Below are 60,425 nucleotides of genomic sequence, written 5' to 3'. Positions count from 1 at the left end.
TACATGGATGTATCAGTGTTTATTCAATCAGTTCTACACTGATAGATGCTTTCAGTGTTTGAATTCTTTTGATATTACAAATAATACTGCAATTAATAACCTTGTGAATATGTTGTTTTGTAATGAATTAGAATGAAGTGAACACTTCCACAATCGCCATGCAGGCTAGAAACAGACTATCAATGTCTGTTCGACATTGATACCCCTTCCGAAATGCAGCCCCCTTTACTTACTGCCCTGGTTAACCTCTATTCTGTCTTTTACAGTGATCATTTTCTTGTTTTTCTTGATAGTTTTACAGCAAAAGCATGCATTGTAAAACACTGTTGTTTAATTTTATCTATTTTGAACTTTATATAAATGTAATCATAAACCTTATACTCTTTTATGTCTTACTTCTTTACTCAAAATTGTATTTTTGAGAATTATCCCTGATGTTGGATAAAGCTATTGTTCATTGATTTACACTGGTGTGTAATATGCCGTTGCATGTACGCACTACAATTTATTCATCCATTCTACTGAGTGACATTTAGATCATTCCTAGTTTGGAGCTGTTATAAATAACGGTGCTACGAATAGTCCTGTTCATGTCTCTCAGTGTGCTCTTGCATATATTTTGGTTGGGTTTCGTTCTTTTTGGGAGGAGAGGCCCCACGACCACCCTCAACGTCAGTGACATTCCAGAAGTACTCATAAGACTTAATGACCACTAATATTTGTAGATAAGGTTTCTTACAGCAGAAGATACAGAACAAAAACTTTTGTAAGGCCTCTTCTGATGTTGCATTTCTCAGTTTACGTTTCTCTGAAATATTTTTATTTCCTCTTTATTGATGAAAGATACTTATTATTTTCTTACAACCCATTCCAGGTACAATTCATTGTGTCCTGGCTTCCATTGTTTCGCTTAAGCAGTCAGCTAACAGTTGAATTGTTGATGTTGTGAAATTGACCGACTTTTTCTCCCTCTCCGGTTGCCTTTAAGAATTTTTGTTTATCTTTGGTCTTCACCACTTGTACCAGGCTGTGTCTGTTGTTGTTGCTTTATCTTATTTTGGAGTTTACTGAGCTTCTTTAGAAGAAGAAACAAACAAAAAAAACTCTTAATATTTTTTTTTTATGAATTTTTATTTATTTTTTTGTTACAGATATTTTACCTTTTTACCCCATTGGCACCCCCCACCCCACCCCCCCTCCACCCTGTCCCCGGCTTAGTTGTCCATGTCCATTGGTCATGCGTACATGCCTATAAGTTCTGTGGTTTATCTCTTCCCACCCCCCCACCCCCCATCCCCTCTTCTGAGGGATGTCAGTCTGTGCCCTACTTCCATGTTTCTGGGTCTACTGTATTCCTCAGACTGTTATGTTCATTATATTCCGTATATAAGTGAGATCATGTGGGATTTGTCTTTTTCTGCTTGGCTTCTTTCACTTAGGATAATACTTTCCAGGTCCCTCCATGTTGTCTCAAAGGATAAGAGATCTTTCTTTCTTACCACTGCATAGTACTCCATTGTGTATATGTACCACAGTTTTTTTATCCATTCGTCTACTGGTGGACACTTGGGCTGTTTCCAGATCTTAGCTATTGTAAATAGTGCTGCTATGAACATGGGGGTACATATATTCTTCCTGATTGGTGTTTCAGGCTTCTTAGGGTATATTCCCAGCAGTGGGATCACTGGGTCAAATGGAAGTTCAATTTTTAATTTTTTGAGGTAGCACCATATTGTTTTCCATAGCGGCTGCACCAGTCTGCATTCCCACCAGCAGTGTATTAGAGTCCCCTCATCTCCACACCCTCGCCAACACTTGTTGTTTGATGATTTGTTGATGGCGGCCATTCTGACAGGTGTGAGGTGATACCTCATTGTTGTTTTAATTTGCATGTCTCTGATGATTAGTGATGTTGAGCATTTCTTCATATGTCTCTTGGCCATTTGTATGTCCTGTTTGGAGAGGTGTCTATTCAGCTCCTCTGCCCATTTTTTAATTGGGTTCTTTGTCTTCCTTTTGTGGAGTTGTATGAGCACTCTATATATATTGGAAATTAACCCCTTATCTGATATATCATTGGCAATGATGTCAACCTCTTAATATTTTTTAAATTAATTTTTAGAGAGGGGAGAGAGAGAGAGAGAAATATCTATCGATTGCCTCCCACATGATCCCAACCAAGGATCAAACCAGCCACCCTCTGGTGTATGGGACGATGCTCCAACCAACTGAGCCATCCAGTCAGGGCTGAGCTTCTTAAATAGATATGTATTGAAGTCTTTCATCACATTTAATAAATTCTCTGTCATTGCATTTTCTGCCGCATTTATTTTTTTCCTCTTCTTCTAAGATTCTTAATGAAACGTGTTGCACTTTATTATTATAATCTCTATAGCTACAGTCTATTTTGTATTTTCCATTTTGTATCTCTCTGTTCTTCTTGTGAACAGACCTGATTTCTTCTGAACTGCTGTCCAGTTTACTAATTCTTTCTTCTACTGTGCCTAATCTGTTAAACCTTCCATTAGCTACAGATTTTAGTTATTATATTATTTTAGTTTTAAAATCTCATTTGGTTCTTTTATAATCTTTATATCTTTTTTGTAGTTTCTAGGTCTGAAATTTTTTATTTTATTCATCGTCTTCTTAACCATATTAAAAGTAGTTACTTGAAAGTCTGTTGGCTAATCCTACTATTTGGAGCCTGTGAGTCTATTACTATTATCTATGTGTTCTGCTGGTTCCATTGGCTCTTGCTTATGTTCTAATGCATTTTTAAAATGATATATTTAATTATTTTTACAATGCCTCACTTTACAGATTATTTGTGGTCCCTAAAAAAAAAACCAAATATAGATTATTTTTCCAAATACAGATTTAAAAAATTAAACAAAACACAGAGAAGGACTGGCAGAAGCGGGGTGAAACCATACGGGCAGACCTGGGGCCACAGGCTGTCCTGGGCTGAGCCTCCCTTTGCCCTCAGATTCCTGGTGACAGTGGGCGGGGCAGTGGCCCCCGGGGGAGGCCTCACGGAGCAGGGAGGGCTGCCCTCAGCTGGGTAAGAAAGTTCCTTTGACTGACATTTATTTGCATTTCAGGCTCATAGAAGAAATGACTGGAAATGTTGGGAAAGGAATAAATATTGCCCTTGTCAATTGTAAGTTATTAAACATTTTCTTTAAAACTTCTCTACAAACACTGTGACAGGCTTTTCCAAGATACCTTGGGTTTTCCATGGTTTTTGCATCGATCCAGTTTAGGTTTATTTGTTTATTTTATCTATTTATTTTTGTCAATCCTCATCTGAGGATATTTTTCCACTTCTTTTTAGATAGAGTGGAAGGAAGGGGGAGAGAGAAACATTGATGTGAGAGACACATTGATTGGTTGCCTCCCACCTAACCCCAGCAGGGGCCAGCTGGGGAGCAAACCTGCAACCCAGGTACGTGCCCTTGACCAGGAACCAAACCTGCGACCCTTCTGTCCATGAGCCGATGCTCCAACCGATAAGCCAAACTGGCCAAGGCTAGGTTTATATTGTAATGCATCTTTTAAATAATATATTTAATTATTTTTACAATGCCTCACTTTACAGATTAGTTGTGGTCCCTAAAAAAAGAAAACCGAAATCAAATATAGATTTTAAAAATAAAACAAAACACAAAGAAGGGCTGGCAGACGCAGGGTGAAACCCTACGAGCAGACCTGAGGCCACAGGCTGTCCTGGGGCTGAGCGTCGCTTTGCTGTCAGATTCCTGGTGACCCACTAGAGGGCGACTCCACCGCTAGCTCCTGCCTCTGTGTAACAGAGGGGACGAGGGTCTCAGGGGAAGCAATGCTGGGCCTCCTCTGAGGCCTGGGAAAGACGTTCTGCAAGGATCGCCCCTGGGGACCCCGACGATGACAACCGCAGCAGGTTTGGAGAAGGGGTTTTACATGGTGTCCCTGCAGCACGCTGAGCACGTTGTCCAGTGACAGCAGGGCTGCAGGTACCCGAGACAGACTGTGCCCTGCATGATAATCCGGAGGGGGACCCAAAGTAAGAAGCAAAAAAGGCCGAGGTGGGAACTCGGGGGACTCTGTGAGAAGAGGCAGGTGTGACAGGAAAGTGTCGGATCAAAGCTCACGGGGAGCCGCGGGAAGGAAGTCCTGGAGCAGCTGAGGGGCCCCTGTGGTCTCTCTGCCCTGCATCGCTTGGGGCACCCGCCCCCCCAGGGCTGCGGCCATCTCCAGGCTGGGTCACTGCTGCAGCCAAGGTTCCTGGAAAGAACCCGGAGGAAACGGACCATGCAGGGAACGCCCACGCCATGAGTGCACCCTGAGTCCCCGTGAACGTGCTTCTAAATACGGTTTTTTCCTTTATTGATTTTAGAGAGAGGAAGGGAGAGATAGAAACATCGATGAGAGAGAACATCGATCGACTGCCTCCTGCCTGCCCCCCACCGGGGATCGGACCCACAACCTGGGCCTGTGCCCCAACTGAACGTTCTTTTAAAACTGTTCCTTTTCTTTTCAGATACGACTGGGAAAGTGATAGCAACACAATATTTTGATATGTTTCAAGATGGTAAGATAACCCTTTTCTGTTAGAATGGAAATGAATTAGAAACATAAGTCAGGATTTAAAAAACACAAACAAAATGCCAAACATTCTTATTTTGTCCACTGAGAGAGTTGCCAGAAGCTCCTGCTGAGTATCCCAGGGGGGTCGTCCACGCGTCCTGGGGGGGGGGTCGTCCACGCGTCCTGGGGGGGGGGTCGTCCACGCGTCCTGGGGGGGGGTCGTCCACGCGTCCTGGGGGGAGGGTGTTCACGCGTCCTGGGGGGGGGGCGTTCACGCGTCCTGGGGGGGGGGCGTTCACGCGTCCTCCCAGGGTGGGGGCGTCCACGCGTCCTCTCAGTCTTTGAGTCCACATAACACAGTCTGGAGGCATTATCTAGAAAATTCCTTTTCTCTGGTCACACGTGCCCTGAATCTTTTCCTTCTGTTCCCTTATTAGATAATGAGAAGAGACTTTTTTTAAAAAAAAATTTTCTTTATTAATTTTTTAGAGAGAGAGGAAAGGAGAGGGAGAGATAGAAACATCAATGCGAGAGAACATCGACTGGCCGCCTCCTGCACGCCCCCCACTAGGGACTTGGCCCACAACCTGGGCATGTGCCCTGACCGGGAATCCAACTGGCAACCTCTTGGTGCAGGGGTGGACGCTCAACCACTGAGCCACACCGGCCGGGAAGAAGAGACATTTTTAAATTAAATACATGTAAAATAATGCAATCAGCATTCAGTCCTGAATATCATCATAATTCCCGTCCTGTACCTGGTGCTCACTGGGCTCCACGCACACAGTCCTGGGCCCACGACCCCCTCTCTCCTTCAGTAGTCTGTCTGTTCTGGGCACTGGGTCTTGACTACAATTGTCATCAGGATAGGCCAATCCCTTTTGTTTTTATAATACTGAGAGTCATTAACAATAAAAGTCTCTATAAAGATAATGGAGACGAGCAATGAGAAATGCTGGGGTCCCACTTTGCGGGAATTAAGTATTTTTCCTCTGTGGCCGACTCAACCCTAACTATACATATCTAGCCCCAGGGCTGAGTGATGGGGTTTGGGATGGCTCTCTGTTCCTGTAGGGCATAGACAGGCCTCTTGGCAAAGACTTCCCAGCAGGGTGTGTCCGCACTCGCCTCCACTCCGCACACCGGTGCCTGGGGCTCCTCCCCACGGGGTGCTCACGCGTGGGCGGGCTTCCTTAGTCATGGCAGAGAACTCCACCGGTGCCACCAAGTCGCTGCTGGTTTGGAGTCTGAGTTGAATCCTTTGATCGGACCGCGCTCGGACCGCAGCCGGCCCCACGAGAAGCCCAGCAGCTGTCCACCAGAGAGCTGGAGTGCCGCGGGCACGGTGGCAGAGGGGCTCTGGGACCCGAGACCGCGCAGAGGATACTGATGCGGAGGGCCGGGGAAGCCCTCAGTGTCTCCCCGAACAGTGCTCCTAAAGCTGGTTTGCACTGACCCCACAGATAACTCCGAACCGATGACCGAGTTCATTCAGGGCGCTCCTGCGAAGTCCCTGCTCCTCATGATGACCCACGACGATGGCAGCAGTCGGTGAGTGTGTGTGGCTTTGCCACTGCAGTGGGGGAGGGAAGAGAAGCCGGCAGGACGGAGAGTGCCCGGGGCCCCTCCGCACCCTCCAGGGAACAGTGAGCCGCCAGGAAGCAGGATGCTTCGCTGAGGGAAAGTAGGGGAGCATGACAAAGCAGACGGCGTTTCAGTGACCAGCACTCAAGCGCTAGACGCCAAGATTATGTCCAGGTCGCAAGACAGCTACCGCTGACCAGAATGAGAAGAGCAAGCCAGGAAGGCCACGCCCACGGTGGGACGTACAGAACCATGAGATTGAGAACATTTCTCTGCCTGAGGAGCCAAGGAAGGACGCACACACACGCACACAAACACTCATGCACACAAACACACGCACACACAGACACACACACGCACACACAGACACACACGCACACACATGCACACACAGACACACACGCACATGCACACAAACACGCACATGCACACAAACACACATGCACACACAGACAAACACGCACATAAACACACGCGCACACAAACACACATGCACATAAACACACACGCACACAAACACACACGCACACAAACACACATGCACACAAACACACGCGCACACAAACACACATGCACACAAACACACGCACACACAAACACACACGCACATAAACACACGCGCACACAAACACACACGCACACAAACACACACGCACACAAACACACATGCACATAAACACACGCGCACACAAACACACATGCACACAAACACACGCACACACAAACACACACGCACATAAACACACGCGCACACAAACACACACGCACACAAACACACACGCACACAAACACACATGCACATAAACACACGCGCACACAAACACACATGCACATAAACACACGCGCACACAAACACACATGCACACAAACACACGCGCACACAAACACACATGCACATAAACACACGCGCACACAAACACACGCGCACACAAACACACACGCACACAAACACACACGCACATAAACACACGCGCACACAAACACACACGCACACAAACACACACGCACACAAACACACATGCACATAAACACACGCGCACACAAACACACATGCACATAAACACACGCACACACAAACACACATGCACATAAACACACGCGCACACAAACACACATGCACATAAACACACGCACACACAAACACACATGCACATAAACACACGCACACACAAACACACATGCACATAAACACACGCACACACAAACACACATGCACATAAACACACGCGCACACAAACACACATGCACACAAACACACGCGCACACAAACACACATGCACATAAACACACGCGCACACAAACACACATGCACACAAACACACGCACACACACACGCGCGCACACAGGCGCACGCGCGCGCACACGCACTGCTTTCCTGGGGAGAAGCCGACCTAGCCCCGGCTTTCCCCTCCTGCTCTTCTGACGAAGGTGTGTCTTCACTGCCCAGCGTCTCAGAACCTCAAAGCGCTTATTTGCACGACTGTGAGTTTCAAAAACGGGTCTCCTGAGCACAGGACTTCCCAGATTACTTAAACCTCAGATTTTGTTTTTAATAGAACTTCTTACCAGACTGAAGTTTTTTGATGCACACTTGGAAAAACTCAGATTTAACTCATTTTCGAATATCTAAACTTGTTACTTTTTTCTTTTTCTTTCTACCCTCCTTCCTTAGCTTATTCTTTTTTTTTTTTTAATTCTTACCCAAGGATATGTTTTTATTAATTTTAGAGAGAGAGGAAGGGAGAGGGTAAGAAAGAGAGAAAAAACACTTGTGTGAGACAGAAACTTTGATTGGTTGCCTCCCATACTCACCCCGACCAGGGATCGAACCCACAACCTGGGTATGTGCCCTGGCCAGGAATCAAACCGGTGACCTTTCTGTGTACAGGACGATGCTCCAGCCAACTGAGCCACCCAGCGGGGCCTTAGCTTACACTGAAGTTGCAGCCTTTTACAATGGCAGTAATACTGGCATTTCTGAATATGAAAGGGACACTTTCGACCTTGGCTTTCACCTTTCCGTAACTTCTGCCACCTTAGTTTGTGGTCAGTGAACAGGGGGGTGAGCAAGGACCGGAAATTGTGGTGTCTGAGGGTGGCGGTGTGCTTGAACACACAAAGGCTTTTCGGAGTTGAGAGTTAAAAGTCGGTGCCCACAATTGAGTTGAAAGAGCCCAGGATGTTGTCACGTGTTTAACTGGAACTCTGACTGACTCAGCCAGCGAGGTGCCCCTTTTCCTGTTTACGCCCCAGGAGATGAGTGGCTTTAGAAAGCTCTGTCCTGGGACAGGCAGTGTGCCCCACAGGGTCCCCACGCGAGACCTCCAAACGCTCTCCCCTTCATCCCCAGGCTGAAGGAGGACGCCAAGAAAGCCATCGAAGCACTTGGAAGCAAAGAAATCAGGAACATACGGTTCAGGTCAAGCTGGGTGTTTCTCACGGCAAAAGGGTTTGACCTCCCTGCGGGAATTGAGAGAGAGAAGGTGAGTGGTGGTTATTGTTTTTTCTTCTAGTCGACACGCGATAACGATATTAGCTTCAGGCGTACAGACAGTGATTCAACAGGTGCATACCTCACAACCTGCTCACCCAGTCTGGTAACCATCTGTCACCCCAGTCGTGGTTAGGAGATGTCCCTTCCCGCAAGTGGTTAGTACAGTACGGGCTGTGATTTGAAAAGTCGCCAGTCAGTTGCAGTTCCCGATGTCTGGATCCGACCCTGTGAAGAGTCCATGCACCGGGCGATGCGGGGGTGGTCGCCTGGTCACTTCTCCACCCAGGGGTCCTCACTCCTAAATCTGGGGTGGGGTGTGGAGTCACACCTTCCACTCAGCAGGTGCCTGATGCGTCATTACGGGTCAAGCTGTCCATGCTGAGAATGGAGGTGGTTCTCATTAGAGCAGCATTAGAAAGTTTCCATTCTCAAGCCTCCTTAAAAGTGGAAAACTCGGAGTGGACTGCGGGTGCTGATCTCCCACCACGCTGCAGTCAGCACAGCGCCTCCCCTTTGCCTCCGTGGGGCACAGTCACAGTTCCTGGGGCGGGGGCTCAGACCCCGCCCGCCCGCGCCCCCAGCGCGCCGAGAACCAGCGGCCGCGGAACCTTGGGCAAGTGGAGCTTTCGTTGCTGTTACTGCAACGTGTTCAGGGCCGATCTGAACACGTTATTTCGCAAAGAAAAGTAAACAGCAAAAGGATGAAGTTCTACCGTGGTCGCCTGTGAAAACTGCAGCTGGGGGTCGGGGACATGTCGTAGGATTTGCAAGCTGACGCCTGCAGGGACGATGGCGGTCTCTTTCGGACTGTGCGGCTCTCCAGAAACAGTGCCGAGACTCGAGACTCGGGCTTCGGACGGAGCTGGCCGCCTGCCAGGCAGCGAGACCGCCCCTCCCCCTGGGCAAAGGGCCTCCTTTCCACGAGAGAGAAATCCAAAGGAGGCAGAGATTTCAGTGTCTGCGGGGCGTGCCACAGGTTGCTTCTGACGTCAGGTGAGGACACCGGGTTCAGGTCCCCTGCTCACACTGTCGGACATGGTGATGGGTCTGGGAAGGAAGACAAACAGAAGCAGGCGGGTGGCTGGGTCCCTCCCTAGTCGGCAGGACCACCCAGGTGGAGGAGAAGGGGTTGGATGAGGGTGAGTTCAGTGCAGCCACACAGGTAACTGATGACAGATGCCCAGGGAAAGCCCTGGGCCCTCCGACGCCCTCTGCTGTAGCCCTCCAGAGCCCGGGAGCCCAGTCATTTTAGCACGCGTGCGCAACAGCGTGTTTTCTCCTTGTACCCTGTGCCCTTCCACGGCCGAGGAGCGTTTCCCCAGGCCCCGCCTAGACCACTCTTTACTAATGATCGGGTTTGGACACCAAGTGTGCTTGTGACCTCAGGGCTGGTCCTGAGTGAGGCATGCCCTGGGCTCCGTGTGGCGGCTCTCCCCGGGCCACCCTGCCGGGACCTGCAGTGGGGAGGTGAGCCAGGTGCGGCTGGGAGGGCGGCTTGGCGCCCAGGGTCAGATTTGCCAGGGGCCACGTGTGACCCTGAAAAAGCCACGTTGCCTCTCTGGGCTTGAGTTTTTGGGTCTGTGTGATGAAATGAACGCTAGATAATTCTTCTGCAGCTGTGGGGTGGGTATGTGCTGCATTTGCCCTTGGCCTTCCGCAGGCTCACCCAGGACAGTGACACGGGACCACCTTCTCCACCTCTCGTGTGATCTCGTCTGGTATCTTATAGGTCTCCAGGCTTTATCTACCCGCTGTGTGGCTTTAGGCAAGTTACTTAACCTCTCTGTGCCTCAGAATCACCCCTTGTGAGAAAGGGAGGAGGACAGCACCTATCATACAAGAGTCAGTGAGGACTAAGTGACTGAAACATGAGAGATTTAGCAAGAAACTGAGCATAGAGCCCAGTTAATCCAGAGCAACTAGGCTTTTCTAGAACTTCATCAGTTCTTTCCAACCAGCCCACCCCAACCGCCCTCTCAACCTGAGCCTCCTTAAAAAGCACTGATGCTTGCCCTGGCCAGTCTGGCTCAGCGGCAGAATGTCGGCCCGCGGACCAATGAGTCGCAGGTTCAATTCTGGCCAAGGGCACGTACCTCCGTTGCGGTTCGTCCCCAGCCCTGTTCGGGGTCGTGCAGGAAGCAACCAGTCAATATGTCCCTCTCGCGTCGATGTTTCTCTCTCTCCCTTTCTCTCCCTCCCCCTCTATCTGAAGATAAATAGAAAAATTTCCTCTGGTAAGGATTAAAAAAAAAAAAACACCGATGCTCAGGCCACTGAACTGGAATCCCAGAGGGCGGGCTTGGCGGGGTTCCTGGTGTACAGAGGGGGGACCCACTGCGTTGATTTTCCTGAGGAAATGGAGAACCCACTTCCTGTGCACATCCAAACTCCCCTTCACACCCCAGCTGGCTTTAAACAGAAAGGGACGAGTGGACCCTAAGCTTCCTGGGGAAACTCGAGGGAGCCAGCCAGACGGCCAGGGCAGTCTGGGAAAAGAAGAACAAAGCTGAAGGACTCACACGTCCCGATTTCAAAGCTCACTACAGAGCCACGGTAATCAGGCCGGTGTGGTACTGGCGCAAGACGGACGTACCGGCCCACGGCTAGAATCGGGAGTCCAGCAATAACCCCTCCCATGTTTAGTCGGTTGGTTTTCCACGAGGGCACCGACAGCACCGCGTGGGGAACGAGTCGTCTTCCACGTGCGGCGCTGAGGCCATGGGCCGCCCACGCGAAGGATGAATCCGGAGTCCTGCGTCACTCCAAAGGTGGAAACTAAGTCAAAATGGGTCAAATGACTAAATGTGGGAGCTAGAACCATAAAACTTAAAGAAGGAAACGTAGCCATAAATCTCTGTGACCTTGAATTAGGCAGTAATTTCTTAGCTACACCCCAAAAGCATAAACAAAAAAAAAAAAAGAAAAAATAGATAAACTGCATTTCATAAAAGTTTAAAACTCTTGTGCATCAAAGAACACCCCCAAAAATGTGAAAAGACAACCTACAGAATGGGAGAAAAAAATTGCAAATAAAGGACTCATACCCAGAATGAACACAGAACTCTTACAGCTCCATAACGAGAAGACAAATAGCCCAATTTTAAAGTGGGCAGAAGATGTGAATAAATTAACTCCAAAGAAGACATCCAGGCAGCAATAAGCACGAGAGAAGATGCTCGTGACCAGCTGTCAGGAAAATGCAGACAAAAGCCCCAGTCAGACACCACCTCACCCTCACTAGAATGGCTGTAACAAAAAACAAAAAGCATCGTAAGAAGTGTTGACAAGGATGTGGAGAATTTAGAACCTCCATACACTTTTGCAAGAAACGTGATAATACGGCTACCTTGGGAAACATTCTGGAAGTTCCTCAGAAAATCAGGCACGTGGGTACCATGTGACCTAACAACGCCACTCCTAAATATAGACCCAAGAAGATGGAACCATGGTCACACGTGCTGTGTACATGTATGTGCATAGCAGCATTATTCACAACAGCCAAAAAGTGAAACAACCCAAATGTCTTATTAATATATAAAAGTATATAAATAAAATATGGTATAGCCATACCTGGAATATTATTCAATCATATAAAGAAATAAAGCACTGATACATGCAACAACATGGATGGGCCTTGAAAACATGCTAAGGAAAGAAAACAGAACACAAAAGACCATATACTGCTCATTTTATTTATATGAAATTTCCTGAATAGACAAAATCCGTAGAAACAGAAAATAGCCCAGTGAATATCTAGGGCTGTGGGAGACGAGGAAGGACCGCGTAGGGTGCGTGGTTTCTTGTTCATTGTGATGGTTGCATATCTGCGAATATACTAAAAACCACTGAAGTGTACACTTTGGGTGAATTTTATAGTATGTACATTATATCTCAAAGCTGTTAAGTATAAAAGGATATATAACTAGAATTTCAAAGTTTAGAAGGTATATTATTCTTTTTAAGCATTAATTAAGACACTCCATTATCTGCAAAAGAATTGAAAATATAAAGGGCTAAACCTGCATGAATATGAACACGCGTTTGCTGAGCTAGGAATTGTGCTGTTACCCTAAAAGATGTCGTCCTGCTCCCAAAGAATGAAAACCCAACGTTAGAGCCTGCTGTTTAATACAGCAGCTACTAGGCAACTTTGCATTTCTGTTTATTAAATGTATTACTGTCATTGAATTTATTGAAATCAAATAGAACTCAGAATGCAGTTCCCCCCTCGCACTGGGCACAAGTACTGGACAGCCAGCTATGGCGAATGGCTACTCTATTGGACAGTGTTGATCACGGAATATTTTACATCATTGCAGAAAGTTCTGGAGCTGCACTAACACCTGGTTCAAACAGTCTTAGGAAGCACGTTCAGAGAAAATCAAGTACCCAGAGTGGGTTGGAGCAAATTCCATTCTAAAAAGTGATTCTAGCCACTTCCTTGAATGGAATTCGTCATCAACAGGACTTTGCTCAGAGCTGACATGTTAAATATTTGTTGACTAGCAAATAAATAAAATTCTTGTCTTTCCTTTACACAGATCGACCACTCTATTAATGCAAAGAACAGAAACTTGGACTGGCCTGAAGAAATACAGATAAAAGGCTGCATACCGAAGGAACCAAGCTAACATTGTGCAGACTTAATAAATATGTTATTTATAAACAAATGAGCCCTGAAATGCCCCAAGAATTTTATCCAACAGTCAATATTTGATTTATGGGTTTTGTCATCAACTAACCAATGTGTACTAGTATGAAATCTTGACAGGCAGTATTTGCATGCCAATATTAATACTGTGAGCAGGAAATGAATGGAAATTGTGAAATGAAGGGCTTTAGCTTGGAGAGGAGAAGGTTGGGAGAAGTAACCACTGCTTGTCCCTGTGTGGAGTTATTTTGTGATCAGATCTAAGCTTGATGCTATAGTCCTGACAACTCTGCAGAGAGAAACCCTTGATTCCATAATCATCGAGCACACCCTCCGCTGGGAGCCTTCTCCTAGGAGACGGAGCAGCAGTCAGAGGGCTTGGCAAAGCTGCCTGGTCAGCTCCAGCTGAGCCCTTGAACTCTTCCTGTGGGTCCATGAACTTGCTCTTTCATTGCACAAATCTGTGAAGGGACACAGTCCTGCCTTCCTGCAGTGGTGTCACTCCAGTGGCTGGCCCCTGTTTAATGGGGTGGGGAGGGAAGAGCTCCCCTAGGGCAAGGAGGGTCTGGCCACAGGAGAACAACGGGACAGTATGCTCGGACTTTCTGGAAGGCACATGGTTAGAGCCCTGTCTCCGGGAAGCATCTCCAGTGATGCAGCTGATTGGGGGTGAAGACAATGGGTCGTTTCCAGGTGCTCTTTCTAACTGTCTTTCCAAGCCTGGCTACCAGGAAAGCTAGGAGACTTTGATCCCAGCTTAGTATCGCTTCTCTGAACCCCTCGTTTCTCACTGTGGGACGCAGGAATCGGGATAGATGGATGAGCTCAAACATTTTTATCAGGAGAGCCCTGGCCAGTTTGGCTCAGCGGTTAAAGCGTCGGCCTGCGGTCTGGAGAGACCCGGGTTCGGTTCCCGCTAAGGGCATGTACCTCGGTTGCAGTTTGTCCCCGGCCCTGGTTGGTCGTGCGGGTGGCAGCCACTCGATGTGTCCCTTTCACATCGATGTTTCTCTCACTCTCTCCCTTCCTCTCTCTCCCTCCCACTCTATCTGTACAAAAAATGGAAAAATATCCTCGGGTGAGGATAAGAAAATAAAATTTAAAAAAAAACACATTTTTATCAGGAGAAATCCTTTAAAAAACATGATAGCACATGGCAGCACCTTGACTTTCAGCATCCTTGTCATAGCAAACCAGTGGCTTATAACAGCACTGAGTTCTCCTTCGAGTTACACGTGAGCCACAGGTCAGCTGTGGCCGGGCCGGAGCAGGGTCCCTACCAGGCACAGAACCAGACAGAACAGAATCCCATGCCCCCGGAACTCCTGCCAGGGCTCAGTGTGAGCCCCACCCCTTCTTATCTGCCGCCCAGGCCCAGCCAGGGCATGTCTGCAGTGTGGCAGTGGGTAGAATAAATATTTGTGAGTCAGGCAAACAGTGACTGGTCTATTATTATTATTATTAATTTGATGCTGAGTTTACTCCCAGGCCACAAGTTTTTATTTCTTATTTATTCTGGTATCTCTTTTTCTTCTGTGCAACTTCCTCTTGCAGTTCAGAAACCATGTTTGTTTGTTTTTGATTCACGGATTCATTAGGTCATACACGCACACATACTGCTAATGGCATTAGCAAAAGATCAATGTAAGAACACTCCCTAATTCTGCAACTGTCAATTTAAAAAATGTTGTTCTAGTGGTTGAAAGTGGACTTTGTTTTCTTGCCAGTGGGTGAGCTGCACGGAACTTCGCCGGCAGAGCTCGGGGTTTCCAGAACCCCACACCCAAAGGAGCAGTGTCGGGCAGGGCACAGGTAGCCTGTCCACTCGGGGAGGCAGAGGCAGGCCAGCACTGGCCAAGGCACAGTGCTGGGATCTGGCGAGACAGTGATGGTAAGAAGGTTCATAGTTTAAGGATATATAAGCTCTTTTAAAAACCGTGAAGATGCGACACGTGACTTTCACATCTAGTTACTAGAAAACAAAGGAAAGCGCTCGTTAGCTTTTAATAAAGGAGCTGAAGCAGGAATGCACTGTTACTACCCTACAAAAGAACTCCTAATGCATTATCAAGAAAGATTTTAGACAAGGAGGCATATTGCTCAAGGGATTCTATAAGAAAAGCACTAAGTTAGCAACTATGGGAATGACCGGTTCAGAGAGTAATTAAATGCCCAGTTTGGGGAGGGATTACAGGTTTAAGAAAAAGGAAACTCTTGAGAAAACAATTATTGATTAATACCGACTTTCTTCATCACGTACTGCGTTTGCCAGAAACTAACCTTCTAAAAATTTTACCCGTGACACTTGTGTTCAGTTTAGTTATTATGTGTACAGTGTAATGCCAGTTAATCTCCACCTCATATTCTGTCCGAACACCGTCTTGTCCTTGCATCACGTCGAGTGTTCCCACACTCCACCCCAGCCCCCCACGAGAGCAGAATACATCAGAGGATCACGTGAGGGCCGGGTCTGTTCAAAATCTCAGAAAAAAGCGAATGCACTAATTTTTTAAAATCTCACTACAAAATCAAAAAGCTCAATCCAAAGAGTTGGGTTGTTCCACTCATCCCATTAGGATACACAGTGCAAAGTCAGGTGAGGAGCAGGGGTGATAAAGGATCATTGATGGCTAAGTGGCAGCATTTCACAGAGGCTGCTTGTCCCGACCCATCAGCGAGGCGGCCCCTCCCTACCTCCAGAAGGTCCTTCCGCGGCGCAGCAGTGAACTTGGTCCACCAGGCGTCTTGGCAGCTCAACCTGAGCAAGAAGCGCTTTGGGGAAAATGAGGCTTTGGAAAGAAAGCTTGTCAGTTTAGGGCTAAATTTTAATAGAATGTGGAAGTTTGAACTCTTCCACGTGTGTGTTAAAATAAAACCTGAAAGTTACCAACGGGTTCGAAATGGCTTTATGGGAAAACAACTTTGTAACAAAAACGTGGCGTTGAGTGCGCAGGCGCCAGCGCTTGTGCGCGAAGCAGAGGTTCGCAGGGACCGGCCGGGAGAGGAGGCCTGGGCAGCAGCAGCACGTTCTCTCCCTCTTCTTGCTGGAGGCGCGGAGAGCAGCTCCGCCAGCGGCACTGAACCGTCCGGAGGCCTGGCTGTGACAGCCCGGCCCCCAGGTGTTGCCCAGCACCTATTTCCTTCCCCTGCGAAACCCTGCGTGTGGGTGATGGGCGACCGCTTCTTCTCCTTCAGTTTCTCAATCGGGTCTTCATCTCCCCCCAGATCAAGCTTAGTCCCCACCAGGATGATGGGAGTGTTGGGACAAGGATGTCACAGTTCAGGATACCACTTGGCGGAACATTTTCAAATGAGGCAGGACTCACTGGGGAAAAGCCAGTTAAGAATGCATCTGTCTGCGGATAGGAGAGGGGACGGAATGTGTCATAATCCTCTTGTCCAGCAGTGTCCCATAAGCCCAGGTTCACCGGTTTTCCATCGCCATACATTGGCAGAACAGTTGTCAAAGGCAGTGGGGACACACTCTCCAGAAACGCACTGGTTGTGTAGCTGATCAGCAGGCAAGTTTTACCTGCAGCTCGGCCTCCCACCACCACACACGTGAAGGCCTGCGTCTGGGCCCCTCCGTGGGCTGCGGTGGCGGCGGCCGGCGTGGACGGGCGTGAGGTTGCAGGTGGCAAGGCGCAGGGTGCTGGGGCCGCTGTCCACGCCACCTCGCCCTCCTCCAACGGGAAGCTGAAGCCCAGCAGCGGCCACCACCCAAAGCTGTGGAAAACTGCGGATAAACAAGAAATGGCCGCTCCACTCACATCCGGTGGTGTTCCCAGGCTTGGGACCCATCTGTTCTTTTTCAGCGAGGTGAGCTCCCATGTGCTGGAGAGAACACGTGTGAGGGTGAATCCGCCCTTGAGCTCTGGAACTTCTACGCACATCTCGGGAGCTTTGTTCACCTGGATGCGCTTGATGACCAGAGAACCTACATCTAAACCCTGGAGGTCAAGATCACCCTGCATGTTGAAGCATGTGCAGCAAAAATCCAGCACTCTTTTGGGGCCACCGACCCTGTGCCCAGCCCCACTGTTTGCCCTGGGCACGGCTACCACCTCCACCGTGGTGAGGACGGGATGGCGCACGTCGCTTCTGTCAAGTGACCTTGGTGTTTGTCCGAATATGCATATCCTGCTGGCCTGGGCGATTTCACGAGGGTTTTTAAAGTGACCACAAAGATTTGAACCTCTGCATTTGCATGATTTTGTGGGGTTTTCTGGGTTTCAGAGGCTTTGGGACAAGCAGTCAGGCAACCACAGTGCTCAGGGCCACAGAGGACTAGGGTCTGCAGGCACCTGCCGGGGGCTGTGGTCCCTCTGGAGCCCGGGCCCCTCCCTACAGAGCAGGCTGCAGACCATCTCCTGAGATCTTGTCTCAGGCGCCAGGTGAATGACATTTTGTCTCTCCCCAAAATCCATAAGTTGAATCCTAACACCCAGCACCTCCGAGTGTGACCTTATTCAGAAATAAGGTCATTGCAGTTGTAATAAGTTAGAGTATGATGGCCCCTAAGCCAATGTGACTGGTGTCCTCCTTATTGAAAGGGAACATTCGGCCCTGGCCTGTGTGGCTCCATGGTTAGAACATCAGCCCCGAGCACCAAAGGGTTGTGGGTTCCCAGTTAAGGGCACATACCTGGGTTGCAGGTTTGATTCCCAGCCCCGATCGGGGTGTTGCAGGAGGCAACCAATGTGTCTCTCTCAAATCGATGTTTCTCTTTCTCTCTCTTCCTCCCTCCCTTCCACTCTCTAAAACTCAATGGAAAAAAATATCCTCGGGTGAGGATTAACTAAATAAATAAAATAAAATAAAATAAAATAAATAAATAAATAAATAAATAAATAAATAAATAAAAATTAAGACCAATCAAATTTAAAAAAAGAAAAAGGAGGGCATTTGGAGACACACACACAAGGAGATGCCATGTGGCAACAAGGCAAGAGGTGGGTGATGCTTCCGCAAGCCAGGGAACATGGAAGATGACCAGCAGCCCCCAGAAGCCGCGACAGGGTGGGCCCGGCTCTCCCCGGAGCCTTCAGAGGGCGCACAGCCCGCCCACACCTCGAGCTTAGCCTTCTGGCCTTAACACAGGGAGAGGGTACATTTCTGTTGTTTCAGCCACCCAGGTTTTGGTGCTTCTTACGGTAGCCCCGGGACACTGCTGTGGTTTCCTTTAGCTTGTCAACTCTCAGGTACGCAAAGGGTTCCTGTGTTTTTTTAAAAGGTGGGAGGGGCTGAATTTTTTTTTTTTTTTCCTGTGGCTGAAATTACTCCATTTTCACAGCAGCGTTGATGTTAACTCACTGTAACCGGTGCAGCCTCAGGAGTACTGCTGAGCAGACACGGCCAGAAATCCTGCCTGGCGCTGGGGAGCTCCCGTGACACCCCAGCCCCAGCCCTGCGATGGCCCTGGTGTGTTGGTGGCAGCTGCCACCGCCGTCCTCACTGGTAGCCCCTACGTGGGGCCCAGGACTGACCTGTCCTGTTTCCCATCCACCTGGGCCCTGAGGCTGACTTCATTCCTGGGCCCCGCACTGGGGGAGCCTCGAACATCTTTGCACAAAGCCACCTGCTGCTCACCTGGGACGCTTGGAACACGTCAATAAATAGAGACGCTCACTAAAATCAGCCCCCTTGGTTGTGGCCTTGGCGATATTTCTTTTCCAGATTTGGGTTTTCTACCTACATTTTGATTTTATTCCATTAAATAAACTGGTGATTAGTAGAATGGCCTGAGTTGCTGGAGTGTGGTTTAGGCACTGTGGTGGTGACTTCTTTTAGCACGTTGAGGTTAACATTCCTGAATACAGCAGGGGACACCCTCTGGACAGGGTCACCATCCCTGCTCAGTGCCTGTGCCTTCGGAGCCTGGAAACCACTAGGGGGCAGGAGGGTGTCCCCTGGCTTCACTCTGTGCCCGCCCTGCCCCTTACTGGCAAACCCTTTGGGGTGGTAACCAATCCCCTTTCTGGGCTCCAGACGCCCCGAGAGTCAGGGAACAGGCAGCAGGCTGCCAGGGCGGGGGCAGAGCGCGAGGATGCTCGAGGATGTTCGAGGATGTTCGAGGCAGCCTTCGACACTGCTCCGTGAGATACCACAGAATGCACAACACCGAGAGTGCAAACTGGGGACTCTGGGTGACGACGACGTCACTGTAGGTCCATGGATGGTAACAAGTGCACCGCTCTGGGGCATGTTAATGGTGGGGGGTTGTGTGGGGGGAGGGCAGGGGGTATATGGGACACCTCTGTGCCTTCAGCTCAATTTCGCTGTGCACCCAAGCTGATGTAAAAAAAAGTAAAGTCTGTTACAGGAGGAAAAGCTGCCAAGGAGAACAAGACTTAGATGGCAGGGCCCCCACCCCCACCCCCAGGCAGGGCCAGTGGAAGCTTCCAGAAGGACTGCAGCCTCCCTGCCCCGTGGGGGTGGAAGGACAGCGCAGGGAGGGCCTGGAGGCAGCCTGCTCCACAGAGAGGGGCCGCCTCGGCTCTCCACCCTCTGAGGAGGCCTGGGAAGGTGGGCATTTCCCAACCCCTCTCAGCACTCTTTTTTTTTAACATTATTTTTTCTTTATTGATTTTAGAGAGAGAGGAAGGGAGAGGGAGAGGGAGATAGAAACATCGATGAGAGAGAACATAAACTGGCCGCCTCCTGCACGCCCCCCACTGGGGATCAGGCCCACAACCTGGGCATGTGCCCTGACCGGGAATGGAACCGGGACCTCTCAGTCCATGGGGTGACACTCAGTCCGCCGAGCCACACTGCCAGGGTAAGATTATTATTTCTTAATTCATAATATTTTGGAAAGGATGGTGGGAGTGGAAACAGACTGAGGCTGCTTCGCCCCTCCCCCACCTGCTCTGGGGGTGGGGATGCCCGGGTCTCCACGTGGGGGGTCTCCTGCCTGTTGACAGGTGAAGTAATTGGAGAGCAGAAGATCATGCAGGCTGAGGCCGGAATTAGGGTTGGGGGTGGGGTTGGAGTTCCTGGCCTGGCGCCCCGGGGCTCAGCCAGCGCCCCCCACCCTTTTCCTGCCCCACCTGGTGTGCAACAACTCCCCAGGGCCTGGCACCAAGCCTATGGGGGAAACGCACTGTGGGACCGGAGTGTTGTGGCAGTCTCTGTGCTCATCCCCAGTCTGTGCTCATCCCTTCTTTGAGTATCAGCGCTGACCACAGGGAGAAGGTGGCAGAGGGTGACATCCTTCTGGTGTGGCTCAGGCACGAAGCCAGCAGGACATCTCAAAACTTTAATTTTTTTTCCCTTTATTGATGTTAGAGAGAGAGGAAGGGAGAGGGAGAGAGAGATAGAAACTAGAAACATCAATGAGAGAGAACATGGACTGGCTGCCTCCCACATGCCCCCCACTGGGGATGGGGCCCACAACCTGGGCAGGTGTCCTGACCGGGAATTGAACCTGCAACCTCTTGGTGCAGGGGTCAATGCTCACCCACACCAGCCGGGCTGTCTCAGGACTTTTAAATCCTATACTTGAGTCGTGCCCTGTGAGGTCCAGAACGGGAGTCCCACATCCTGTGGTCATGTAAATTGCCTTGAAGGGAAAGAGTAAAACACTCAGTTTCTTGGTTGCTCTGGCCCCATTTCAAATGACCTCACGTGTCTCGTGAAGGACAGCACAGAATAGAACATTTCCATTGCAGACCGTCCTCTGGGACAGCGCTTCTCTGACTCTCGGCTCTCCAAGCGTGGCCCCAGGGCAGCCTCCCCGGAAATCTTGTTAGCAATGCAAACTATGGACCCCCCCCCACGTCCCCCGGGTGGACCCGCCCCCTCCGCTCACCGCCCCCCCGGACGACTTAGGGGACCGCTGCTGGAGTGAGACCTAGACCTTGATGCTTCTGTTGGTTTCATTTCCGAGGCCCGGACCTGGTTTCGTTTCCCTGGTTTGGTGAAGGAAGGACGTGGGCGGAGTGGCCCACGCACCAGATAAAAGGGGAGCGCTGGAAGGGGCGGCAGTGACCGGCGGGGACGGCGGGGGACCGGCGCGTCTGGGTGCTCTGGGCTCACAGGTAAGGGCTGCGGGAGAGCTGCCTGCGCGTTCTTAGCCAAACAGATGTGCCTTTCAGAGGATTTCCTGGTGTCAAGAGCCAGGAGCCATAAAGATAAGTTTCGGATGCTGCTGGTGACACGCACTGAGACCTGTCTTGGCACTGGCCTTCTTCAGTCCTGCTCCCAGGGGAGCTCAGGGGGCTCGGGACGGCCCCCTTCCAGGATCTGGCTCAAGGCCTTGTGGTCACCAAGGACACCTCTGCTCGGCAACCATGAAGTGCACACATGGGGTTGGGGCGGGGTTTGTGCCTGTGTGACGCTGAGATTTATAACAAGAAATATCCTAACTGGGTCGCGATGCTGGACATCGCATCCCAGATACGAGACTGAGCATCTGAAAGTTGCTCAGAGAATAGATCTTAAAAGTCCCCATCACAAGGAAAAAAAGATATTGTAACTGTGCATGGGGATGGATGTTAACTAGACTTATTGTGGTGATTATGTCACCATATATACAGACATTGAAAAAAAAACAAAACACGATGTATTTTTTGGTGTTTGTCTCTGTTCCTGTCACGGAGCTCCTAAAGCCCTAGGAGTCTCCTAAGGGGTGAGAGTGTTGTCATTGTCATGTTAATGAGGTTGTGTTGGACCCGGATTGGAGCTGGCCGCCAGGGGAAACACCTGTGGTTAGAGGGCTGCCGCCTCCAGCTCCACCCCCAACCTCCAGGGAAGGGGGAACAGTTGGCCAGTAGTTCTGGATGTAGAACCAGTCATCGGTGGTCAATGATTTGATCAATTATGCCTCAGTATTGAAGCCTCTATAAAACCCCCAGAGGATGGGCTGCGGAGAGCTTCCTGGCTGGTGAATATGTGGAGATCTGGGGAGAGGGGTGCATCCGGAGAGGGCGTGGGAGGTCTGCACCCTTCCCCACACTGGCCCTGCGCATGGCTCCGTCTGCCTGCTGCTAGGTCCCAGCCTTTTCTAATGGACCGGTGATCTAGTAAGTAGCATGTTTCTCTGAGTCACGTGAGCTGCAGCAGCAAATGAATCAGAACCAAGGAGGGTGCCGTCGGAACCTCTGACCTATAGCCGGTGGTCAGGAACACGGGCAACAACCTGGACTTGCCCTCGGCATCTGAAGTGGGTGGGGTGGGGGCAGGGGCAGTCTTGTGGAATCCAGTGCTATCTCCAGGTAGACAGCATCGGTGCGGGGAGGGGATGCATATCGGGATGGGTGTCAGAATGGTAGCCCCAAAGCCAGGTCTCAGGGCTTCAGGTACCCTCTTACTGTGGTGCTGCTGGCACAGGGCCACCCTCAGTGTTGTGCGGAAATGCCCATCTCCTGAGGGGACAAGGCGCTGATTTCTGTCATTTGCTGAGGTCCTGTTGTAAAATGTGTTAAATTATTTTGCCTTCGGATTTTTACTTAGAGACATTGATGCCAAGTCTTCCCAGCAAAGAGAGGCATTTGCGGGGAACAGATCAGGTATAAACCATGGAGGATTAGTGTCCTGGGCCTGCTGTGACAAAGTGACACATCTCAGTGGCTTACACAACAGAAACTTCTCTCCCAGCTCTGGAGGCTGTGGTCTGGGCTCAAGGTTTTGGTGGGGTTGGTTCCTTCCTCGTCTCTGCCAGTTTCTGGTCTTTGCCAGCAATCCTGGGCATTTTGCGGGGAGCATGTCTCCAGATGCCTCTTCAGGTCATGCCACCAGCAAAAGAAGGACTGCAGGCCCCACGGTCACCCGTGACGGGGTGCTCTTCCAGGTCAGGCAGCTCCCCGCCCTCCACAGGGAGTAGGGCACGGGTTAGACTTAGCCCCTTGAGTAAACACATCTTCCTTTCTCTTTCCTGGAAGCGATGATGACATCTCCGTGAGTCAGATTTGGGCTGTACTCTGCTTTTAGGAGAAAAACATTCCTGATTGGTGGGAAAGGAGGCAAACTAACCCCACAGCAGGTCAAGGGGCAACCGTTTCTAATTAATGGCAGTGTCCATGGAAGAAACATTCAGCTGTGAAGAATTTTGTGAGTTTATTTGAGCCCAAACTGCAGACAATCGCCAAGGAGCAAGATCTCAACGGATTGAGCTAGAGCTCGGGAGAATGGCAGTTTTGCACCTTACTTTATACGAGCAGAAGAGGAGATGTGAGTGGGTTACATGAAATCCACTGGTGACAGATCAGGGAGGCGGGAGAAAGCAAAGTGGGGAAACCCCTGGGATTAGATGAAAGTGACATGATAGACACCTACTCCTTGTACATCGGTGGGTACAGGACAGTCAACAATTAACTCAGTGACAGTGCGGGGATGTAGTCTCTGCAGCGGCGCCTGTGCTTCGAGGGGTCCTGAGAAAGGGATGACTTTGACATTCCAAAGGTGTGAGACGGTAGGTGCAAAGGCCACAGGCAGGCCCGTGAAGGTGAAGATGGACCTTCCTTAGGGACGATGCCGGTCTAGGCATGACTACCTGCCGTCACTACTTTTGGTTCAAAAGTTTTCATTTGAGCTCTGGTCGGTTTGGCTCAGTGGTTAGAGCGTTGGCCGGCGGACCAAAGAGTCGCGGGTTCGATTCCAGTCAAGGGCACAAACCTCGGGTGCGGTTCGGTCCCCTGGACTTCACCGGGTTGTGCGGGAGGCAACCACTCGATGTGTCTCTATCATGTCAATGTTTCTCTCTCTCCCTCCCTCCTTCCCACGCTATCTGCAGATAAATGGAAAAATATCCTCAGGTGGGGATTAAAAAAAAGAAAGAAAGAAAGAAAAGTTTTCATTTCAGACCATCCTTTGTGGTGACTTCAGGTCTGCGTCTGCAGGGCCGCCACGAGGCCTCCCTGAGCTGTGAGGTTAGGACGTGGCCCCTGTACGTCCACAGCCGTACTTTCCACTTGGAGAACCGTGGCCTCCTCCGCAGACGGGGGCCGGCGCATGTCTGGGGGGCCAGCAGGCCTGGAAATGGATGCAGGGCATGGGGGTCAGGCCCTTGGACCTACAGAGACTCCTCGGGGGCTCAGTGAAGCCTGTGGGAAGCTTGAAACCCAAGTCAAAAAATGGTCCAAAGGCAGAGGCGGGGCGGAGGGCTGGTCTTCCAGATGGCATTCCTGACATCGCCTGGCACTGATGGTCCTCTGCCATGCGGTCCCCACATCTGAACAGCTTGTCTGTTTCCTCCTCAAAGTAACAACTGGTCGTTGGACCCAAGGCTGTCCTCTTCCAGCCAGTTGCTTGGCTGGTCTGAACTCCCCGGCGCATCTTTTATAAAATTCAGGCTGAATCAACCGGTGAGCAGGGCATGTCCCTGTCTGGGGCCCTCGAGCACAAAGGAGAACGAGCCTCCCATGCCCGGGGCCCCTGGGACGGCTGCTCCCACTCCTGGAGACACTGCAACGAGCCAGCCACCTGCCCGCCAAGGACAGAGGCGGGAGCAGGTCCTCCCTCCAGCCCCAGAGGGAACCAGCCCTGCCCACAGCCCCAGACAGGGAGAGGACAGACTCTGTCCTGAGAGCCCGGGGCTGTGCACCAGGCTGGGACAGGCCCGTGCAGGACTGCTAGGCTGCCGTGCGTGCTAGCGGGGAAAGCGTGCGTGTCGACTCGCCGGCTGGGGTCTGAGTCCTGACGTCACCAGTACAGGGACCCACCTTCCTCTGCTTCAGTTTCTTGGCCTGGAAAATGCAGATAAGCAGCTACTACATGGCAGTGTGGTCCAAGCTGAACGGGTGTCTCAGCGGGAGCTGGGGGACGGGCCTCCATGACACCCGCTGCCACTTAGGGACAGTGCTGCCACCCTCCTCCAGACTCCCCAGCAGCCTGAGGGCCGGGGCTGGCTTCCAGAGGGCCTGAGAGATGCCACCTCCCATCTCGCCACAACTAACAGTCTCTTTTTTATCCTGAGACACAGGTGTCTCAGAGTGACAGGGGAACATTCACACTCTTCCATGAAAATGTGGAATCCACTGCCCCTTGTCCCCCAGGAGCCCTGGGAGCCCTGGGAGCTATGGAGACCCCACTTATTATTCTCTGTGCCTGTCTGCCACCCCCAGCCCTTCCTGCGGACAGGGGGCCTGTGCTGAGATCCTGGTCTCCCCAGTGTCTGTGTGCAGGGCGTGGGCTGTCCCGGGGCTGCGTGAGCGGGTGCTGGCTGGGTGCAGCCTGGGGCAGTTCACCAGGTGACTTGGCCACGCCTCCATCCTGTGTCTGCAGCGTTTGTCAGAAGACTGTGGGTGCTGAGCAGCAGAGAGCCCCCTGCTGGCTGCACCTGGGCGCCAGTCGATGCCAAAGTCCCACAGGTCTGGGGCACAGCAGAAGCACGACTCATTTTCCTCCCAACACTACCCAAAAAAAGAAATGAGTTTCTTCCCACAAGAGCCACCGCGGTTGGTCGCACCAGGAGGACAAGTGAGGTTTCCTCCAAACTGGATGGCAAACAAGGACGCGGTCCACCTCACCAAGAACTTCAACCTGATGACGCTGACCCCTCAGCTGCCCGGAGAGAGCAAGGGCCAGCAGCACACAAAGGTGAGCGTGGAGGAGGGTGCTCAGGACGGGCGCCTCTGGCCACCGGCCGGGGGAGGGGTGGCGAGTGGCTGCAGGTGGCCCACCACCTCCACCGGCACAGCTGGTGTCCCCCAGCTCTCCCGGACCGTCCGGCAGACACCAGGCCCTGTCTCCATATGCGTCTGGGGGCTCCTGCTGCACGTGGGGGGTCTCCTTCCAGGAGCCCTTCCTCCAGCCGTGCCTGCTGCTGTTGTTCTCGCCAGCGCCCCCAGCTCCGCAGCCCCCGGGCCCAGCTCCCCTCCTGCCTCTGGCTGGGAGTGCCCACCTCTTGGTACCTTCTCTCTGCTTAGTCAGGCACCTCCACGCCAGCCAAATACCCCCGCTTCCGCAGAGGCACAGCTGCAGCAGGAACAGAACACAGGGACGTCCCCGGAGGCCACCAGGACCCACCGCTCACCTCCTTTCTGCAGCCTCCATGAGCAGATGTCCGGAGTCTGCAGCAATTCCCTAGAGACACGGAGCCTGATCAGAGGCCGAGGATCTAAAGCTGTTCTGCCTCTTCCAGGGGCTTGAGAAACACCTGTACAACCAGTACGAGGAGAAGGTGCGCCCCTGCATCGACCTCATCGACTCCCTGCGCACCCTGGGCGTGGAGCAGGACCTGGCCCTGCCCGCCATCGCCGTCATCGGGGACCAGAGCTCGGGCAAGAGCTCCGTGCTGGAGGCTCTGTCGGGCGTCGCCCTGCCCAGAGGCAGCGGTAAGCACGGAGTGGCCGGCTTCTCCCCGCGCAGCAGCCAGCCCCTGTGGGGTGCCCGTGGTGGGCGAGACAGGCCGCTGGGAAGGTCCCCAGGAGGGCAGCTCCTGTAGGCCCTGGACAACTTAAGTCTGGCGGGCACAGGCTGCCCCTGGTTTTCCAGGCCCAGCTGCACGTGGCGATGCCGTCGCTGGCCTGGAAGAAGTCACCGTCCTGGGACCCTGCTGTTCCTCCCTAGTGGTCTGTGTAAGAGCTCAGAAACATTTCTTCTTTGATCGTGTTAACTGCGTACGTTTCAGTTGACACGTGAAGTCCTTTTGACGAATTTTCCCAATGTTTTCAGAAGCTCTTAGCCAGGATCATGTGATAAGACACATTTTCCTTTTTAAAAAACAAAAGAACTTACATGCATATGTGCATAACCAATGGACACAGACAAAATGCTGTGAAGGGGAAGAGGGTTCCGTGGGGGAGAAAGGAAAACCGTCCATAACAAAACTAAACTAATAAAAAAATATATATATATATAAATTTTTTAAAAATGAAGCTCCTGTACAGTTTAATAAAATAATTGTAAAGGAGAAAAATTAAACAGGAAAGAGACAATACCCTCAAAGTGGGTAGGCAGAGGCTCATCCTGGCCTGTCCCCTGTTCCTGTCCCCTGCCAGTCCTGCCACGGCCAAACCCCACCAGGCCCAGGGCCAGGAGGCGCCACGTCACCCCACAGGGGCCTCCCAGGCACCGAGGAGGGTGTGGGGACACCAGAGGGCTGCACCTGCCGATCACAGTGTGCACGCAGGAGCCTGGCCAATCTTCACTGCAGGGGGTCCTGCGGGGTCCCCATGGGCCAGGCACCTGATACCTGACACTTGAGAATAAGAGTCTGGGACAGGCACTCCACTCTGCCCTGGGTTCAGCATTTTGGGGAGAGGCATACAGGGCGAGAACCAGAAGGCCAGTGGCAGGCATGGGACCCAGGGAAAGTGCCCAGGCTGGGTGAGGAGGTCATGCTCACTCATCACCCTGCAGACACTCCGGCTCCGGCCTCGAGGAGCTCAGGGCTGGCCCAGCCTTTTGCTCCAGCTGCACGGGGCAGGAGGGACGGGGCCCTCCCCCCCCCCAGGTGCCCCATAAGCCAGCCCGGAAGTCCCTTGGACCCTCCTTCACCATGTGCAGCTCCTCCCCAGGCTGTCACTGCCTTCTGCCTGCATCCTGGGAGGTCGGAGGGTCACCGTTGGGGGGCGATCTCGTTGCCCCCATCTGTCCCTGTCCTGCGCTGCCACCTGGACCAAAGCAGGTCTCAAGGGCAACACCCAAGGTGTTTCCAGGGCCGGACAGCGAGTGAGGGGGGCCTGATCGGGTCCCAGACAGGGACAGAAATTTCCGACCAGGCCTCTGGGGATCCTGAGGCAGCTCCTGAGGGGTGAGAGCGAAGGACACCTGAAATACTTCTTTTCAAAGGAGCTTAGAGTGTTTGGGAAACTCTGTCTCAGGAATTGTTACCAGATGCCCACTGGTGCTGAGGCTGAAGAAAGCAGTCTCGAGTGACTTCTCGTGGAAGGGGAGGATCACCTACCGGAACACGGAGCTGCAGCTTCAGGACCCCTCCCAGGTGGAGAGGGAAATATACAAAGGTAAGGCCCGGGCTCTGGGGGTGGGTGCGGGGTGCCCCCTCACGGTCCTGCCCCCTTCAGCTCCCCCCGGTCATCGGGGCTTCTTCAGCTCCCTGGGGAGCACGCTCTCTTCCTTCTAGGAGCTTCCAGGGCGGGCGCCCCTGCCCCTCACACTGCCCCCCACCTGCCCCTAGCTCCTATTCTTTCTTTGGGTCTCGGTTTATCTCGAAGGACCCCACCCTGCGCCCCTGCGTCCTGGTCACCGCTGTCTTGAGTCACTGCTCTGACCTAACCACAGCTGGCCACCCGGTGGCCGTGTCTCCTGGCAGCTTCCCTGACGTGCAGCCCCTCCTTCCTGGAAACACAGCCACCGCCCGCCTTTGAGCTGAGTGTGTCAAAGTGTAAGATTAGTGTTAGGTAATGACAGAATGATAGGGAAAAAAGCTCAAATGCTCCTGGAGTTCACTTCCGCACCCCTGACAGGGGCCCCTGGTGGTCACCGCCCACCCGCGACACCAGAGCCTGCCCATCCCTGATCGGCATCTCCCCTTAACTACTCTGGTCTCAGCCAGGCAGGCAAAAGTGACCCTGATCGTCATAAGAATCTCCGGAGGGACAACCTCAGCTCCTTCATAAACAAAGAAGTCAGCGTCTGAGGGCGACGCCTTTGCATGACTTTCTGGGCTCAGCCCCCAGAGCACCCTGCCTCCGTAGGTTCCCTGGAGGGGTCCTGGCCCTAGTTCTAGTGTTCACCCCCAAATACAGAAGCTGCTGAGACCCTAGATTGGCAAGTTTCCTAGCTTGAAATTGCACAAACTCTGAGGCCAGCGGTGCCCACGACGGCCGTCCTGGGGCTGCCTGGCACCCTCATGTCCGGCGGTGTTCATTGACCGGCCCTGGGCTCTGGGGCAGGGCCAGGAGGGCTGTGTGCTCACCCCACGGCAGAGCTCGCTCACGCGGGTGCGTGCTTGGTCCGCGTCCTGGGGAAGGTGTGTGATAAGCAAGCTGTCGCCGAGGCCTTAGAGAACAGCATCCGGAACCCCATCTGCTGCTGGTGGGGGTGGAAGGGGGTGCGAGCCCTCTGCAAACTGGCGGTAGCTGCTCAGGCTGGAAGGTGCGCGCCCGGCACGCCTCCGAGTACCACCCAGCCAGATGTGCGCCCAAAGCCAGGTTGTAGGATGTGCCGTGGTCGCCACACACCGGGACCACCACGGTGTCCCTCAGCAGCTTCCCCTGAGCTGGTGACCAATGACCTATGTGTCCTTGTCCTGTCCTTGGCATGTGTGTTCTACATATCTTCCCCTCATCTAAACCATCCTAGGCTTCAACTTATTTCAGGGTGTTTGCAGGTCCTCTAGCTCCTGGCTTCTCTGTGTGGTTCCTGGTCAGCAGCGACATCACCTGGGGCTTTTTGGAACTGCAGAAGCTCAGGCGACAGCCCAGACCTGCCGAGTCAGAATCTGGGCGGTTACAGATCCCTGACCTGTCATATGCACTTATTTTGAGAAACCCTGGTCAGAGCAGGACCAGCTACATGATTTAAGGCGCTCGGTGTGAAATAATCATAATCAAGTCACTATTATTATACATGCGTAGGTTGGGGTATATGTTAAGTATGTAATAAATTGTATATAGTTCTCAAAAAGAAAAATTTTAAACGTCCTATAAAGATTACATGTAGAAAGGAATCCATTTTCAGATAGAATATAAGAAAAGAAATAATTTTTCCCCTTCTACTTCCCAGGAATACTTCTTTCTTTTCCTCCTTCCTTCAACACCTCTTAACCCCCGAGGGACTGCATCATAGGGTTGCTGCAAAGTATTTCCTGTCCGATGATAAACAACAAATAGTGTCCAAAGGGACAATACCTGTTATCGATGTGTCCTGCTCGCTTACATAATCTTGTTTAGCCAAGGGAATCCCACCCCGTGCGTTTCTCCGCGGTCCCTGCAGCAGACCCTGGGGTGGCTGGCAGTTGACTCTGGGATGATCCCCCTCTCGGGGGTCTGCGTAGCTCCAGACTGGCCACAGGCCTTTAGATGAACCCTGGCTTCCAGTGGACAGAAGGAGGCAGGTGGCTCTGCACTGGGTGTCCTGGGTCGCAGGGGTAGCTACGCTGCCATGAACATACCTAGCAGTGGCGTTACGTGTATGGTATTTGTCTCGTGTATGTTAGTGCGTGCATTTATGTGTATGTGTTCGTGTGTATGCATATGTATTTATGTATGTGTGTGTTAAAGAGTTGGATGGATACAAAGAGGCAGAAAACACTACTACTGCCTTGGAACACACACACTCACACACATACATATATTTATTTATATTTATATAGACCTATTTTTCCTGGTCATAGAAGTAGTACATACCTCTATTAGTTCTCTGTTGTTACGTAGCAGGTTAAAACATCAACATTTCTCCTCTCCCACAGTGTGTGGGGTCAGGAACTAGACAAGTCGGCCCCTGGCTCAGGGGTCCAGTGAGGCCGAGTCCAGCTGTCGGCTCGGGCTGACTTATCTGAAGGCCCGGCCGGGGCTGGTGACCACTGCCTCACATGGCCAGGAGGCCAGTTTCTTGCTGCAAAGATGCTTCGGTTCCCCACTTTTGTGGGCCTCTCTATAGGTACTTGGTGTTTTTATGACTGGGCACTAGACTGCCCCAGAGTGACCATCCAAGAGCAAGTCGGAGGAAGCCATTACCCTTTCATGTCCTGGTTACACTGTCGCTTCCACCATGTCTATTCCTTAGACATGAGTCCCTCTGTCCAGTCCCCACTCAAGGCTCTATCTTTTGGTGACAGGGGTGTTGAAGGATCTGTGGACATATTTTAAAGCCATCACAACACCTAGTGAAAAATATTTAAAAACGCAAAGAAAGAGAACACAACCCATCCACAACTCCAGTGTGAACACATCGGTATGTTCCCTCTAGAGTTCTGAGAGTGCGCGGGCACACTACCCTGTACACGGCCCCTCGGTGCCTCGGATCCCTGCAGGCTTCTGTGAAACGTCTCTGAGCACCGGGGACTCTGAGCGCCTGTGTTCTGCATATATATAAACAATCACCTTCAAGAACAAGTGCTTTTTCTCGGACGGGTCATTAATTTGGACACGGTTTCTCCCGCTTTAAGCCCAGAACATCATAGCCGGGAATGGAGTTGGCATTAGCCACGAGCTCATCAGCCTGGAGATCATCTCCTCCGAGGTCGTGGACCTGACCCTCATCGACCTGCCCGGCATCGCCAGGGTGGCCGTGGGAAATCAGCCCCAGGACATCGGGGTGCAGGTGAGCCTTTCTGGGGCTTGGGAATGGGCCCAGCTGAAGTGGGGAGACCCCGAGGCCTCTGCCAGTCCCCAGGGCCCGGTGGCCTCTCCAGCCCTCGCGCTGTGACTGAGCCGGGGTCTGATGCTTAGGGTGGGACCAGAGTCTGGCAGGTCATGAGGACAAGAGGACTTGACTTGGTGAGACCGGGGGTACGTGGGACGCCCCTGCCTAACATATGAGGATTTGGGTCCAGTGTTACCAGCTTCTTGTCCAAAGAAGCCAGAGATTTAGATTTTCACATGAATTCTGCCCATTTTAGCAACACTTAAAAAAATTAGCGCTACGTAAAATAATCAGAACATCATCTGTGATCTCTGGTCAGGGGCCAGAAGGCCAGCACAATGGGGAGGGAGGACAGTCACAGGTCAGCAGTGACCCAGGACACACCAAGAGCGGCTGAGCTTGTTGCTTCTTTTCCAAAGACCTTCCCACCTGCAACTGCGAAGAACACAGTCTTACTGGGATGCTTGAGTCACACCTGATCTTTGAGCAAGGCCTGTCCCCAAACTAGCCTGTCAAACTTTGCTGAACCAGCTCACAGGGAGGGTCCCAGGGACAAGGGTGGGGTCCAGGGTTTGGAAGGATAGGGTGGGAGAGGGGGAGGAAATGAGATCCTCCTATCCTGGGAACTGGGGTCACTTGCCTGCCCTCTTTGCTTTATGAGGGACACAGCCAGTGTTGGGAACCCAACCATAGCCAAAGTCGGGGTGTGGCAGGGACCTCCTGAGCGGGTTCTCCGCTGCTCTGGGCAAAATCTTGGGGAGCTAAATGTTGGTTCTTACTCAGCTCCGGAACCACCATTGCCTGTCTCCCGGAGAGGCTAATGAGCTCGTTTTCCTTACCTACCAAGTTAGCAGTTCCTGTTGCGCACTCCTCGCCCGCCAGGCGGCGCGGATTCGTCCACCCCACGCACGGACCTCCCTGGAGTCTGGGAAAGGCGCGTGGGCGGGGTCAGCGCACAGCTTCCTCCTCCCCCTCTCTGTCCTCCAAGGGAGTCCAAGGACCTGCCCCCAACACCGTGGTCTCGCACAGTTCCATCAAACACAGAGTGGCCATGATGGCCACATGTCACTGGTGCTCGAAGTATTCGAAAAATCGTGCGCCGTGACGCCAAGCCTTTCACTGCATTTCAGAGTTCTAGCGGGCTTTGTTTTTCTACCTCCTTCTGCGTCTCATTCATTGTAGGCTCAGCCCGGCCACGCACCGCGTGGGGCTGGTGAGTGACTCACAGGGAGGGAGTGACACCCGCGAACCAGAGGCTGCAGGTCACGGCCCTGGGCCCGCTGGGTACACAGAGCCCTGGCTCACGAAGTGGCAGACGCGAAACCATGGCCAAAGATCGGCAACAGCAACAAAAACCCTTTCTAGAAAAATTAATTGGGACAAAAATATGTCTTGCCCTAAGTTTTACATCCCTTTGCCTGTCTTTATTGAATTCCTGTTTAAATTATTACGACAGGAATGTGTTTTGTTATGGAAATGAACAAGCTAGACCAGGAAGGACATTATTCTGTGTCCCACCCAGGTGGCCATGCAGGTAATTTCCTGCGTGTGCCCCTGGCACCTGCTATCTGGTGACCAGTCACCATTACAAACCCCGTTGCAGTCAGACCTCGGTTCTCGACCGTCTCCCATCTCAAACATTTCGGTTCTCCACCAAGTTGTCCAGCTTCTCTTACCTCCTTCAGGGCTGCACTCAAATGCCACCTTACCAGGGAGGCCCTTCCTGATGCCTGGCACCCGTGCCTGGCCCTCTGACTTCACTCGCCTTCCTTATGGAGCGGGTATGCCCATGTTTCCGGCGGAGACAGAGCCCCTCGGGGACACTGCCTCAATGCTGACTCTCTAGATCCCAGACGGGCTCAGTATCTGGGGGCCCCATAACCATTTGTCGCATGAATAGAAATTCGGTGTTTGAAGACTTATGTTGCCCACATCTCTCTTTTGCTTAAAATTTCTAAGAAATTGTATTGTATTTCTCTAATTCGAATGAGCTAGACCCCTCCGAGAACAAACCGCAGAGTCATCAGTGTTAGGTATGAGCACATGTAGGGACATTGTGAGATAACTGCTGTGAGCGGCCACCGTGCCTGCCACCGAGCGTGCTGTGCTGGACTGGACTCTGCACAGTGTCACAAGTCACCCCAAGGGCCCCCGGGCTTCTGGGGCAGGTACGACACCAGCACACATCATGCTGATGGAGTAATAATAGTCTCAGAAGCCGCCGGGAGAGACCTGGAGAGGAAGGGGGGTTGCTTCTGGCTACAGCAGCCAGTCCTCGGGAGAGAAGCTATACCAGGGGTGGGCTTTCAGGAGTAGGTAGGACGTCAGCAGAGAATTCCATAAGGCCAGGTAGGGTGGACATCAAAGGAAGGGCACAGGCCTCGCCACAGCTCCACAGTGTGAAAACTGGGTCGTGCTCTAGGACAACACTGGTTTTCACAATGACGGGGTCTCACTGTGTTGTTGGGTAACCAGAGATGTGTTCTTCCTTGTGTGATTCTTTGGCATCAGATCAAGGCGCTCATCAAGAAGTACATCCAAAGACAAGAGACCATCAACTTGGTGGTGGCCCCCTGTAATGTGGACATCGCCACCACGGAGGCATTGAGCATGGCTCAGGAGGTGGACCCTGATGGAGACAGGACCATAGGTGAGAAGAAAGGATCAACTTCCAGAAGATGGGAAGGGAGGGGGAGGTCCTCATACCTGTAGAAGGCCCTGGAATTAGGTCCACTATTGAGTCCCCATCCTGCGCTAGGTTCATGTGCTCTTCCCGCAGATGCCCCGCGGGCTCGGGGGGCTCAGGGTGCACTCCTGTAGATGCCCCGCGGGCTCAGGGTGCTCGGGGCGCACTCCTGCAGATGCCCCACGGGCTCAGGGGGCTCAGGGTGCACTCCTGCAGATGCCCCGTGGGCTCAGGGTGCTCAGGGTGCACTCCCGGATGCCTCGTGGGCTCAGGGTGCTCAGGGTGCACTCCTGTAGATGCCCCGCAGGCTCAGGGTGCTCAGAGTGCACTCCTGCAGATGCCCTATGGACTCAGGGTGGACTCCCCGGATGCCCTGCAGGCTCGGGGTGGGGGGGGCTCAGGGTACACTCCCACGGATACCCCGCGGGCTCAGGGTGCTCAGAGTGCACTCCTGCAGATGCCCTGTGGACTCAGGGTGGACTCCCACAGATGCCCTGCGGTCTCAGGGTGCACTCCTGTACCACAGAGGGTCATCTTCACTCAGTCAGATGTGGTTCTTCACCCTCCTTCTCATCCCTCATTTGCGTTCATGAACCACTCTGGATGGGGGATGGATGCCTTATATGTTCTCCCACAATGGCCCGGAAAGGAGAACGTGACCTGTCCATCGGTTCTGCCATAACACAGTGACGTTCTTAGGACTCCTGGGTGCCTAAGAGAGAACTTCTCAAAACCTCAGTGAACGCACGACCAGGGTAACATTGGAGGGTTTATAATCAAGCAGAAGACTTTGTGGGAAACTGGGTTCTCTTACATTTTCTTTTTATTTAAATGTCACCCTAGACGGCATTATAGGGACTTGGTTTAAGAGCACAGACAGCCTGGGTTTGAATCCTCATTCTGCCACTTACTGGCTCCACCTCCTCGGGCAATACATCTACCCTCTCCTGCCCTCCATTCGTCATCTGTAAAATGGTGTAACAAGTGACAGTCACCGGCTAGGGTTGTTGGGGGGACTCCGTGAAGAGTTATTGTGTGCACCAAGTCTTTCCTCAGCAAGAGAGCTGCTATTTTTTTTTTATCCTCACCCGAGGATATTTTTCCATTTTTTGTACAGATAGAGTGGGAGGGAGAGAGAGGAAGGGAGAGAGAGAGAGAAACATCGACGTGAAAGGACACATCGAGTGGCTGCCACCCGCACGACCAACCAGGGCCGGGGACAAACTGCAACCGAAGTATGTGCCCTTAGCGGGAACCGAACCCGGGTCTCTCCGGACCACAGGCCGACGCTCTAACCGCTGAGCCAAACTGGCCAGGGCAAGAGAGCTGCTATTTTTTTAAGTATTATTATTCGTGACCACTTCAGCCGTCATTCCGCTTACCCACAGAGCTTGCCTTCCTGACACAGGGCAGCCACCCCCGCGCCTAAATGACGACAGTGTAGCATTGCCTTTTCCGTGTCTTCCCAGGCAAGTGCCTGGTTTTCTAGTAAGAACAGAAATACATATTGGGAATGCACTTCAGGTACAATGTTTTACCACATGTGAATGATGACCTGTGCGTTTCAAATGCACCGCACCAGGGAGACTCTCAGACCTTGGATCACCAGTCCTTGTCAGTCATAATCATCAGGGATGTCTCATTGGTGGCCAAAGTAGGTACCATCCTCTGTTCGATGGATAAATCTATTTGGATATTATCTCTACAGCAATTTAATGACACTCTTAATGTTTTATGATCCTCTCATTAGCTCTATATTCAAATAACCAAAATTCCCACAAAATAGTAGCTATGACTATTATTATGAATTCAGCCAAGTACTATAGTTACAGAGTATACATAATAAGAGCTGCGTGGCCTACAACATTATAACATCGATGCAAATTTTCTGTTCTCTTCAGTCTCGGTCAAGTATAGAAATAGAGAAAAGTGTACTAGATTTAACAAGGAAAGGGTATGCTCACCCATGTATGTAGCAGCATTATTCACAATAGTCAAAAGGTAAAAGCAAACCAAGTGTCTATCAAGAAATGAGCGGAGCCCTGGCCAGTTTGGCTCAGTGGTTAGAGTGTTGACCCTCGGCCAGAAGGGTCTCGGGTTTGATTCCAGTCAAGGGCATGCAGCTGGGTTGTAGGTTCGATCCCCAGGCCCAGCTGGGGTTGTGCAGGAGGCAACCAATTGATGTGTGTCCCTCACATCGATGTTTCTCTCTGTCTCTCTCTCCCTCCCTGTATCCCTTCCATTCTATCTAAAAATCAATGGAAAAAATATCCTCGGATGAGAATTTTAGAAAGAGAGAGAGAGAGAGAGATGAGTGGATAGCCCAGCCAGTGTGGTTCAGTTAATTGAGCATCATCCCATGCACCAGGAGGTCACCAGTTCAATTCCAGGTCAGGGCTCATGCCTGGGTTGTAGGCTCAATCCCTGCTAGGGAGTATGCAGGAGACGGCTGATTGATGATTCTCTTTCATCAACGTTTTGATCTCTCTCTCCTTTTCTCTCTCTGAAATCAATAAAAACATTTAAAAAAAAAAAAGATGAGTAGATAAGCAAAATGTGGTGTATGAACACAGTGGAGTATTATTCAGCCTTAGGAAGAGGGACATTCTGCCTCCTGCTCCAACATGGATGCACCTTGAGGACATGATGCTCAGTAAAATAAGCTGGTCACAAAAGGACAGATTCTGTGTGATTCCAGTTATGTGAGATCCCGAGAGTAATCAAATTCACAGAGACAGACAGCAGAGCAGTGGTCAGGGCCCGGGGAGAGGGAACGGAGTTAACGAATGGGCATCGCTTCAGCTTTGCAAGTTGGAGAAAGTCCTGGGGTGGGTGTGGTGATGACCGTGCAACAGTGCGCACGTGCTCAGTGCCACCAAGCGGACACCTCAACATGACTAGAATAGTGAATTTTATATTTTACCACCGTGTTTAAAAAAGTAATTTTTTCAAACAGGGTAACTGAGGGTGGAGTGAAGGGAGAAATATTATATTTTATTAGCTGTGTTATTCTCTTTTACACATGAGTTATGTTTATTTTACCACAATCTTAAAAAAGGAAACGGAATGAATATTTATATAGAACTTCCAAAGGTAGAAAATAGAACACATTGGGTGAATAATGTGGTAGTGGTCTACATAGTACCAAGTTTCAGAGCAATGAGTCAAACATCTGCAGACTCTTTGCTAACAGACTCCCCGTCCATCCATGACTAACTGCACTGTGTCTATTCAACCAGCTCCACCTGAACCTCTGGCCCCGCCATGTGACAGATGGCTTTTAGCAAGGTCACCAGTGCCTCCACGCTGACAACCCACCGTCACTTCTCTGGTCTCACCCTTCTGAACCTCTCTGCCACCCCCGCCCTCCTTGAACTCCTTCCTGCCTTCACAGTGACGTCACGGCCTGCTGGCTTCTGCTTCTCCGTCTCTCCCTGGGGTCTCCTCCCCCACTGGCCAGCTGCGGGTCACCTTCTGAGTCTCCTTGTCGGGTTGCTTCTTCAATTCTCCGACCTCTGAATTCTGGAAACCAGAGCTCGGTTCGGAGCGCTTCCCTCTGTCAACACATTCTCTTTCAGTGGTCTTACCTGGCCATGGCTTTGAATCCCATCTGCTTGCCAATGACTCCCAAATCTTTGTCTATAACACCTACCTTTCCCGGGACATGACATCCCCACTTGGATGTCCATTAAATGGCCAAACGCTACATGGCATGACCAAAGCACAGATCCTGATACCCCCACACCTACTCCCCCCCCCCCCCCGAGGCTTGCCCACCTCTCCACAGCCCCAGTTCCACCTACCTGGTCTAAGGCTCAGTCTAAGAGTCACCCTTGAATCCCCCTTCTCCTTGCTTCCGTGTCTAATTCCTCTGAAGTCCTGGCGACGCTGCCTCCAGAACTAATACCAAACCCATCCGCTCCTCTGCATCCCACAGTCACTGCCTAGACCAAGCCTCCATCACCTCCTGCCTGGGCCACTCAAACTCGCTCTGGTGTCCTCGCATCCCCCCGCCCACCGCCGCCCACTGTCCCCTGGGTTTCAGCCGTGTAAAGCAGGTCCTGCCCCTCCTCTGTTTCCACTCTCTAGTGCTCCCGCCTTTCGTATTTAAACCCCAGACCGCTTTGCCTGGACCACAAAGCCATCTGTGACCTGGCTTCCGCATGTCTCTTGTGTCATGGTCCCCGTCGCTCTCTAGCTGGCCCATGGCTCTCTAGTAATAGCTCGGGCACCTCAGCTCCCTCTCACCCAGGGCCCTGCTCCTTCCTCTCATTCAGCTCGCAGCCCAAACCTTGCCTTCTCAGAAGGCCTCGTTCTACCCCCAGCCTCAACCCGTCCAGCCACGCTGCCCATAGTCAGTTCTTCCCCTTTATTTTGATTCTCTGCATAGCAGTTCTCAATACTAGATGTCTTTGTTTATTTCTTGTATACTGCTAGATTAATTTATCTAGCTTTTCCCCGCTAGAAGTTGGAGGGATGTCAGTGAAATCAGGGAGATTTTGCAGCCCTGGTCACCGACGCCTTCCCAGCGGCTGCAGCAGTGTGCTGAGCAAGCATCTGTGGATGTGACATGCCTGTGTAATGGACTCAGGAATAAACACACTTGAAAAGAGAGAGAAAAATTACAGCATCTAAAAACTGCTGACAGTGCCCTGCTGTGGCCCAATAGCTGGGTCATTAAATGGTGCTTACGAGCCCACGGATCCTCTGTTTCACACTGAGGTGCAGCGTGAGAAGACTCGCAGGCCAGGGGGGATTCTAATTGCCCTCCTCAGAATTGATTATCTTACTTCCTGTGTTCTCAGAATAAAGTACAATGATCTAGGCTTCCAGGAAGGGTTGCTGGCTCCAGGGAAGGGCATTCCTGGTGGCAATCTCCTCTCCCGGGGGGACGGCCCCTCCTTGACCCATGGAAGGTGCAAACGGAGATTCTGACAAGTCTCGGCTCTGTTAGTAACAGGAGCGAGTCTAAGGCTATGCTCTTAAATGACACCTTCTGGTGATAACACACAGAGAGAAATTCAACTGCCTAAGTGCCAGGAAAGCTTCTTAGAAACCTGGTGATGGAACTGGCCACTTGTGATGGAGCCTGCTGCCCGGGGCTGGCACACGCGGGCACCCAACACACCTTTGTTAAGCATATGACCCGAGGCAGTCAGTGAGCTGAGTGACTGGGGAAGCACATCTAAGGGGTGACAATGGATGAGTGAGTGGCTGCCAGGCACTGGATCATTAAGGCTGCAGAAGGCTTTTTTGTCCTGGCCAAGAAAGGACCTCATTAGCCCAGCAGGGCTGACATATCTGAGAAGAGAACCGACCTTTCTGTGCCCCTCTCATCATCTCGCAGGGATCCTGACCAAACCGGACCTGGTGGACAAGGGCACCGAAAAAAACATCGTCAGCGTGGTGCAGAACCTCACGTACCGTCTCAAGAAGGGCTACATGATAGTGAAGTGCCGGGGCCAGCAGGAGATTACAAACAAGCTGAGCCTGGCCGAAGCCACCAAGAAAGAAATAGAATTCTTCCAGACACATCCGTATTTCAGGTGAGCAGGACAGCCCTAGAGCTGCACTCCAAGGAAGCCAGCCCCACCGACCAGAACGGGCCAAGACGGGCCAAGACGATAACCAAGTTGCATGTGAAAATTAGACAATGTAGCAGAACCTGTCATTGACTTGACTCCAGTGTTAAATTCATTGGCTCATTGATTTATTCATGGGCTCTAGTGATGGTGCTGATTACAAAGTGTTAATATGGCGTAAGGCACTTTGGTTTTCCAAAATGTTCTCACTTGCTTTCTCATTTGCGTCTTACAAAATCTTAAGAGATACATACAGCCAGCGAGGTTCTTCCCGCTTCCATAGTTAGGATAAGGAGGTCAAAGCAGTAGTGAGTGGAAGCAGGGCTGGGAACAGATCTAGCTTCCAGAAACCGTTGTTGGCCATCATGAATGGTGCACGTTAAGCCCGGCCGGTGTGGCTCAGTGGGCTGAGCATCGTCCCCTGGACTGAGGTCCCGGTTCGAATCCTGGTCAGGGTACGTGCCCACTCACAGCTTGTGTAAGTCTTACTTATGTGGAATCAGGCAGTATTTGTCCTGTGACTGGCTTCTGTCACTTAGCATAATGTCCTCAAGGCTCATTTGTGTGGTCACATATGACAGGAGTTTCTTCTGTTTTAAGGCCGAATCACATCCCATTGCATTGTTAAAATCGAACGCAAACAGAGGCCAGACTTGGAAATTCCCTGAGCAGACAAAACCAGATTGGTCACACAGGCAAAGCTCAGCTTAGCTTACTTCACAAGACAAGCAAGTGTCCGCCAGAGCGTTCCTCTCGCTTATGCTTCTGAAAGCCGTAAACAACTTAAATTGTTCCCCCAAGTTGATGACGTAACCACCAGCCAACTTCCTAATATTTGAGAACATTCTAATACTAGAACCAATCACCATGAAGAAGGAACTATTGCTGCTTTCTCAGTACACACTGCTTTATAACGTGTTCCTGAATCTCACTCGTGTTTGGGTTCGAGTGTTCCTGGATTTCAAACTCTCTCTGTGTACACAGTGCGCTCTGCTGATTGCTACCTCGGTGAGTCACTGGTTTTGCTTCTGTTTCTTTCTGACCTTTCGACAGCATGTAGAAACCATGTTTGCTTTATCCCTTCATCTGCTCATGGACATGTAGGTTATTTCCACAACTTGGCTCTTGTGAATAGTACTGCTGAGAACATAGGCATGCCGTCTCTTTGAGATCTTGGTTTTAATGCTTTTGGATAAATGTGCATAAGTGCGATTGCTTCTTAGACCATAGGGTGTGTTAGAAATTTAGCAGCCGCCGCGAAGGGAAAATGAACCAGAGAGGCCAATAAATTAGATAAAAACAGGTTCAGGTTTATTGGGTACACTCCGGGCGGGTTCACCGACTCGGGGGACAGGAGTCCGAGAAGCCGCGCCCGATGCTGGGGTTTGTGTCTTTTATATCTGCCCGTTGCAGCTGGGATTTGTCCGTAAGGGTTTGGCCCTGCGGGGGCTATGCATGGAGCCTCTGGAATGTGAGTCGATAGGAGCAGGATGGGAGTTAGTCTACAAGCCCGGGGCAGGCCGTTCCCGTAACAGGGTGGGAGGCAAGGCTGAGCTAGCAAAACCACGGTCGAGCACTTTGCCTGGCGCCAGTCCCCAGGCTATCGGACAGGGTGGTTCTAAATTTAATTTTTAAAGAAATTCCCATGCTGCTTTTCATAGTGGCCGCACCATTCTGCAGTCCCATCAATATTGTACAAGGGTTCCAATTGTTCCCCGTCCTCGTCACCACCTCTCTTTTGTGTGTTTTTGACAACATCCAGATGTGATATCCCATTGTGGTTTCGATTTGCCTTTTCCTGATGATTAGTGGTGTTGACCATCTTCCATACACCTGTTGACCATCTGCATTTCTTTGAAGGAATCGCTATCCAACTCTTTTGCACATTTTTTAATTGGGTTATTAGTTTTTTACTGGGGAGGGGTTGCTATTGAGTTGTAGGAGTTACTTACATATTTTGAAAATTAACCCCTGATCAGATACGTCGTTTGCAAATATTTTCTCCCATTTTGTAGGTTCTCTATGGATTGTTTCTTTGCTATGCAGCAGCTTTTCAGTTTGATGTAGTCCTGCTTTAGTCTATTTTTGCTTTTCTTGTCTGTACTTTTAGTAAAATTATTTCCAAGATCAATATCATAAAGATTTTCCCCTGTGCTTTTTTCTAGGAGTTTTACATTTCATGTCTTAATGTTTAAGTCTTCAATACATTTTCAGTTGACTTTTGTGTATGGTATGAGAGAATTCTATTTCATTCTTTTGCATGTAGATATATAGTTTTCCCAGCATCATTTGTTGAAGAGATTATCCTTTCTACATTGTGCATTCTTGGCACTGTCATTGAAAATCAGTCGACCTATATGTATGGGTTTATTTCTGGGTTCTCTATTCTGTACATGTCTAGCTTTAAACTAGTACCACACTGTTTCATAACAGTGAACTGTAGCTTTGTAATATATTTTCAGATTAGGAAGTGTGATGCTTCTTGCTTTAGTCTTTCTTTCTCAAGACTGATTTGGCTATTCAGGGGTAAATATTCATTATAAGAAATAAAATACTAGTTTGGACAAGTCACTAAACTTCTATGAAGGTAGGTTTGCTTTGTTTTCCTGTAAATAGAGAGATCACGGACTTCATCAGTTTGTTGGGATGATGAAAGGAGAACATGAATGTAACCGTCCTAGCACCAAGCCTGCCTGGGCATAGGCTCATCCCATGATTAGTCATTGTCTTTCTCATACACTGCTAGGCTTTTCTGATGCCACGTGTCACCCCAGGGAGCTGAGCTCACCTGCCCACTTACAAAGCCCAGTCCTGGGGAAAGAACCACGTGGGCCTGCCCTGAATTCACGCGCACTCTCTTATTTCAGGGGCCTCCTGGAGGAAGGAAAGGCTTCGGTGCCCCGTCTGGCAGAAAGACTCACCTCTGAGCTCATCTCGCACATCAATGTGAGTCCAGGGCTGGCTGCAGGTTATAGAAATTGCAACCTGCTTCAGTCACTCTCAGTCATGAGTGGGCTAAGACACCACCTTGAACTGCCCAAATAAGCAAACAAACAAGCACATTCTGAAAGCCAAATTGCTCGTGGTCAGGGGCTCAGGAGAGCTGTATAATCTTGGAGCAAAAATCAGTCGGTTTGGGGGAAGCAGAAAGAGAAACCATAAAACCAGTTCAGCAGTGTGAAAGGAATGAACACCAAGTTTGTAAATGTTTCTCCTTTCAATAGGCTCTTCACACTCCACAGCATATAAAACATTTTCCCAGCCTCGAACTTGTAAGAAACATGTGTTCAGTTTTCACTGATGCCCAACTGTAGGCACACTTCATAATGTCATTAAAGATGGTACATGTGTGGCTTAGTGCTCCCTGAGACATAGAATATCTGTAGGGCTTGCCTGGACCTTTGGACATGGAGTTGAACAATATGCTGAGACCAAAGGTTAACCCTTAGAGCAAAGATGATCCCAGGCCTGGGTTTTAGTCCATGCTACATTGCATGTCAGGCAAAAACAATGAACACTTTTGAGCCAAGAAACACATACCCAAAACGTATTCAATTGGTCCTGGCCGGGAGGCTCAGTTGGTTGGAGCGTCATCCCATACACTGAAAGGTTGTGTATTCGATCCTCGGTCAGGGCACATACCTAGGTTATGGATTCAATCTCTGGTCAGGGTGTGTATGGGAGGCAACCAACTGATCTTTCTCTCTCACCATCCATGTTTTTCTCTCTTTCTCTCTCCATCCACTTTCTCTCTCTCTAAAAAGTCTATTTAGCCCTGGTCAGTTGGCTCAGCGGTTGGAGCATCGGCCTGTGGTCCAGAGAGACCCGGGTTTGGTTCCCGCTAAGGGCATGTACCTTGGTTGCAGTTTGTCCCTGGCCCTGGTTGGTCGTGCGGGAGGCAGCCACTCGATGTGTCCCTTTCACGTTGATGTTTCTCTCCCTCTCTCTCTCTCTCTCTTCCTCTCTGTCCCTCCCACTCTATCTGAACAAAAAATGGAAAAATGTCCTCAGATGAGGATAAAAAATAAATAAATTAATAAATTAATAAATTAAAAATAAATAAAAAACATATCTTTGGGTGAGGATTAATAAATAAAGAACATATTTGGTTAGAAGGAGGCAGTGATTCTGAAACTAGGGCACACAAGAATCACCTGGAAATTTTGTTAAAACTTATGTTCTTGGGCCCCAGACTCAGAATTTCTGAGTTAGCAGGTCTGGGTTGGGGCCCACAGATGTGCACTTGTGAGTCCCCTGGTGCCCTAGGGAACACACTTTGAGAAGTACCAATTCTAGTGCAATCTCCTCAGTTTGCATGAAGAGGTTCCAGAAGATACAACCATGTCTAATTGAAAAAAATTCTTTTTTGCAAAAAGATATTGTATTTTGATAACCTTTCTTTCTATGACTCTTCATCCAAGGATATTTTCCCATTGGTATTTAGATAGAGTGGAAGGGAGGGAGGGAGAGAGAGAGAAACATCAGTGTGAGAGAGACACAGCGATTGGTTACCTCCTGAACAACCCTGACAGGAGCTGGGGATCGAACCTCCAACCCAGTACGTGCCCTTGACTAGGAATTGAGCTAAACTGGCCAGGACTTGATAACTTTTTTGATACCACATTTCTCAACATTTAAATTTTTTATATTAAAATTTGAATTTAAAATTTGCAATACTTTAAATTAATTTTTAAATTTTTTATCAAGACTCAATCATGGTAATTATAATTTGAAATATCAAAAACAAAGAGCCTGTGAGACCTTATTAACTCCTTGGTGTCACCCACCGGTACTGTCATTTTACGTAGCCATGGCAACTGCTGGGCTGGCTGCAGTGACCTCGGGCACCGGAACAGGAGTCGGGCCACTGCTCATCAGGTGTCTTTACCTGCAGTGTTCACCTGCACAGGACTCTGCCACTTCCTGGCTCGGCGATGATGTCAAGCTGTTTGGCTCTCTGAGCCTCGGTCCCTCTCTTGTAAAAGGAGGCACTATATTCCTGTGTGGCCTGAGACGTTGGAGGGCTCGGGACGGTGCGGCCCAGAGGCAGCCCTCCGTGGTCTCCTACAAAGGTCCTTTCTTCTCCTCGTCTTTGTTCTCATCTTTGGCATCCCTGATTGGTGAGGCCTGTACCCAGCCTGACACCAGCACCCACGACATATCTTCTAGCAAAGCACCATTGATCAGTTTATAGCCTTCAAATGATCACCAGCAGAACATTTTACTAAAGAAAGCTAACGTTATATTCAAGTGCGATTGTTCTCGAAATACAGAACACTTACCCAAACCAAACCAAACCCCCAAACTGTCCATCGCTCAATTCCTCGGCACTGCAGGGGCTCACAGAGCTGCAGAAGTACCGCGCAGACACCCAGGCTGGCCTCCGCCACAGGCCTCCATCTCCGCAGGCCTCACACAGTGATGGCAAGTCCGAACCCTCGCACCTTCCAGTGGGATTCTGCTCATGTGCCCAAGAAATCTGTCCACTAATCACACGCTGCAGAGTTTCATTGTCTGCTATTATTTTGTTCAGAAATCACTCCCGTTATTAGAAAGTCAAATAAAGGAGAACCACCAGAGGGCGATAGAGGAGCTGCGCCAGTGCGGGGAGAGCATCCCCAACAACGACTCCGATAAAATGTTCTTTCTGATTGAGGTGAGGATTCCGGGGACTCCACACGACGCTTGGGCACACAAACTGGCCTCTCCTGTAGATGGCTGCCTCCTCCAGGTGGCCCAGCACGTCTCGAGGCGGCCGCTGTGCTTCCCCGCCTGTGTTCGGCCTTCCATGGCCACTAGGGGGAGCGGCGGTGGTGGTGGTGGGGTGGTGGTGGTGGTGGTGGTGGTGGTGGCGGTGGTGGTAGGGGGTGATGGACCTCCCAGCCCCCACACCGCACTGCTTCCCCCACCCCGCTCCTCAGTGTGATTACAGCACAGGTGAATGACTTTACCTTCTTTTCAGAAAATTAAAATGTTTAATCAGGACATTGAAAAGTTAGTCGGAGGAGAAGAAGTCGTAAAGGAGAAAGAGATCCGCTTATACAACAAACTCAGGGAGGAGTTTAAAAAGTGGGTACTCGTGCTTGAAGAGAACACCCAAAAAGGTAAGTCCTGGGACATGGCCACCTCTAAAAGTAGTGTCCTATTTACGGAGGCCAGAAGCTACTTCCGGCGCCTACAACGTGTGCAAAGAGCTAGCGTGCCCACGCAAGAGACCCTGGGCCTGTAGTCATCCAGAGCAGCTCCCCCGTGGCCATCAGCTTGGGGTTCTGCCCTCACCAACTCGACAGAAGACACCTCCACAGCCCAGCCTTCTCCCATCTTTATTTCAAGGCTAGACAATCCCACTTACCCCAATGTATTTTCGTGGAACCGATTGGATTACTTTCTGTTAACTAGACACACTCATCTTCTCTCAGGGTGATGCCTCTCCATTGAAACACATTTTTTTAAAGTAAGATTTTGTTTCTTAAAAGTCACTGCCTGACCATTTTATATTTGTTTGCTTGTTTCATTATAAAAAGAACTCCATTTAGTATCACCTTAGGGTACATACAGTGGGGAAGCAAGACTTAAAAAAAAAAATGTTTTTATCTTCAAAATGTCTGTGGTTTGTTTTATGTTGCAGTTAATAGTGTTATTCATGAAGAAGTCTCGAAATATGAAAGTCAGTATCGTGGCAAAGAGCTTCTTGGATTTATCAACTACAAGACATTCGAGACCATAGTGCAGCAGTACATCGAGCAGCTGGTAGACCCCGCCCTGAACATGCTCCAGAGGTCTGTCGGTGAGCATCTCTCCTGAGTGACTCTCCAGTGCCTCCCAGCACCTTCCACAGGCCTCAACATCTTGGAGGGAGAGGTTGGAAGGGGATCATCAAACACAGCCTGCAGATCTTTGCCCGTTTGGGGGAGGAGGGCAAGAATACACGTGCACTTCATCACGTCAGACCGAACCCCCACCCAGCTGTGAGGCAGTCAGCTCCTAACCCCGGGAGATCACACACTCCATGCAAGGACAGGAGATTGATGGGACCTGCTCAGGGTGGGTGGTAATGACACATTTTGTGTCTCCCCGGAACTATGTACCATCCCTTCCTTGTCTCTTGGTCTGTAAATTTGGGGAGCACAGCCTGAGAATAGGGTTGTGTACCATGATTTCTCCTCCCTGTGTCTTTTTTTTTTAATCCTCACCTGAGGATATTTTTCTGTTTATCTTCAGATAGAGTGTGAGGGAGGGAGAGAGAGAGAAACATCTCAGAGAGGGACACATTGACTGGTTGCCTCCCGCACAACCCTGACCGGGGCGGGGGACAAACCACAACCGAGGTATATGCCCTTGGCCAGAATCGAATCCGAGATTCACTGGTCCGCGGACCGACGCTCTAACTGCTGAGCCAAACCTGCCTGGGCTCCTCTCTGTGCCTTTAAGCCAGTTTATTCCTGCTTGAGTGTTACTGACGCTTGGTTTTTCCTTTGGTCAGAAACTATCCGGCAAACTTTCGTTGACACAGCCAAAACACATTTTGAAGAGTTTTTCAACCTTAATCAGATAGCCCAGGTAAGTCCCACCGCTCACCTGCCGGTCGCCTGTATTGAGTTACCCGGTGTAACCTTTGAAAGAAGGTGGACACGTCCTGCCGTTGGGAACGCGAGGCCAGGGTGTAACCGCAGGTGTGCGGGCTGGCCGCCGCTCTCCGGCTTCTGCTCGGGAGTGGGTGGGCTCTCCTGGGAGGAGAGAGACCGGCGCGTGACCTCGTTCTGTCTTAACCCCTGCCGCTTCACAGGACGGACCCGAACACGTGACTGTCCCTTTGACTTGGTGGCATTTTGGATCTTTTTCCTACACAAAAGACAGCAATGTCTACTAGTCCTTATCCAAAATCTTTATTAGCTTGACTTAAAATTATTGCCACAGAAGTGTGGGTGTCCACTTAGCAACTTAGCACTCTCCCCGAATCTCGCTCAGGAAAGGGAAGAGAAGAGTTCTAGATAAACTCCTCTGCCCAGGCCCGGGCTGTGGGTCGGAACCTCCCTCCACCATCTCCTTCGGATGAGCAAGGAAAAGGATCGCTGTCGTTTCCCCATAACACCACTGAGTTTCTCCTTTCGCCTCTGTTGCCGTGGTGAAAACGAAAACTTTCCCAGAGGCTGGGCGCCTGGCCACGGGGTGGCGACATGCCTGGTACTTGATGGTCAGGTCTCCCTGCTGGCAGCTTCCAAGATGTACGCTCCTTGCGGGCCTCAGAGGTGGGTCCCCTGTGATCCCAATGGCTGGGCTGGTTCTCCTGAGCTCTTCCAGGTCGTCCAGGGCACGGGAGCACCCACTGGCCAGCTGGGGTACGGAAACCCCAGCCCCCTCCAGGGCCTCTCCCTCGGTGCCGTCCTCGGGTGGATAGCTACGACATGTCCCCGGAGCTCCCTGTGCCATGGGGGCTCTCCGAGGCCACCAGCCAGCCCCCTCCAGGGCCTCTCCCTCGGTGCCGTCCTCGGGGGGATAGCTACGACATGTCACCGGAGCTCCCTGTGCCATGGGGCCTCTCCCAGCTCTCCGAGGCCACCAGCCCCACAGTCCCTCCGCCATTGCACTGTTCTTCCTGAGCCTCGTCAGAGCCAGGAGGCCTGTCACCTCCCATGTGGCTCCCCTTGGGAGTGATCCACAGGCCATTTCTACTCTCAGGCCCCCAAACGGCGAGGGGGTATGAAACACATTTGCCGTCTACACTCCAAAGAAAGAGGAACCAGCTGCTGTGAAACTCACATGTTCTCGTTCTCTCTCTCTGTTTCTCTCTCTCAGATCAGCCTCTGCCTTCAATGTACAAAAGTCTGTTTAAAACGCAAAAGCCGCCCTGGCCAGCTTGGCTCAGCGGTTAAAGCGTCGGCCTGCGGTCCGGAGAGACCCGGGTTCGGTTCCCGCTAAGGGCACATACTTCGGTTGCAGTTTGTCCCCGGCCCTGGTTGGTCGTGCGGGTGGCAGCCACTCGATGTGTCCCTTTCACGTCGATGTTTCTCTCTCTCTCTCTCCCTCCCACTCTATCTGTACAAAAAATGGAAAAATATCCTCGGGTGAGGATAAAAAACAAACAAACAAACAAACAAAAAAACTCAAAAGCCAAGAAGTGACTTTTCTCCACTATGCCATCCATTCCTTTCCCACAATGCCTTTGATTGGCTGGGTGACGCAAACATAGACATCAAGCTGTGTTATTGGCACTGGGGTCATTCTTGAAAGCTTGGCTTCAAGCCGCCTAGAGAGACAGGAGCGGTGGACATGCAAGTGTAAACTGAGCCACAGCCGAGGAAGCAGAAAGGGGGTGATGTGAGCAGATGGAGGTCACGACAGGGAAGGCCTGGGTGGCGACAGGTGGGGTGCACACGGGCAAGGGGCAGGAGAACAAAACAGGAGCGGTGAGGACAGCGCAAAGGGCAGAGTGGGGACTTCTGAAAGTCATCATTTAAAGTCTAGGCCTCCTCTGCCCTTAAATTATTTTCAACTCTGTTCACCAGCCTATCTTTCCCGAGTTGTTTAAACAACAGGGTAGCAGAAAAAGCAGTGACATGCTTCTCTTTCTGACCCGGCCAGAACAAGATTGAAGACATCAAAGCAGAACAAGCAGGAACGGCTGAAAGGCTGATCCGCCTGCAGTTCCGGATGGAGCAGCTGGTTTACTGCCAAGACCAGCTGTACAGCGCGCTTCTGCAGAACGTGCGGGAAAACAGCGCTGGCCAGTTCGGAAGCGTTTTTCAGAAGAATCCGGTGCAGATGCCTTTTTCAAAGGATGTGTCTGCCGTGTCCTCCGTCACTGAGATCGGGATGCACCTAAATGCGTACTTCTCGGTGAGTGTGGGTGGGCGTGCACGGCCTGGGCTGGAGCGTCCTGATTAAGGGGTGCTTAACTGAGCACAGAAGGGAGGGACCGCGACTGGGTATTCAACCCTTTCTGTTCCGAGAAACTGCTCATCGATGATCTCATCTATAACTTGACAGGTTATTAACACATGTTTTAATGAATTTGCCGCAAATTAGGTTCTTCATGTGGCACAGCATGTGCTCCAAAGTAATTCCAACCCCAAAGTTCTTTATAGTTTATGCTATGCATGAAGTACAAAATTACTATTATCAGAGTACAGCAACAGACAATGAAAATACAACTAACCTTACTGGTCATAATTTAGCTTTCCTTGATGCTTAGAAGGTGTTCAGCTCTTGAAATGCTTGAAATTCACCAACTTCACAAAACAGGAATGACATTCCTTTCCCTAGATTTTGTGACTCAATCAACTTCACGGTTTCTAACCCTCCCCTCCCCTCTCCCACCCATGGACTGAAGCAGCAATTTTCCACCTGTATGCCACAGGAATCTTTAAAACATACAATACCTGCCTACTTAGTCAGGGGCACTGACCTCTTTCCTCTTAGATTGTCCGAATAAAAAATGACAACAGCCAATACAACATTAGCTGTCTGCTGTGAATGAATCAAAATTTTTTATATATACATTTTTTTTGCCAGATCAGCAAAAAACATATTTTTGACGTGTGGCAGACTTTTAGTCATTAGCTTGTGTGTGGCACGAGAGAGAAAGGTGGAAAATCCGTGGACTGAAGGGTTCGAGCATTCAGAAAGGAAGGCAGTTTTTAAAATGCAAAGAAGCCCAACAACTGAAGCCTTTTTCTTAAGCAGAATACAAAACGGAGTTGCCCAGATGTGGCGTCCAGCTGCTAGGCACACTGGGTCTGCCTATGAGGCGAGGCCTGAAGCAGGACCTGGCTGCTCCCAGGACCGAGCCGGGGGACACAGGGCCAGGTCTTCGTGGAGATGGAGCGGGGTCGGGGGAGAACCTCCTGGGAAGGCTGGGATGCCCATAATGTGCTTTGGGTTTGCTAGCCTGCTGGGTGGGTTCTTAGTGCCGGAGGGAATACCTAGGTAATAAAACTGGGCAGCCCAGACAGAAGCTTCTCCTGGTTTGATACTAAACACTGGAGCAGGGCGGATGGGACCACCAAGCCTTAGCAAGTCGACCACGCATGCATCCAGAACCCCAAGGTTTCTCTCTGCTACCACAGGCCTTGGGCCCAGACCCCCTCCACTGACCCTTCTTATCCCCAATTCCAGGGGTCCAGCAAGCGTCTCGCCAACCAGATCCCACTCATCATCCAGTACTTTATGCTCCAAGAGAATGGCAGTTGCTTGCAGAAAGCCATGATGCAGATACTGCAGGAGAAGGAGCACTATTCCTGGCTGCTTCAGGAACAGAGTGAGACCACCCAGAAGAGGAGATTCCTCAAGGAGAAGATTTACCGGCTCACGGAGGCACGGCGCGCTCTCTACAAATTCTCCTGTTAAAGCGGGTGGATAGATGGACCGGCAACAGCACTTGGGGGTTTTATCTTAGGCGGGTTCATCATAATGGGAGGTGGTGCAGGGAGTGAGGTCGCCTCTGGGGCCGGCTTTTTCTCTTGCTGTCTGTCCATCTTCGCCAACTGCGCTGGGCACCAGAGTTGAGGTCTGCAGTCTGCACACTTCGAGCTGTCACCCCCGCCTCTGTGAACAGAGGTCTCTCCAGTCCTTGGCCCCGTAGCCTCTAGGCACAGCTTTCTTACTACTGCTATCATCATTCTTTGTTAATTTGTCTCTCTCCACCCATCAGATTATGAGACCCCCCCCCCAGAGGGATTGGTAGTATTATATTCTTTTTTTGGTATTCCAGAATCTTGCATGGCACCTGGCACATAGTAGGCACTCAAGAAATGATACCTCATGGACCATAGGAATGAGAGATTCCTTGAGGCCATGGCTGAAACCAGACTTTGTTGGGGATGGTGTCCCATAGCTGGTCACTTTCAGATGAATTCGGTCATGCCAGCTGCTGTGACCGTGTTCCCCAGCCCCCGGGAGAAACGAGCCTGATCGATACTGAGTTATAGTATTTCTCTAGCTCTGACACGCTCCCATTGTTAAGTCTCTTTTTTTAAATTTATTGGGGTGCCATTGGTTATATGTTAAGTCTTAAAAGGAAATTTAATCATAAAAAATATTGCCCAGCCGCTGTGGCTCCGTGGATTGTGTATTGTCCCACGGACTGAGGGTCCCAGTTCGATTCCCGGTCAGGGCACATGCCCAGGCTGTGGGCTTGATCCCCAGTAGGCAGGTGCAGGAGGCAGCCAGTTGATGCATCTCTCTCACATCAATGTTTCTGTCTCTCTCTCCCTTCCTTTCTTTCTAAAAAAAAAAAAAAAAATCAATAAAATTTTTTTTTAATAATAAAAAATATTTTTTAAAGAAAACTAGAGAGTTTCACACCAGTGGTCATCTCTGGATTGGAGGATTGTGGCTTATTTTCTTTTCTTCCTCACGCTGAGCAATTCCCTATCTTTTAGGAGGGTTAAGTGAAACCATTTCTACAAACGTCCTGTCCCAGAGCATGTGTTCAGCACGCCAGCAGTCTCCCCATCAAGACCGATTTCTCTCCCCGCAGGTCCGCAGAGCCCTGCTCACTCCCGAGCCCTGCGGCTCCTCTACTTAGTTCTTCAGTACTTTTTGAGGTAGTTTTTGTATATGGTGTTAGATAATGGTCCAATTTCACTCTTGAGCATGTGAATATTCAGTTTTTCCAGCTCCAGTTGTTGAAAAAACTGTCCTTTTCTTCATTAGCCTTGGCACCCTTGTCAAAAATAATTTGAGCCCTGGCCGGTTTAGCTCAGCGGTTAGAGCATCGGCCTGTGGACTGAAGAGTCGTGGGTTCGATTTCAGTCAAGGGCACGTACCTCGGTTGTAGTTCGATCCCTGGCCCTGGTCAAGGTTGTGTGGGAACTCCATCTGAAAATCAATGAAAAAATATCCTGGGGTAAGGATTAAAATACATACATACATACATACATATACACATAATTTGACCGTGTGTGCAAAGGTTTATTTCTGGGCTCTCTGCTGTGTTCTGTTGGCCTATATGTCTGTCTGTATACCAGGACCACAGTCTTGATAACTGTAGCTTTATAGTAAGATTTGAAATTAAGAACTTTGAGTCCTTTAGCTCTGTCTGTCCTTTGCAGAACTGTGTTGGCCAGTTGTAATCCCTTAAGATTTTGATGTTGTTTTGTTTCAGTTTTTATCTCTGCAAAAAATGTCATTGGGATTTGATAGGGATTGCATAAATCCACAGATCGCTTTGGGTAGTATTTGCGTCTTAACAATATTGAGCCTGCCATCCCACAACCAAAGGATGTCTTTCCATCTGTTTATGTCTATTTGAATTTCTTTAAACAATGTTGTGTAGTTTTCACTGTACAAGTCTTCCACTTCCTTGGTTAAATTAGTTTGTATTTTATTCCTCTTGATGCTATTGTAAATATAACAGTTTCCTTAATTTTCTTTTTTAGATTATTGATTATACGTTTACAAAAATGCAACTGATTTTTATGTGTTGATTTTGTATCTTGCCACTTTGTTAAATTCATTTATTACAACAGTGTTTCTGCGGAATAATTATGGCTTTCTACATATAAGGTCATGTCATCTGTGAGCAGAGATACTTTTACTGGTTTATCTTACTTAACTGACCAGGCTAGAACTTTCAACATAGAACCATGTTGAATCAACGGGCAAAAGTGGGGATCCTTGTCTGGTAAAGTTATTCTGGTTTTAAAGAACTGGTGTCATATTGAAGCTAAAGATGAAGAGAATTGAAAAGACAAAGCATTAATCTTAGTTTATGTATTCTTCACTTTTTTTAAAATTTGGCTTCTCCCCCATGTTGTAAGAATGAGGTCACATGTACAGAGAGTAGCAGAGCCAAAGAATCCAATCTCTTCCAATTATAAATACTGTCGTGAAAATAGTCTGAGAAAAATAAAGTCTGATGCTTAATATTTGTTCCATAAATTGTATAGTCAGTCTTTCCCTACATGTTCAATGTTACACACACACACACACACAGAGGCTCAACCAAAACTTCTCATTTTCATTTACCCCTCGGGACTGATCCAAAACCCAGGCGTGAGATGCTTGGGCCCTGGTGTATGGGTTTCCAGGGGTTTCTGTAACAAAGGACCACAGATGGGCCAGAAGGCTAGAAGGCTAGAATTGAGGTGCCAGCAGGGTTGGTTCCTTCCGGAGCTCTGAGGGAGAATCTGTCCCAGGCTGTCCCAGCTCCTGGTGGCTCCAGAGTCCTTGGCTTCCTTGGCGTCCGGTGACTACGTCTATCTTCACATGCTGTTCTCTGTCTCCTTAAAGCAAATGTCCCTTTCTTTCTCCGGTCATTGGACTAAGAGCTCACCCTAAACCAGGATGATCTCAACTTAATGACATCTGCAAAGACACTACTTCTAAATAAGGTCAAATTTATAATTTCCAGGGATTTGGACTTGGACATATCCTTTAGGGAGACACAATTAACCAGGTCAGATCATGGAGCTGGGTGGATGGCCCATGTTTTCATTAGAACAAGCTAACTGCTGCAAAGAACACTTTAAGATTTCTGCGGCTTTAAGTTCCCCACTCACATCCTGGCAGTGTAAGGTGGGTTGGCAGGGTCCTGAGCCACTCAGGCACCAGCCTCCATCCATCCAGTGGCCCCCACATCAAGCCTCCACCAGACTGTCTGTATCAGGGAAGAGAGTGTAGAGGATTGCAAGGGAGGTTTCCAGGAGCCAGGCCTGTGAGCAGGGTACATCACTTCCACATTCTATGGGTGGAACTGAGGCCTATGGCCACCCTTAACTGCAAGGCAGGCTGGGAAATGTAGTCCAGCTAGCCAGACAGGAGAAAGAGGAAACAAGATTTGGACATTGCCACACCTGTCCCTCTAACACAGATGTATTTCCTGCTCTTCCATCTTATCCCAGGCTTGATAATGTCTGCGCGCGCGCACACACACACACACACACACACACACACACACACAGCTGTTTACTCCTCCAGTGTTACTGGGGAACAGGTTTTGTTCCTAACAAGCATGGAAATAAAGGAAGACCACCCAGATGTGAACAAGCAAAGCCATCTATTCACAGCTGACTAGCAAGGGGTCACCCCCATCACTTGAGTTCAGCAGAGACTCAGGTGGGAGGGGACTGGGGCAACTCCACAGTGGAAGAAGGGCAGCTCCAGGTGTGCCTGGTGGGGCTGTGGGCTGGTGAAGCTGGGGGTGGTAGGGGGGAGGGTACCTAGGGGGAGGGTGTCCTGTGTGATTGGTTAGGGTGCCTATTTGGCTTTCTCTAGTTGGTCCTAAGTTGAAAGCAGGGACAAAAATTAGACAAGCTATCAATTATTAATCAAGTCCTGCATATTTGGGGCCCATTGTTACGGGGGTTATCATCTGGATTCCTGAACTGGTCGCTAGAGATAGCAGCCTGACTGCCTACAGGGCTGGCTTACAGCAGCGGGCTCCCTGGGCTGGTGACTGAGATAAAGGGTCGGTTTCCTGGGCAGGTCGCTGCAGGCTCGGAAGTCTGTTTCTGTATATGGTTTGGCCATGTGTATATTCAGTTGCTCACAGCTGACTTCACCCTGTGGGAACTTGCTCTCTCCTCTGTCCCGGACACTGCTGTGACCAAATGTCAGGCCATGTGCTTGTGCGTGTGATCCGTGCCCTGCCCCACCTTGGGATTTAGGCTACCCTGAAATTTCTCACAGGGGTGGAAGTTGCCCTTCTGCAGTGGGGTTTGGGAGGAAGGTGTGTCTTCTTCAACCAGTGGTCTAGAGATACAATGGGAGAGTATCCATGAAAGAGTAGCAACAGATGGAATAAACACATTTGAGTTTCCTATCCTGTCCCTGTCCCTTGAGACCCTAACGTGCTCCTTTTGGCATGCTGTACTGGTGACTTGTTGTCACGTAACAAACTACCCCAAATTTTACCCCTGAAATGTCTTAGCTCACACTTCCTGGCTGAGGAATTCACATGCGCGCCTCCCACGACGCTGCGGCCCAGCTTCTCTTAGCTTGAGGCTCCACGGATAGCCCCCAAAACAGCCAGGCCCCTTTCCCCGCAATCTGTGAATGTTACCTTATATGGAGAGTCAATTTTTGCAGATCTGACTAAATTAAAATCTTGAAATGAGGAGATGATGCTGGATTATCCAGACGGGCTCTGAATGGAATCCCGTGTTCCCAGAAGAGGACGCCAGAGGGGCTCTGACTGGAGAGCAGACGTCGGTGTACAGATGGAACAGAGGGGGAGACTGGAGATGCTAAGCTGCTGGCCCTGACGATGGAAAAAGAGGCCACAAGCCAAGAAATGTAGGAAAAGCAGCTCCAGAAGCTGGAAAAGGCAAGGCATCGTGCATACGGCCCAGAGAGAGTGCAGACTTGTCCACACCACGTCTTTCGCCCAGTGAAACTGATCTTGAACTTCTGGCCTCCGGAACCGTAAGAGGATAAGTGTCACCTGTGGAAAGCCAACGAGTTTGTGTTGATTTGTTACAGCGGCGACAGGAAGCTACAAGCTCACTGGCCTGCCTGGCTGTCGACAGGCTTCAGGCCCTCGGTGGCTGTTGAACAAAGACATCAGTTCTTTATCATCACGTCACATCTTGGGACTTTGCCACAACATTGCAGCCCCGCTGGAAGGTCTATTGAATTATCAGGATGGCATTTTGTAAATAAAATTGATTTCGTTTCATTTTTCTTAAAGCTGCCCAAGTGATTGTGACGACAGGCAGGTGTGGGAATGACTTGAATGCAAACGACGTTGGCTCCTATAGTGACGCATGGCACACAGCAGACACTTGGGAAATCATTTTTGGAGCAATGAGTTTTGGCTGGCAGGTAATGGCAACCACCTTCAAGTGTGAAAAGGACTGTGAAGATTAATGAACAGAAACCCCTTTAAATTGCAGTTGGGAGGGGCTGTAGGGGGAGTTCTGATGCTCTACTCCTCATGGTCAATTACCCCAAACAGGAAAAGATGGTGCTTCGCATCTCCAATAGGAAGATGTTTCCCACTCCACCCTGAGAAAGGAGGATCTGCTTGCCTGGCAACCACTGAGCCAATGAAAAGCCACTACACTTCAGACGAACTCCCAGCTTCCTCCAATGGACTCGGTTTACAACAGTCCCTCTGAACACCTTCCCTTTTCTCTATAAAAGAATGTTCCTCTCCTTTCTTTTCTGGACTTGCATGTGACTTGCCATTGGACTGCCTGTCCTGAATTGCAATTCTTTATTGTTCCCAAATAAATCCATTTTGTTGGAGAACTATCTAGCTTTTTGCTTTTTTTTTTTTTTTTTTTTTAAGGGCAAAGGACTTAGTCTCATTTCTCACTAGCTGTGTGATTTTGGGCAAAAGAATCCACCTCTCCCAGTCTTCATGTCCTATTTGATTGGTTTTTGTGATATTGGAAACCATGTGTGTAGAGAAATTAGCCTCCTGCCTAACAAGGTCAATATTCCGGGGGTGCTCCATAAGCAAGAGGTGGCACTTTTAATACAGAAATAATGTGTTGTGGTCTCTTCCTGAAACTATAAAACTTGGAGCTCAGTTGCAGCAGAGGAGGAACGACACAGCCGGAGTTGGCATTTAAATAATTGATAGAACAGGCTGGGCCAATTCCCATAACCCTCTGGGGAGACGTCCTGGAAGGGCAGGTGAGGGGTGCTACTGCCTCCACCACACGAAAAATAAACTTCCGCAATATGCTTATCACCAGGTGCATGCCAGAGGAACAGCTGGCCCTGTCCCAGAAAAATGATCTTGGAATGGCCACTGCCCTTCCCCCAGTGACTGCACATGGGGCCACGTATACAGCAAGCCAGGGCCCAGGGCCCATGGCCTTCAGCTCAGCTCCTCACTGGGTGGCCCGGGGCAAACAGGAAGGCAAAGCCGGGCCTGAACCTGGAAGACCAGATATATAGCGGCAGCCTTGCAGGTGCCAGCCTTCTTGTGCTTGAATTGCAAACAGAACACCTAGAGGATCCCCTTAAAATGAGCACTGATTCAGTGGTCTTGGGGTGGCCCCAGATCCTGAAACCAATCTGCTGGTCCGGGGACCGTCCTTTGAGAAGCTCTGGTCTAGGTCACAAACACAGAGGAGAAAACGAAATGGGGTGAATGACACCTGACCCTGGACAGGTGCTCCGGGCAGGACAGAAGGGACTCTGGGTGGGGGGCGCGCTGCTCTGCTGGTAGGCCAGACGGCCACAGACGTGGGCGCATGACTGTCGTGTTTAAGGGCTGTCCCGCAGCCCCGCGCACCCCTCTAACCCCACCCTCGCCGCAGCACCAGGAAAACTGTGTGGAGGCTCCGCCAGCAGTCTGAGCGGCAGGGCAGCCGGGCAGGCCACCCTCTGGGGCGCTGCAGACTCCTCCCACACCGCGCCCTCCTCCGGGCTCCACCCATTCCACTGCTTGGCCGCCCCCTCCTCCTCGGGGCTCCGCCTCCTCCTACCCTGGCCCCTGGATTTAGGAAACTAGAGTAAGGCCGTCTCATTTCCATTCTGTGAACCAAGGAAAAGAAACTGAAACTGAATCTGAGTTAATTAAGAAACACACGTAGTGGAGGAGAGGCCAGCAGGAAACTGTGAATGAAACCGAGAGGCCTAGGGAAACTCCCTGGAGGTTACCCGAGGACCCCCTTCTGCAGGACCAGAGCCAGCCCTCTTACCATTCATTCATGCATTCATTCATTCTAGGAATGTCCCGCAGTTGACAGTCTGGGGGCAGAATGGGCCTTCAGAGTCACAGAGGCTAAAGGCAGTGTAATGTGACCATGCTTCATGGTTTGGGGGTGAGGAGGGAGTATGAGGTTCCCCTAGAACAAGTCCACTAGGCCTAGGAAGGGCAGAGGGGGGTTGCTTCTGAAAAGGAGCCCAGTGTGCAGAGAAGCAGACCTGCCCAGAGCCAAGCTGAGCTAGCTAACCAGAGGGGGCCTCCTCCCGGACCCTGTCACCCCAGGGCCTCCTCACCCCTCGCTGTTCCACAGGCGTGTTCTCAGAGCTGAGCTATACCACAATCTAGCTGTTTGCACTCAATACTTTCTTCTCTCTTTAGCGCACTCCAAATTGGGAACTTCCTGTTGGCATTGAATTGGCACCAACTCACGGGTTGACAGCTATTACTGTATTATTACCAAATTACACCCAGACATGCCCTCTGGGCTCTTCAGGAACCAGGGGAGGGGCTGAGGCGCCATATTTAAGGAGGAACTTGCACCCACAAAGAGTGAGCTGAGCGGCTTCCTACATTTGGTTCGTTCCTCAGGCACCTCACTCATGTCTTCCTGGTCCTGGCTCTGGGCTGGCTGTGGCTCCCGCGGACTTCATTCCCCAACCAGAGTCACCGGGGAGAGCCTCCTGCAGCTGGAGAAGCAGTGGGACTCATCACTGAGGAGTCTTCAGCCCGGGCCTGCCTTGCGCACACCACCCCGTGTTTCAGCAGCAGGTTACTCCTGCAGACGCCTAGGGCGTCCTGCTCACACCTCCAGGACATGGTGCTGGGACGGAAAGGGGCCCCTGAGCAGGTCAGCCTGGGGCCAGCCTACAGAGTGTGGATTCTTCGTGCAGGACCAATTTCACGAGTCCAGGTGAACTTGAGATGTTTATTGAAGCTGGAGGCAGCGAAAGCAGACAGGGCTGGGAAACTGAAAGGGGCAGGAGACAATAACAGAATAGATAACTAGTCACAGCGGGGTGCTAGCCATAGTCACAAGAAATATTAATCTTCCTTTGCAATATTAGTCATGATGGCTTTGTTCTGATGGAAGAAAAGCTCATTCAGACCCGGCTGGGAGGTGTACACCTTGGGATTGTACCTCGGGAATGCTGTCCATTCTCCTAGTCTGAGGACAAGGGGGCTACCTGACATCATGGGAAGATTAACAACCTGATGATCGGAACACTGGACACGTGACTGCGACTCACTGGTAGCCAGCCCCTGCGGCCCCTGTTCCACATTCCTTCCCCCCTTTGCCAGCAACCTTTCACACACACCCCCTTCTCGCCCCCTTGCCTGGAACCATTTTACACATTTTTTTTTCCTTGCCTAACTGCCCTTTCTCACGTAGCCGTTGTTTCTCTACCCTTTAAAAGCAGCCGGCCAGCGAAGGTGGGCAGAGTAGATTTTTCGGGATGACCCACTGCTCCCCCATACTAACGGCAAATTGGAATAAACACTCGTGTAGGAGTCTCTGCTTAATTGGCTCAAGTAGTGATAGGCAGCCCAGACCGATTCGTTGTCTGATTTAAAAATGAGCTTAGGCTGGGCTGCTTTGGCTCACTAAGCAGTCAGAGAAAACGGGGCTTTGGGGACAGGTTCTAGGGCTTATCCCAAGATGAATTCTACTGCCCATTGCTGCCCTGGTTGCAAGCTCTGTAGGGACCCTTAGAGTTTAGGCAAAGCACACCTGTGGGAAGGGAATACAGTGATACCTCAGTTCTCGAACGCCTCGGTTTTCGACCAAATCGGTATTCGACCAGGAGATTCGAGAAACTTTTGTCTTGGAATCCGAACAAATATTTGGAACTCGAACTTCCGAGATGAGCCGAGTTGAGCCGAATGGCGTTCATTCGGCCCAGCGCGCCTTGCTCGCGTCAGCAGTGTGAGTGCAGAGAGAGAGTCACGCTTTGTGGAGTCACGCTTTCCTATTGGGTTTCATTGCTTCGGTTCTCGAACAATTCAGTTCTCGACCGTCCTCCTGGAACGAATTATGTTCGAGAACC

At 50.6% G+C, this 60,425-nt stretch overlaps 2 protein-coding genes across 3 annotated transcripts in view; both read left to right on the top strand.

Annotated features, from left to right (window-relative positions):
• Positions 1 to 13,285, top strand: part of FAM3B (FAM3 metabolism regulating signaling molecule B) — a 22,928-nt gene extending 9,643 nt beyond the window's left edge. Inside the window, exons 4-8 of the mRNA XM_036243154.1 lie at positions 3,102 to 3,160; positions 4,520 to 4,570; positions 6,030 to 6,117; positions 8,501 to 8,633; positions 13,186 to 13,285. Coding sequence (XP_036099047.1) covers positions 3,102 to 3,160; positions 4,520 to 4,570; positions 6,030 to 6,117; positions 8,501 to 8,633; positions 13,186 to 13,275 — 421 coding nt within the window. The 3' untranslated portion in view covers positions 13,276 to 13,285. The remainder of the gene's footprint in view (positions 1 to 3,101; positions 3,161 to 4,519; positions 4,571 to 6,029; positions 6,118 to 8,500; positions 8,634 to 13,185) is intronic.
• Positions 13,286 to 21,288: 8,003 nt separating this feature from the next.
• Positions 21,289 to 51,886, top strand: MX2 (MX dynamin like GTPase 2). Of its 2 annotated transcripts, XM_036242734.1 has the most exons (15): positions 21,837 to 22,318; positions 23,177 to 23,706; positions 25,518 to 25,832; positions 26,377 to 26,569; positions 28,061 to 28,201; positions 31,309 to 31,463; positions 34,017 to 34,155; positions 39,539 to 39,737; positions 42,641 to 42,719; positions 45,307 to 45,429; positions 45,736 to 45,877; positions 46,402 to 46,560; positions 47,257 to 47,333; positions 49,356 to 49,610; positions 50,889 to 51,886. In XM_036242734.1, exons 3-15 carry the CDS (start codon positions 25,587 to 25,589, stop codon positions 51,117 to 51,119), a joined length of 2,139 nt encoding a protein of 712 aa, XP_036098627.1. In that variant the 5' UTR covers positions 21,837 to 22,318; positions 23,177 to 23,706; positions 25,518 to 25,586; the 3' UTR covers positions 51,120 to 51,886. The 2 variants fall into 2 exon arrangements, with proteins under 2 accessions (XP_036098626.1, XP_036098627.1); XM_036242733.1 differs by lacking the exons at positions 21,837 to 22,318; positions 23,177 to 23,706 and adding an exon at positions 21,289 to 21,334.
• The last annotated feature ends 8,539 nt before the right edge of the window (positions 51,887 to 60,425 follow it).

The sequence above is a fragment of the Molossus molossus genome, unplaced genomic scaffold (assembly GCF_014108415.1).
Source record: "Molossus molossus isolate mMolMol1 unplaced genomic scaffold, mMolMol1.p scaffold_m16_p_5, whole genome shotgun sequence".
Classification (NCBI taxonomy): Eukaryota; Metazoa; Chordata; class Mammalia; order Chiroptera; family Molossidae; genus Molossus; species Molossus molossus.
The sequence above is the reverse complement of the archived record's forward strand: the minus strand, read 5'-3'. Positions and strand labels throughout refer to the sequence as shown.

Bases quoted from the DNA above. Each gene is read 5' to 3' on its own strand.
- MX2 (XM_036242733.1), top strand. From the start codon at position 25,587: ATGCCAAAGTCCCACAGGTCTGGGGCACAGCAGAAGCACGACTCATTT. The intron at 45,878-46,401 runs GTAAGTCCTGGG...TTTATGTTGCAG, and splicing joins TGAAGAGAACACCCAAAAAG to TTAATAGTGTTATTCATGAA. The intron at 46,561-47,256 runs GTGAGCATCTCT...TCCTTTGGTCAG, and splicing joins CATGCTCCAGAGGTCTGTCG to AAACTATCCGGCAAACTTTC.